The sequence below is a fragment of the Schistocerca cancellata genome, chromosome 9 (genome assembly GCF_023864275.1).
Source record: "Schistocerca cancellata isolate TAMUIC-IGC-003103 chromosome 9, iqSchCanc2.1, whole genome shotgun sequence".
Taxonomy (NCBI): domain Eukaryota; kingdom Metazoa; phylum Arthropoda; class Insecta; order Orthoptera; family Acrididae; genus Schistocerca; species Schistocerca cancellata.
In genome coordinates this window covers 442,654,436-442,726,524 of record NC_064634.1, presented here as the reverse complement: position 1 = coordinate 442,726,524, position 72,089 = coordinate 442,654,436, and the positions used below count along the sequence as shown (strand labels likewise).

At 43.4% G+C, this 72,089-nt stretch overlaps 1 protein-coding gene across 1 annotated transcript; it reads right to left on the bottom strand.

The window, feature by feature from the left end:
• Window positions 1-21,241: 21,241 nt before the first annotated feature.
• On the bottom strand, window positions 21,242-68,544 carry LOC126100959 (uncharacterized). The gene is made up of 6 exons (XM_049911621.1): window positions 68,500-68,544; window positions 60,055-60,246; window positions 54,184-54,378; window positions 43,619-43,814; window positions 34,771-34,945; window positions 21,242-21,450 (listed from the first exon to the last, which is right to left on the bottom strand). Exons 1-5 carry the CDS (start codon window positions 68,509-68,511, stop codon window positions 34,779-34,781), a joined length of 762 nt encoding a protein of 253 aa, XP_049767578.1. The 5' UTR covers window positions 68,512-68,544; the 3' UTR covers window positions 21,242-21,450; window positions 34,771-34,778.
• Window positions 68,545-72,089: the final 3,545 nt, after the last annotated feature.

The window sequence follows — 72,089 nt, the reverse complement described above, 5'->3', positions numbered from 1 at the left end:
ATGATGGTTGAAGTGATCGCTGTATCATGCAGAAATCTGCAATACCAGTCTTTCAATGCTGGCCTCCATCTTGACTGGAACCAAAGTTGGAATCTTCGCACAAGTCGGTCAGGGGACCTGAAAATGGCGTAGTAAATGGCCGAATCTGGTAGCGAAGTTTGGAAATTAGAAGTCTGAAACGTGTTTGAGTTGACATTCCGTAATATTTGCATTTGTAAGAATATTTATTTTCTTATCTGTCATCCTGTTATGAGAGGTTGCAGTTGACGTTATAACTTTTCTGTCTGTCTATTCTGAAATACTCCTACATCTCAAAAATCACTTAAGGGCTTGTGACAATGTCCGTCAGCTACATAAGAAATCTGACATTTTCAGAGCAAAAGAAATAAATCCCGTCCACAAATGTGAGTATTCTGATTTTGTCGTTATTACCGAAGTTCATAGTAATTCGCATGAATACCTCTAGGCTGTGTATCACAATTCGGAATTTTTATTAATTGCGAAGCCGTATCCGCTGTTTAATCCCCTAATTCTGTAATTCTAAAAATCACCTCATAAATTTTCATCTCGGTCACTCTTTATGATATCTGACTAACATAACTTTTCCTGTTCTTTTTTTTTTAAATATACTAGAGGCAATAGTTGGTTAAATCACAATTGAAATAAAATAATATTCATCATTTACTTGTCATTTCAAATACACTGTTTGTTATCGAAGTGGTCAATTTCTTATAATGAATTCACTTCTGATTCTGTATTTTTTGATTAGTTAGTAATTCAATTTCTGTGTTATTGTATCTATTAACTTCGAAGGATTGAAGTTACGGATTAAAGTGAGATCAAATGCTACTATTCTATAACATTTACACGAAATCGTACCAGTATCCCATGATTGTTAGCTCCAGCTCTGTTTACCACGTTATGAGTTTTTACCTTTCCAGGATCATGCGGAAGTAGCTAGTGATTACCAGAAAAACTAATGCTGAATCATTGCAATATTCACCTACTGAACGAAGCTTCAAGTCGAAAACACACTACTAGTCACGACAGTTTTGACACAATCGTTTAATGTGACTACATTTATACCAACGATTGAGAGTGATAGTATCTCCGTCGAAATAAGTGTCGTTTATATTCACTACGGTTATATCTACGGAATGAGACACAATGAAATATGACATTTACATCCATTTCATTTTGATTCCAGCAAAGGTAAAAGAGCAACATATAGCCTTAAGAAATAAAAAGAAAGGATTCTCGAGAAAGTTTTGATTTTAGTAATACAATGTGATATGAAGTTATGCAAGAGGTAGGAGTCTATTATTATATTAATAATCAGTAGTTCTCTACTCAGGTTGACTGGGTCCCGATGGCAAAAGTCAAACATCAGGCAAGGAATGACTAGTTTGCGAATGTTTGTTTCACATAGGACACGAACCGCCACAAGTACGTGCGGTAGTTGCGCCCGGATATACGGAGATGGGTAAACCACGAAACGCGTCATATGAGCTATAAAGTCGTTTCTTGCCTGATGTCTGACTTTTGCACTGCGACCACGTCAGCCTGAATAGAGAACTACTAATTATTTAAATTTCAAGTTTGACTTCAGATAACAAATGAAAAAGAAATATTTTTTCGGGTGCTGTAATTACAAATTAATAATTTTCGGATTTTTTACTTTACTTATACTATGAAACCTTATTTCTTGGCAAATTTCGTCATTGTACATCTCTGGAAGTATTCTATATGTTAAGATCGGCGAGTTTGCGAGTATCAAAATATGAGTCATAAATGGCCATAGCATTGACTTAGGAGCATGAAATTTTTACACCGCCAAATGACGACAGGCTTCAGTATGTGACATAAATTTCAACTTGACAATTTTACCTGTTTCTAAGAAAAAGGATTTTTAACAGTCGGACAGACAGAATGACAGATGGACAACAAAACGATCCTATAATGATTCCGTTTTTACCAACTGTAACACCCCAAGAAACCCGAGAACCCAAATAAAAATGTCATGACAATTTAAAGTAGGGAACAGTGTTATCCTGACAGGTACGACAACTTTGACAAAAATATAACACCTTAAAGTTTTGATGAACACCAATTTCAATAATTACTGAGTATGTCATGATAGAAAGGTAGAAAGAAAGAAAGGTTATTTTTAATTAGCTATCAAACATCTCAGTAATAACTGCAAATCTGTACAACGAAAGTTAGGTTCAAAGTAGTATGTCGGTCATAGATAACATTTATTGTGAAATTGAGTTGTAAACGCGGCGAAAAGGAAATTAATGCGTCTGCAATGCTCGATCATGGAAATGTTAGTCGCTTGCTAGCTTGCTTGCTATCAAGTCGTGAGAGAGCACCGTTTGTTATAGTATTACAAAGGGAACGCTAAGAAATTGCTTCTATTAAAAAAATGTACTATTGCGTGATAGAGATGCGCGGACTTTGTTCTCAGTTATTCTGACTTGAGGGCTTGAACTGAAGTGATACTCTGATAGTGTACGACGAGTTAATGAACTTTAATTATTGGAGATATTATTGTTGGACTCAACCTTCATCAAAGTGAACAGTTACAATTAAGAATGGACACAGTAGCCCGCATCCCGTGGTCGTGCGGTAGCGTTCTCGCTTCCCACGCCCGGGTTCCCGGGTTCGATTCCCGGCAGGGTCAGGGATTTTCTCTGCCTCGTGATGGCTGGGTGTTGTGTGCTGTCCTTAGGTTAGTTAGGTTTCAGTAGTTCTAAGTTCTAGGGGACTGATGACCATAGATGTTAAGTCCCATAGTGCTCAGAGCCATTTTGGACACAGTATCGAAGACTGCAATACCTGATTAGCCTTGAGTAGGAAACATTAATACGACCACACGAAGATAACACAAATACGCCGATTGTAAAAGTTGTCGTAATTGTCACGATCACCGAACTGAAAAGAATCGTAATTGATCTGATCCATCGGTGTGCGTGTGCTGCGATGATTATAAACTAACTGCTAAGAAGGAACAATAAAAATTGTTCGTCAGTAATGGAAATCTCACGTGTTGGCCCCATCATTAATTAAACTGTGTGATAGCTGATGATCAAAATTAATTAACTGTGATTATTTTAATTGAAAGAGTAACTTGATGAACATCGAGCACTGAAAGGAGTGTTTTGCCGAAATAATACTACGACGCACGAAAGCAAGATAGCATTATAGATCATCTCTGGATTTGCGTCGTGCCATAGTGAACAATTCTGCCTAGCAACGTAACAACTACTGATACTGAACCGCAAATGAATTTTTCCTCGCTTCAGTGGTGTGAAACAACGCCTGTGATGAATGAGTCACTCAGTACTGCAATAACTAACTAACCGGGCATAGCAAATCATCATAAAACCATAACAGACAATTAAAATCAGCAGTCTGTTTCGCTAAGAAGACTGTGCGAACTCGCAAACTGACTTTCACAGCCGGCCGCGGTGGTCTAGCGGTGTAGGCGCTCAGTCCGGAACCGCGTGACTGCTACGGTCGCAGGTTCGAATCCTGCCTCGGGCATGGATATGTGTGATGTCCTTAGGTTAGTTAGGTTGAAGTAGTTCTAAGTTCTAGGGGACTGATGACCACATATGTTAAGTCCCATAGTGCTCAGAGTAATTTGAACCATTTTTGACTTTCACACAAAATACGCGAGGAACAATTTTCTTTAGAGATTTTCAGGTGCTGTTTCACGTTATCCGACGGGGACAACCATCACTGGGCGTCGCGTCTCCATTCCACCGACCGAGCTGTAGCAGTAGCGGCTCAACATCAACAGCGACATCAAAAGAGGAGAGGGGACGTCACACAACTGAGGCACGAAACCGTAAAAATTAAAATTTTTTACTAACGAGCCACTTCCAGGATCATTATCAACACAAATTCATTTATTATATTGCATGAAAAATGTCTGCTACGTAATAGGACAGAAGTACAAGCTGCGGTATTTGCTTTCAGTTAGTAGGGTCGCATCAGCCAACGAGCCACGCAAAGAGCCACGCGGAAAGGAATGAGGCTTACATAAACAGTGTAGAGCAAACAACTCCGGAACGTCTTCACCATTAAAAGTAGTTTCCATTCCTTGGTGTGTAAGTGAACTGCCCGGATTTACTGGGGCAGACTGCAGTGAATAACAAGACGATCCCTATAAGCGCTTATGTTTATTAGCAGGTGGCCACGTCCTTGGGCAGATATATCCGTGAGCCGACAGCCGCGAGTGGAGCAGACGCGATGACTGGTGGTTCCTTTGTGGAGGCGGCGTGTCCAGCTCCAGACACGCTCTCCAGCGGGCCAGGATCAAGGTCGCCGCCAATGACGCAACCCGTACCAGGAGCGGCGCTGCGGTCCCGGGGCTCCCGCAGAGCGGCGTCAACGCCTCCTCTCGAAGGCAGGCCGTACCAGCCGCCTGTACGCAAAGGAGAGAGGGTGGAACGCTTCGCTAAGCACGATTTGTGGCAGCAAACCGTCGCAGAGGTCTGGGTAAGAAAACTCTGGAACAAGCCAAGTCTTCTATTTTCTTCTCTTGGTAACTGTCACGCACGTAGTCGATGAAACATCTCGGACAGAATCTACCCCAAGGGAACGTTACAGAAACGATACTCTTTACGATATACGCATTCGAACACCACAGTGCCATTTCTTGCACGGTAACAGTACAAAGTGTATCCACCACAATTTCGTCCCGTGCATATTTTCGTTAGAAAATTGACGTCAGAGAATGATTATTTGGCTACACTGTAGCCACATGTCCGACAAAGTCCTTCAGTCATTAGTGTGGGGCTGTGCTGTGCAATTACCGCAGTGGATAGAGTTGCGTTTTTCCTCGTATTGACTAATTAGGGGCATGTAACAACTTCAGTTCCTCTTCTGTCCTTGTTCTTTTCTATTCTTCCATTACTCGTTCATCTTCTCACCATGTTGGCCTCTGCTGTCTTCCTTCCATGTTGTTTCCGATTTCTTATCTCTTCTGCTTTGAAAGCTTTATAAAATTATTATTTTGTTCTTAAAAAGATTTGTCATTTCCGATTTTTAGATATTTTTTTCTTTCTAGATCTTTCCTTATATCCGTATTCCACACTATTATAGATTTCTTCTTCCAGAAATGCAGGAATATCCTGTTCTCATTCATTCGGTAAAGGTGTACAAAAAGGATTAATCTTCTTTTAGCCATTACTCTTGATATTTTCTCTATATTTTTGTACATCTCTTCGTTGCTTCTCACTTTCCAGCCGTCTGTAGCTTGTATAGCACCCATTATTTTTCTTTCTATTCGTCTTCCAGGTATCTCTATTCTATCCAGCTTATAGTTCATTGTTAGGCATACACATCCATACAAACGTTTTGGTCGTACCACTGTGGTATAGTGTTTTAGTTTTCTTTTTGTATGGTTGATGTGCCTTACTTGTTGTAAATGTTCTTTGTCAAACCATTTCCCCCTCTTCATTTTATTAACTCTATCATCTACTGCAAATTTTTCTATTCTATTCTGTTCTATAGCTTCTCGAAGATATTTGAATTTACTTATTCACCCTATTTTGCCTCTTTGTGTTTCTATGAACTTTGGTACATTTTTTGTGTTTGTAATGGATTTTGTTTTCTTTTCAGATGGAATTTTTAGAACAGTTCTGTTTTCTATTTCTTCCAGAAGATATATTGGAATAATTTCATGTCATAATTTATGAAAGTATTGCAAAATTATCTGCAAAGGCCATACAGTTTACTTTAATTCTAGCTGTTTTCCTTCCTATCCGTTCAATTTGGTAATTATGTAGTACCAAATTCCAGATCCTTATTTTTCTAGAACTCAATTATAGGTGATAAAGCATCCACTTATCTAACCAGCTGTTGTTTCAATGGCTGAGATACTTCTCCCATAAATTAACTTTAGTTACCATCTTTGTTAGAATTTCATGAGTTATGGTTGCTAATTTTGCTACAACACCAAATTCTCTGATGATTTTATCTGTTGTTTCTCTGTCTACTGAATCAAATGATTTCGGAAAATCAATAAATAAAACTGCCATAGGTTTGCTGGTTTCCATTCTGTGGTGAATTATTGGCTTTAAGTTAAAAATCTGTTCTGTGCGTTGTCTATCCTTTCGAAAACCTCCATGATATTGTCCCACTTGTTTCTCTAACGTTTCTACAACTCTGTCCACAAGAATTTTTGGTAACATTTTGTATGCCAGTGGCAGAAGTGACACTTCTCTAGAACTGTAGACTTTTATTTGTCTCCATTTTCCTGAAGCGGGTGGATTAAAGCCATTTTTCACTCTTTTGGAATCTTTTCAATTTCCCAAATGTTTTCAAGAAGCAGTCGCAGATCACTTACAATCATTGGTTCTGACCATTTCAATAATTCTGCTGTAATTGAATCTTCACCACTTGCTTTGTTGCTTCTGAATTATTTCATGACTTCATGAATTTTTTGCCCTGTTGGTGGCAAATCTTTGTTCATATTTTGTAGTATTACTTGAAATTCCTAATTAACTGTTGGACCTAGTTTAAGAGCCTGTCAAAAATGTTGCTAGTATTTCGCAATTGCCCGCATCTCGTGGTCGTGCGGTAGCGTTCTCGCTTCCCACGCCCGGGTTCCCGGGTTCGATTCCCGGCGGGGTCAGGGATTTTCTCTGCCTCGTGATGGCTGGGTGTTGTGTGCTGTCCTTAGGTTAGTTAGGTTTAAGTAGTTCTAAGTTCTAGGGGACTTATGACCACAGCAGTAGAGTCCCATAGTGCTGAGAGCCATTTGAACGACTTCGCAATTTTCTTTGTTATTTAATCGTAATTTTCTATTCTGATATTTGAAACAACCTCTTGGTTCTTGATATCCTTTAAATGCATGTTTAAAAGTCTGGTAAAAACCTCTAGTATTGTTTTTGGAAAAAATTTCTTGCATTTCCATAAGCTGAGTTTTCGGAAAGTTTCTTTTGCTTTTTCGGAATATTTTTGATGTTTCTTTTATCTGAATTCTTCTAAATGTTGTTCTGTTTTTGAACATCTCCATTTTTGAGCTCTTTATTGTAGTGCTTCTTCACACTCCTCGTTCCGCCATGCCTTCTATTTATTCTTGGCCAGTTCTTAAGTTTTCTCTGCTGCTTCAGTAATTTGTACATGGAGTTCATGCCGATCACCCTGTTTTGTTGTTCTTATTACTTCTCTAAATTTTCCTACATTTTCTGTTGTAATATTAGCTGTAGTGGAGTTGTATCTGATTACTTTCTTGGTTGTAATTTTTGTTTTTGATGGGCGAAATCGTATTTTAATCTTAGAGAGATAGTGATCTGAATCAAATTCCCCATTTCTGTTTACTTTAACATTCATCATTTACATGATATTCCTTTCAGAAATGGCTACGTGATTCAGTTGGAACTCTCCTAGGTTTGAATTTAGAGATATCCAAGTTATGGCTTTTCTTGGTAGTTTGTGAAAATGTGTGGACATTAGTATTAACTGGAACATTTTATACATATTTCTCTTTGTTCTTAAGTCTCATGGATATTCATTTACAATATTCTTAATTTTTTTTTCCTTCGCAACTTTTGCGTTGAGCCCGCCCGGCTAGCAGCGCGGTCTAACGCACTGCTCCCCGAGTGGGAAGGCGCGCCGGTCCCCAGCACGAATCCGCCTGGCAAATCAGTGTCGAGGTCCGGTGTGCCGGCCAGCCTGTGAATGGTTTTTAAGGCGGTTTTCCATCCGCCTCTGCAAATGCGGGCTGGTTACCCTTATTCGTCTCAGTAACACTATGTCGGCGACTGCTGCGCAAACACTGTCTCCACGTACGCGTACACCATAATTACTCCACCACAGAAACATTTGGGGTTACACTCGGCTTGTATGAGACGTTCCCGGGGCGTCCACTGTGGATCGAACCGCACAATAACCCTGGGTTCCGTGTGTGGACTGCTGTGGCCAGTTGTGTGGTTGTGGACCACTACATCGGGGCGAAGCCTCTCCGTCGTCTCTAGGTTCCGGGTTCAATACACAATACACACAACATACACTTAAGTCGGCGATAAGTATTGTAGCGTTGATTATGTTCGTCGGAGGTTTCAGATTGTAAAAGATCCCAAAAATGATTTACTTTCTGCGTGTTTCTTCTGTTACCATCACTTATATGTGCATAACAATTTCTAAGGGTATAGATTTTATTCTTGCACTTCACTGTTAAGATGTAGTCTTTATGATTTCGACGTAAATTCGCTTATACTATCTACGACCTTTTGGCTTACGTAAAATGCTGTTTCAAACACTGACAAGCATTCCATTATTGTTACTGCAGGTTTCCTTTTATAAATTATGTATTGTTGCGTGTGAACTAAATTCTCGCCGAAGAATCTCGTTTCCTGTACTGCCATAATTTTTGTATGGTTCTTCCATAGAAATAATTCCAATTTACTCTGTTTCCCAATTATAAGAAGAGAATTTACAAATTACGTTCCAAAGTAGTACTTCTCCGTGAACTTAAATTTAGAAGGATTTTCAGTACAGCCAATCCCTTCATCACATCAAATGTTGCGACCCCCGAGAACCCTAGGTTCCTGTGCCTTACAGAATGGAAAGGTGGATTCCTCATCAGAGTTAGCACCTAGGGTAGCGCATCCATTGAGCGAACCTTCCGTTTTGCGATTTGAAGTTGTAAGTTTAGAGGTGAGGAAATGTAGGTGCGCCTGTTTTAGTATTTTCTAATCTTGATATGCCCAGTAATACAGAAGAATGTAGTGTTTCTTAAACGTCGCATATCCTACAGCTACAGTTTTGTTAATGTTGAACGTAGCAATTATTGGTCAGACATATACGAAATAGTCATGAACAGTAATAATAAGAAATGAAGTACCTGTCCTAGCATGGAAATAACTAGAAAGCCTACCAATGTGTAGATGTTGACCGCACACTGAGGTGACAGTCATGGGATAGCGATATGCACATATACAGATGACGATAGTATCGCGTACACAAAGTATAAAACGGCAGTGCATTGGCGGAACTATCACGTCTACTCAGGTAAGTAATGTGGAAAGTTTTCCGACGTGATTATTTACGCACGACGGACTTTGAACACGGAATGATAGTTGCAGGTAGATGCATGAGCGAATTTAATATTCGGAGATCCACAGTGTACTGAGAATACCAAAATTCAGACATTACCTTTCAAACGAACAACTGAATGGCCAACACCTTTCACTTAAAGACCGAGAGCAGCGGCGTTTGCGAATAGTTGTCAGTGCTAACACACAAGCAACACTACGTGAAACAATCGCTGAAATCAATGTGGGACGTACGACGAACGTATCCGTTTGGAAAGTGTGGCAGTGTGGCAGAGGTCTGATGCAAATGCCTTTGCTAACAGCACGACATCTCCTGCAGCGCATCTCCTGGGCTCGTGACCATATCGGATGGACTCTAGACGACTGGAAAACGGTGCCCCGGTCAGATGTGTCTCGATTTCAATTGCTAAGACCTGACGGTTGGGATTGAGTGTAGCGCCGACCCCACGAAGCCACCGAGCAAGGTATCCAGTGTTTAGCACACTGGATATAGATTCGAGAGGACGACAGTTTAAATTCGCGTCTGGCATCCTAATTTAGGTTTTCCGAGCTTTCCATAAACCACTCAAGGAAAGTGCGATTGTTTCTTCGAAAGGTCACGACCGTTTTCATTCTTCATGCGTCCCCATCCCGAGCTTGGGCTCCATCTTCAAGGGCCTCGTTATCGACGGGATATTAAACGTTAATCTCCTCCTTCTCCTTATCACACGGAGCCTTTGGTCCGAGTTTTCAACAAGGCACTGTGCAAGCTAGCCGGCGGAGGTTCCATAACGGTGTGGACTGTCTTTAAATGGAATAGACTGGGTCCTTTGGATGTTCGGCTACTTGGAGACCATTTGTAGCCATTCATGTACGCCATGTTCCCAAACAACTATGGAATTTTTGTGGATGACAGTACTCCATGTCACTGCGCCACAATCGTTCACGATTTGTTTTGAACATTCTGGGCAATTGGGGCGAATGGTTTGGCCATAAACGTCGTCCCACATGAAACCCATTGAACATTTGTGGGACATAATCGACAGGTCAGTTCGTGGACAACAGTCTGCACCGGCAACACTCTCGCAATCATGGACGGCTACAGAATGAGCAAAACGGCTCAATGTTTCCGCTGGGGACTTCCAACGAATTTTTGAGTCCATGCCACGTCGAGCTGCTGCACTACGCCAGGAAAAATGAGATCAAACGCAATGTTAGGAGGTGCCCCATGACTTTTGTCACCACTGCGTTCGAACTAAATTCAATAAGAAGAGCTAGTTGTAGTGCTTGCGACACATCATCACTAGCAGTACGTGAACGGAATGGAAAGCATGATGGTGTAGTGAGTGGAAGAGAACAGAGTTAATGAAGAAAGGCAAATTATGTCTTTAAATGTGGAATGATAAAAACAGTTCTACTATAATTTCTATTTAGGGTTTAAATAATTCAATGCATTTTGTATAAGACGCGTGTGTAACGAGTGGTCAAATGAGAAGGCACGAAACGTCGTAACAAGTAAATCGATTGAAATTACAATGTGACGTCTAGGAATAACGTAGTGACACCTCTAAGGACTCGAAGAATCCATCATCACCTCCCCTAAGAAATTCAAAGCTGTGGAAGAGGTTAGTGTTTAACGTCCCGTCGACAACGAGGTCATTAGAGACGGAGCGCCAGCTCGGATTAGGGAGGGATGGGGAAGGAAATCGGCCATGCCCTTTCAAAGGAACCATCCCGGCATTTGCCTGAAACGATTTATGGAAATCACGGAAAACCTAAATCAGGATGGCTGGAGACGGGATTGAACCGTCGTCCTCCCGAATCAAAGCTGTGGTCATAGAAATCAAGGTGGTGCTCGCTGTCCTTTTCGACGTCCGGGATCCGATACTCATCGAATTGCTCGAGCATGAAAAAAACCATCAACAGTGATGTGTACTGCGAGACATTCAGTAGCCTACGCAAGCACACCAAGAGGGAATGGCTTGGGCTGTTCCCGGAGGGAGTGATTCTACTCCACAATGACGCTCGTCCACCGACTCCAGGGTCGCACTGTGTAACAGCAAAGTTCAAATGGGAGCAGTTTGAGCAACCGCTCTTCAGTCTCGTCCCGTCACCCTGCAACCGCAGGCCGCTGTGGTCGAGTGGTTCTAGGAACTTCAGTCCGCAACCGTGCTGCTGCTACGGTCGGAGGTTCGAATCCTGCCTCGGGCATGGATATGTGCGATGTCCTTAGTTTAATTAGGTTTAAGTAGTTCTAAATCTAGGAGACTGGTGACCTCAGATGTTAAGTCCCATAGTGCTTAGAGCCATTTGAACCATTTGAACCCCGCAACTTCCATGTATTTGCTCGTCGGAGGAAAACATCTCAAAGGGAAGCGCTTCAATGTGGACGACGAACTGGTGGACGCAGTAGAGACTGGATCCTATCACAGCCACTGGAATTCTGGGAACGGGAAATCCTTTCACTCATGAAACAGTCGGATAATTGTGCTCAGTGGTAATTACTTTTGAATAAGGACTAAAATTAAACCCAGTGTTGTTTTGTAAGGTTTCCTTTGAACGCCACTCATAAATGTTGAATAACGGATAAGAGGACAAAATAACACATACAGTAAAATAACAAAGAAAAACATCATCTGCGTTTGGACGCAGAAAGGATCTCTCTTGTAACGCAAAACTCTACCCCATGGTGTTAAATGTACAGCCCAATTACGCAATACTGAATGAAAACAGTTGTAGCACATGTGAATATTGTGTTGAGAAATTGCATTTCTTCGACATCCATTTTCTGTCGAAAATATATATGGGATGAAATTTTGTCACAGACGTTTTTGTACTGATAGCATGCAAGAAATCACACTGTGATGTCCCAGCGTGCAAATTTTGGTTACAATGTATATAAATGATCTAATCGATAACGAATGAACACTAGAACAGTAGACGAGATGTGTTCCACAGTAGCGAACGCGAACATGAGCTCATAGCTCGTAAAGTATGCATTTTAGAGCCCATTCTTCGTAGACATATTGTTCTTGTTTTTGTTCGTACTACCACCTCTGAAAGCTTGTCGGCAGAGTTCTGGTTCACTCTGCTTCTGCTATGGGCATGACTTCTGAATCGCCCTTCATACTATGATATTTAGTGTACAACATCTGTTGTTGTTGTGTTATGCTATTGATGATAAATCACTTGTAACTCTACCAAACACAAGATATTTATGGCTGCACATCTACAGTCATCTAAAAAGGAACTACGTCTTAAAATTAGCTGTAATATAAGCCGAGTCTAAAGAAGAGTCGGGTATTTAGTTGCTGTTTTGTTTGAGAAGCCACGAGAGTGCTATGTAGACGCTCTCCAAAAATTAGTAACGCAACAAGACAGGCGCTGTGTGTATTAAAATTCAGAGAATAAACAGGCAGCATATTACTTCCTCCCTCATATATATATATCGCGAAATGACCACGACGCGAAAAATAAGAGAAATGAGAGGTAACATGGAGTCACCGACGCTCTCTTCCCACATGCAATTTCCGAATTAGAAAAGAAAAAAAAAGGTGGATACAATAGTGTTAACAGAAGACCTCTCAGTCATACACCTAAGGCGGAGAGCGGATGTAGATACGGATGTAGCTGTCATGACGTGAATATCCGCCACAGGGGACAGTAATCCACACGCATGAATAATGCTAGAAACATGTCGAATGTATATAGAACCCTATTCATGTATACTGCAGGTGCTATGTGCCTAATGAGTCCATTGATAGTTCTGTCAACAAATACGCTGGGGGAAGCTAAGGAATCATTTTTGCAAGAAAATTCCAGTGACTAAAATGGTGTACTTTTTTTTTTATATGAGCCTTATAGAGACACTTGCCACTAGTACTTGGACCATTACCTAATAATGTAATTACGTGCTTTCTTCACTGCTTAGAGCACTCATTAAGATATAGAACATGCAATGTGTAGTACATAAAAATACAACAATTAGAAGAAAATGTTGGTGTACACCATATCAACAAACATGTGTCAATAGCAGTTTGAAAAAATTTCAAAGATAAAGTGAGGTTGGTGGAAGTAACCTCTGTTCATAGAGTCTGAGCAAAAATTGCATAACACGTAATAGTTCCCTGTTTTATTTTCCTGAGAATTCAAACAGTTGCAGCACTGAGCAGCACCATATTTTTCTTCCTGACAGTTTGATTACAGTCGTGTATAATACTAATCATAAATCTCATTATGCAATGAACAGCAATATATTTCTTTGCACGTTAGATAAAACGATATAGTAAGTGAGCAGGTCCTGTAGTGTCATGACCACTGCTGTCATATCAATATGCTAGAACCGTCGAAGCCTGCATATACATGTTGAAATAAGCGAGTGGATCACACGCTGTTGCAAAAATAGGTGTATATGGCCATTATTTCGAAACATACATACCACGAATTATTTGGTAGTCTTAAAAGAAGTAGTTCATGTCATACACAGTTGCTTACCGACGGTGTCAACAACATACAAAAAATTTAAATATAAATCCTGAGCAACGTTTACTGTTAAGCGGTTGTTAGAAAAAAGGTTGCAAGGGGCCATCTGTACCCATCCAAAGGTCAGAGTTGACCAATGGGAACTAGTCAGAAGTAATGAGAATTAGTCATAACTATTCTGAACAACCAGAAGTTACTGTCATGTTATGGCACATACGCCTTCACCACCGTCTAGGGTAATCGTATTCACCATGATTAGGGTACTGGCATATACGCTGTCACCATTATCTAGGGTAATGGTATTTCACCGTGATTGGAGTAATGGCAAACACCCTGTCACATGGGAGGAAAATCGTTGTAGCTTTGTTGCAACATGGAGAACAATTGCTATTCTTTCTCTGTAATATGGGGTACCTTGTTACACTTTTGTTGTAAAACAGAGTGCAACTTACTACAGTTTCACTGTAATATGAAGCAGTCTCTTTCAATTTGAGGAGTGCCAGAACGAGCCTCAACTTGCTTAGTCGATGTCATAATTAGACTTGCTGATATCTGCACAAGCATACTGGCACAATCTCCAAACATGTTAAAATCTTTCCGAGTTGAGATAAATGCAGATGAGGGGCAGTGACAATCACCATGTCAAATTACTATCATTGTCGCTACCAGTAGTATATAAAATATATACGCTGGAGAAGATTTACTCTGCAAATGCTATTAAATGGTGCAACTTATCACAGTTTTGCTATAACACGGAGGGTAAATTGTTAAAATTTCGCTGTAAAATGGTGCAATTCTTAAGTTTTGCTATAACATGCCTCTCCCCAGTAGCTGACAGCTCCCCTACCCCTCCCCCAGTAGCTTGTGCTGTTATAATACAGTTTTAAGACCCAGTAGCTGATATTCACTGCCAAGTTATGGCGTATATACGGTCAACCTCTCGTTTTGGAATACTATATCAATTCTGAATGCCTATTTTTTTGCGTCAACTATCACTGCCTTCCCAACTTAATATTAACAGCAGAATTAACAAACTTTTATACTGCCTGAAAAATAACTTCCTGGTGTGGAGCCACTATAATGTTTGAATGACTTCGAAACGGGGTTGCTGAAAGCATAGCAAGACTCGTTAATTAACTACCTGAAAGTGTACTACTGCTGTTCAGTACGCTATTTCACTGATGTGTTCTGTTGTCTCCACTGTGCGGCAGTACATGTTAGCATTATCAGCAAAAAATAATAAATCTTTTGAGCTGCATGACAAAGTTGGTACCCTACCATGAGGATTACTCTATAGTTTCGTTACAAACAGAAGACGCCAAACGTTTTGTACTGCATGATTTTAAGCAACAGTAGAAAGGAATTTCGTGAGCGCTGATAGTGGAAGCCTTGTGAAAGTTGATGCGTTTATGTTCGACCCATTTAGAGCTGCGATTTGTGCAATGACACATATCCTTTTCCCTGCTCCTTGTGACGTCATTAAACTCGCTCAAAACTTAGGAACTGTTCAACTTTTGCAAATGGTTACAATTATTACTATATTGTCTACAACCAGTCATAACCTATGACACAAAGCAAAATAAAATTGTTCTTGGCAAAACATAGTGCTGATTTCTTCCGTAGAAGACACTCAGCAGAGATGATGCATCTAGCAGGTGTTCGGTGGCACAACGGATAATTCATCCGACTGCAGATAAAGAAGTTATATCTTCGAATTCTGGAAGGGTCACATATTTTTAAAAGTGTCACACGAAATACGAAAATACCGTTAGCAAGAGTTGATTGTAGCAGGGTTGTGGGGAGGATTCTATATAGCTTCACGTTAGCGTTAGTCTGAGAAATGGACAACAGTGGAGATTGCATTTACTTTGCGAACAAACAATTCAGTTTTTTATAAAGCATTGCTAGTAGTGAAGATAGCACTATACGCCCACAGTACAACGAGGTATGTGACGATGAGTTTATACAGAGATATATGAAGCGTGTACAGCGTGCAGCAATCTGAGTAGCCGTCTTAGATTGTTTGCAGATGATGCTGTCATTTACTGTCTTGTAAAGTCATCAGATGATCAAAACGACTTGCAAATTGATTTAGATAAATATCTGTAGGGTGCGAAAAGTGACAATTGACCCTGAATAAAGAAAAGTGTGAAGTTATTCACATGAGTACTGAAAGAAATCCGGTCTAAGGCGCTGCAGTCATGGACTGTGCGGCTGGTCCCGGTGGAGGTTCGAGTCCTCCCTCGGGGATGGGTGTGTGTGTTTGTCCTTAGGATAATTTAGGTTTAGTAGTGTGTAAGCTTAGGGACTGATGACCTTATCAGTTAAGTCCGATATGATTTCACACACATTGGACTAAAAGAAATCAGCTAAATTTCGATTACGTGATGTTGTTGTTGTGGTCTTCAGTCCTGAGACTGGTTTGATGCAGCTCTCCATGCTACTCTATCCTGTGCAAGCTTCTTCATCTCCTACTGCAACCTACATCCTTCTGAATCTGCTTAGTGTATTCATCTCTTGGTCTCCCCCTACGATTTTTACCCTCCACGCTGCCCTCCCTTGATGCCTCAGAACATGTCCTACCAACCTATCCCTTCTTCTGGTCCAGTTGTGCCACAAACTTCTCTTCTCCCCAATCCTATTCAATACTTCCTCATTAGTTATGTGATCTACCCATCTAATCTTCAGCATTCTTCTGTAGCACCACATTTCGAAAGCTTCTATTCTCTTCTTGTCCAAACTATTTACCGGCCATGTTTCACTTCCATACCTGGCTACACTCCATACAAATACTTTCAGAAATGACTTCCTCACACTTAAATCTATACTCGATGTTAACAAATTTCTCTTCTTCAGAAATGCTTTCCTTGCCATTGCCAGTCTACATTTTATATCCTCTCTACTTCGACCATCATCAGTTATTTTGCTCCCCAAATAGCAAAACTCCTTTACTACTTTAAGTGTCTCATTTCCTAATCTAATTCCCTCAGCATCACCCGACTTAATTCGACTACATTCCATTATCCTTGTTTTGCTTTTGTTGATGTTCATCTTATATCCTCCTTTCAAGACACTGTCCATTCCATTCAACTGTTATTCCAAGTCCTTTGCTGTCTCTGACAGAATTACAATGTCATCGGCGAACCTCAAAGTTTTTATTTCTTCTCCATGGATTTTAATACCTACTCCGAATTTTTCTTTTGTTTCCTTTACTGCTTTACTTACGTGATACTGCTTTACTTACTGCTTTACTTACGTGATAAGTCACACAAATCTGAAGACCGTAAATTCAACTAAATACTTAGGGATTACGAATAACCTAAATTGGAACGATCACATAGATAATATTGTGGGTGGGGCAAACCAAAGACTGCGATTCATTGGCAGAACACTTAGAAGGTGCAACAGGTCTACTGCTTACACCACGCTTGTCCGCCCTGTTCTGGAGTATTGCTGTGAAGTGTGGGATCCGCACCGGGTGGGACTGACGGATGACATCGAAAAAGTACAAAGAAGGGCCGCTCGTTTTGTATTCGCGAGAAATTGGGGAGATAGTGTCACAGACATGATGCGTGAATTGGATAGGCAATAATTAAAACAAAGGCGATTTTCGTTGCGACGGGATCTTCTCACGAAATTTCAATCACCAGTTTTCTCCTCCGATTGCGAAAACATTCTGTTGGCACCCACCTACATGGGGAGAAATGATCATCACGATAAAATAGGCGAACTCGGGTCTCGCACAGAAAAATTTAAGTGCTTGTTTTTCCCGCGTACCGTTTAAGAGTGGAACGGTAGAGAGACAGCATGAAGGTGGTTCATTGAACCCTCTGGCAGGAACTTTATTGTGAATAGCAGAGTAATCACGCAGATGTAGCTGTAGATGTAGGTGACACAAACGTAAGGGCTGTGATATTTGTGAGTTAGCGTCTGAAACAGATTTACTTCATCTTTATGTAAGATGATCAAACTGCAAAAGTTTAAACAATAAGGATCCTGTCAAGTCAGTACGAAGATAAAAATACATTATTCAGCTTATACGCTGTAATCGCTTATCGTTTGAAGCTGCTAGCACACCCTCCGTTTCCGTAAAGTATTTAGAACAATTCATTCATTGTCCAGACGATATCATTGTTACGGGATCAATAAGTGCAGAACACTGCAAGAACTTCGAAACACTTTTCAAACGGCACCAGGAAAATGGCTTATGCTGTAAGCTGGGGAAGTGCAGATTTTTCGCCTCAAGTGTCAAATACCTAAGGCAAATTGTCAGTCACAAGAGTATCGCAACCACGCGTGAATACGTTCACAAGATCACTAATATGCCTAACGCTACTAACCTTAAACAGTTGCAGCCGTTCCCAGAAAGAATACAGTTACGCCAAGTTTATTCTCCAAGTGGCGCAAACCGCATACCCCCGAGACCAGGTCCGAAGAAGAGCCTCAAATTTTTGCCTTTGGCAGTCTGCCGTCTTAAGGGTGGGCTCAAGGCGGCTCTGGGTGTGAAGCTATGTACACTGGACTTGTTACTAACACTCATGATGGACGTGTGTCAGTACGGAATGGCTGCTGTTTTGTCCCATACTTCTCAGACGGTCATTAACAGTCACTCACCTTCACCTACAAAATGTTGACGGTTGGTGCAGCATGGAAAACACAACAATATTGTTTCTGATAGGTGTGGTGAAGTTTTGCAGTTGTGATTTGGTTTCCATATGAGAGGATGTCGAGTCGTTTTACAAATGAGGTAAAATATTCGAATCAGCAATCTATGGACATCGTCTTATAAAATTCGACACTGTACCGTTCTAACAACTGAGCTACCTAACAATTTAGGTGTAGGTGAATAAAACGACAATATTCACTAGGTACGTAATTTCGATGAATGACGCCGTCCTTCGTTGTAGCAGTGGGAGAGCATATCTCGGAGGCAAGTTCATGTTAACTTGACAGTGCACCACATTTTTAGTTAAGTTACTGAAGTTGTACGTCCACGTGTTGACAATTACGTCGGTGAAGTGCAACCACATTTTACGCATTTTATTCTCTGGAACAGTTTAAAACAGTTTTTCAGGAGTTTTTATGGACTTACTTGTACAGTGTGGTACTGCACACCATCTGTAACACATTTTCCGAAATGTCAATTACAAAAAAAGACATGACTGTAAATTAGCATTATCAGAGAAGGAACAGCGAGCTACCCAGGGACGTCACAGGCACATGACTCGAATGGAGCGTCTTAGCGGGATTTCTAATTATTTGAATTTCATTTCGGTTTTTATAAAAAAACTACTGAAATTCAAGAAGGAAAAAAGCATGTTTTGAGCGTAAAATGACATAATTAACCATTTAAGAAGATTTCCAGAAAACAGTCAAATTCCCTATTGTATCATGGAGTGGGGGAAATTTTCTGCCTTCGTCCCAGTCCCGGCGCACTATTCATCAGATATAAGGAAAATCCGAGGGTGTAGGAGATTGTTTAACCTTTTTTCTTACGTTTTACTGGAGAGAAGTCGCAATGTCTGCCACCATTGGCCTGCGAGATTCCTGGTCTGACAGAATGTGCAAAGTATCACATCGTCCATAAAAAGTGCATAAGAGTACACCTGCTTCCAGGATATCATAGAGTACACTTCTGATTAGGAATCTGAGGGGAACACTCACTGCTAGATGGTGGAAGAGTAAGGGTGACTGATGATATGAGTCTTGCTGTCGTGTAGGACGATGTCTCCTTTTAAGCACTGAGTACAGAGAGGAACCTGAATTGAAGAGTCTCCAGCTTCTACTGCCGTCATCTTTCATATTACGCTAAGAGTTCAGTAAGATGTGCCAGTACTGCCATCACCGATTCTGTAGAAACGTTGTATTAGTTCACTCCCTTCAGGAACCAGTTATTCAGTTTCAATGCTTCAGAGCCAGGTACCTGCTTTCACTACGTACTTCAACGATCTTACTGGTGTTCGCACCTACTTTTCTGTGTTTGCTCGTAATTTTGCTAACCATGCTTACAGTTACTGGTCATATTCATGTATTAATCGCGTATCGTAGCTTTTTCCATGGTTATCCACCTGTGCAAAGGTTAGAGTTCACCAAGTTTTAAACGTTCAGTTGTTTATATCAGTAGATAACTCATGTGATTTGCTTTTCGATAACAAATCTGATTGTTGTAGTGACTACTAGGTTATGTTACAGATTATATAATCACTCCTATCATTAATAAGTCATATACTTCGTGTGGTACCGAGACTGTCTATATTAATTATCATTCAGTAAGACGTTAGTTATGTTTCCGTGCATATTGTATATCACCTATGACACTGTTGCTCCTTTAGCACCACCCAGGGGTCACGTGTAGGGTAATACAGGTTATACCTACGGACTGAGGAACCCCTGCTGACTGTCTGCGTTTAACTGGCATCAGTCTTGTGTACTGTGCTGCCGAGTACTGTGCACCTGTGTGGTTGGAAAGTGTACATGTGAAGGAGGCAGACACAAAACCTAACGACACAGTGCGCTGTATTACTGCCACTGGTTACCTGTACGGAGTCACATCCCACCACCTCACTTAAGGCGGAAACAAGCTCTACTGAGGGAGGCAAGAAAATCTCTGCATCACCCTCTCTACCACTGCACCAGGAATTCTGTCATCCGCCACAGCAAGGATTGCGATCAAGAAGACCAGCAAGTGTTACTACAGGACAACTCATCGCGGATGGTTTTGATGTAAATGAAAGCTGGAAGCATGAATGGTCAACAAAAACATTGGCAACAAGTGCCCATCACCTTGATCTATAAAGAAGCTAAAAGGTATTGAGCTACCGAGGAACCTTTGGTGCCGCCTCAACAGGTGAAGGACTGGACGTGGTTGTTGTAGGTACTTCAGGTACAAATGGGGCTGGATCAGTTCACCAATGTGTGAATGTAATCAAGAGGAGCAGACAATTGAACATTTAGTCCAACGCTGTCCACATCATTCATACTCTAGAATTCCCGATGACTTGTTGACTCTCACACCCAGCTTAATTAACTGGTTGAAAAACATGGATTTTAAGGTTTAATCTTGTATGTATATTGTATAAAATCATTTGCCTTATATCAACTGTATACGATTAAATAAATAAGAGTAAGACGTTTCCGTAGCGACACATTATCACTTCCTTTCATTAATTTGTATGGTAATATGGCGCGCCTTCAGTCTCTTATGATCACCAGAGATATCATAGTGGTACAACAGTGCAACAGACATCCCACAATCCGTTTGAGCTTAAAATTAGTTGTTACTTACTATTATGTAGCAAAGGGTACAATAAAATACGAGTTATTAAATCTCTAAACAAAGGTTTACTGTATGAGGACAGTTTCTCAATAATATGGTCTGAAAAGTGCGCTTGCCTCCCCCCCCCCCCCGCCCCCTCCTCTGCCCCCATCAGGCTTGCACCTCAAGCAGACGACCAACTGGTCAGCCCCTGGCTACGACGCTGCGGAGGATTTCTTGAATGCAGACATAGTCAGGTCTCTGCTCTAAGTGTGCACTGAAAATTTTACTTGTATTGCTATTTTTTTTACCATCACCTATCGTACTAAAAACATGGATTTTGTGGTTCTATTGCAATGTAGTGTTTCTATGCACAATTTCAGGAAAAGTGGAAGCTTCATTTCCAGTCATAAAACAAACTAATGCCTAGACACTTTATTTACAAAGTGTATGAATTTCGTTTACAAAAATTAGTCGATATGTACAGTGAAAGCGAGAGCACATTTTTTGCAACTCTGTCCGTTGCGCCGTCGATGACCAGCCAGGTGTTGGTAATGCGAGGATCCTCTGGTGGTGCAGGGCGCCTGGCTGTCTCCGGTAAGTTAAACTGAGCCGAGGGCAGATATTGAACTGGAAAGGTGCAACGAATCTCCTGCAGAGTTCCTGAGAACAAAAATTACATTTTCACTTACTTGGATAACACACTATTATAAACAAAATCTTCAGATTCCTACTGTTACTATTAAGCAAATAATTAGTACGCGACCCGTTAAGTATATTGTTTTCATGATCTACATCAGCATTAGCATATTTATATACTTCGCACATCAGTAGCCGGAAAGAAAAACACAGGCATAAAGAAGGTAACTACGAAGAAACCTTAGGCAACAGAAGAAATGTTTCAGTCGATCGATGAAAGAAGAATGTACAAAACTCTTCGGGAAAGTCACTCAAAAATGAAATAAATAGGAAGTGTAGGGAAGATAGCGCGAAATGGCTGCATGAGAAGTGTGAAGAAATCGAAAAAGAAATGATTGTCGGAAGGAATGACTCAGCATATAGAAAACTCAAAACAACCTTTGGCCAAAGTAAAAGCAAGGGTGGTAGCACTGAGAGTGCAAGGGGAATTATACTGTTAAATGCAGAGCAGAGAGCAGATAGATGGAAAAGAGCACACTGAAGTCAGATGAGGGCGGCGACTTATCTGAATGTGTGACAGAAGAAAAACAGGAGTCAATGTAGAATAGATAGGGGAACCAACATTAGAATCGGAATTTAAGAAGGATTTGGAAGGCGTAAAATCAAATAAGGCAGAAGGAATAGAAACATTCAATATCGTTGGGGAAGTGGTAACAAAACGACTATCCAATTGGGTGTGTAGAATTTGGAGTTCGGTGATATAGCCGGCCGGAGTGGCCGAGCGGTTCTAGGCGCTACAGTCTGGAACCGCGAGACTGCTACGGTCGCAGGTTCGAATCCTGCCTCGGGCATAGATGTGTGTGATGTCCTTAGGTTAGTTAGGTTTAAGCAGTTCTAAGTTCTAGGGGACTGATGACCATAGAAGTTAAGTTCCATAGTGCTCAGAGCCATTTGAACCATTTTTTTCGGTGATATAATATCTGGCTTTCGGTAAAACATCATCCGCTCAATTCCGAAAAGTGCGAGAATTATCGCACGATCAGCCTTACAGATAATGTATACAAGTTTCCGACAAGAATAATATACAAAATAATGAAAAACAAAATTAAGGAAATGTTAGATAACGATTAGTCTGGCTTTAGGGAAAGTAAACGCACCAGAGAGGCAGTTGTGACGTTGCTGTTGATAATGGAAGCATGACTGAAGAAAAATCGAGACACGTTCATAAGATTTGTCGACCTGGAGGAAGCGTTCAACTAGGTCAAATGATGCAAGATGGAAATTCTGAGGAAAATGTGGATAATCTGTAGAGAGAAACGGGTAATATACAACATGTACAAGAGCCAATATTGAATAATACGAGTGGAAGACCAAGAACGAAGTGCTCGGATTGAAAACAATGTAAGACTGGGATGTAGCCTTTCACAGCTATTGTTCCGCCTATACATCAAAGAAACAATGATAAAATAAACGAAAGGTTCAAGAGTGGAATTAATATTCAGGTTGAAAGGATTTCGATGATAAGATTCCACGATGACATCTGTATCGTCAGTATAATTGAAGAAGAATTACATGATCTGTTGAATGAATGGACGGTCTAATAAGTACAGAATAGAGACTGAGAGTAAATCGGAGAAAGACGAAAATAGCGAGAATCAGCAGAAATGAGAACAGCGAGAAACTTAACATTACAATTGAGGATCACGAACCAGATAAACCTAAGGACTTCTGCTATCTAGGCCGTAAAAAACCCATGACGGACGGAGCAAGGAGGACATAAAAAGCAGACTAGCACCGGAGAAAAGTGCCTTCCTGATCGAGAGAAGTCTGCTAATATCAAAATTAGGCCTTAATTTGAGGAAGAAATTTCTGAGAACCTATGTTTGGAGCACAGAATTGTATGGTAATGAAAGATGGACTGTGTGGAAAACTGGAACAGAAGAGAATCGAAGCACTCGAATTGTGTGCCTTAGGATAATTTTGAAAATTAGGTGGACTTATAAACTAAGGAATGAGGGGGTTCTCCTGAGAATCGGCGGGGAAAGTAATATACGAAAAACATAGATAAGAAGAAGCGATAGGATTGCACGACGGTAAGACCTGTTAAGACGTCATAAAATAACGCCCATGCTATTAGACGGAGCTGTAGCGCGTAAAAACAGTAGAGATAACCAGAGGTTGGAATACATCCAGCAGATAATTGAGGACGTAAGCTGCAAGAGCTAATCTGAGATGATGAGGTCGGCACAGAAGAGAAATTCGTGGCGGCCCACATCAAACTCATAAAGAAAAAAGTTAGGAAGCATCTTCTGCATTGTAGCTTTTGTGCTATCACTGGTATTACAAAATGGGGGGACTACTTTTTTTTTTCTAGGTCCGATCAGTTGCGAAATTAAAACCACACTGAAAATTCGACGCAGCTTTCCGCATATGTGTTGTGGAGTATCTCTAGTAGGTCTGTCGATCACATCTCGTAGCACTTTTCAGTTCTGAGGCAGTGTGAGCACGTAAAGATGCGTAGAAGAATAATGTCTCTTGCCATGTGTGACGTGTATGCTGTCATTCGATTTCATCACGCTGAGGAGTTCCGCCTGGTTTCATGCAGCCCACTTAACGTGACGTCATTGCGCGACAACATAGTTCAGCAAAGCGGCAGTGACTTTGAAACAGGATGTACAGACATTCGTGATGCAGGCGGTCAGGGAAGGTAGCGAGTGTCAACCGATGGTCTCGCTCAGCGAGTGGATCAGGCGATTAGAGAATATCGCCTACGAAGGGCAATTCGGAACAAGCGAAGAGGAATGTTCTCATCAGGCATTGTCCTCCTCCATGAGAATGCTCTCCTGCATACTGCAGCTGCAACAAAGATGATCCTGCAGCGCTTTTAGTGGAAAATGTCTGATCACTCACCACACAGCGCGGACTTGGCTCTTTGCTCACTTTAACTGCTTGCTGTGAGAACAGTATTGTTGCATAAAAATCGAACTGCAGACCAGCGTAGTGAATTGGCGGAGAACACAGGTGGCTACCATCTATGATGAGGATGTTAGAAATTTGGTACTGCGATACGACTGATGTCTAAGTCGGAGCAGCGACTGTATAGAGAAGTAGGTGGAAGATGTAACTAAATGCTGCAAATAAAATATTTCTATAAACGCCTGGCATTGTCTGCTGGAGAGCGATCATGAATTCAATGGAAAGAAGGCTTCAGATATAAAGTTTGTTCTTGCCTTGACAGCATTTAGCTACACTCGCTCACTAGTTTCGGCTGCGTTAAGCCGACATCCTCAGATTTTCATTGTATAGCATGATTTCATAAGCTGTAACCTGAAGATCTGAAGACTCCAGCTTAGGCCTGCCGAAACTAGTAATCCAGTGTAACTACACTCGGCCGAGACAATAAAACTTCATATTTGAAGATTTCTTTACATTAAAACATTTTTCATTTTCACCGTGGTTTCCATTACGGATCCGATCGGACACTGAAAAGAAAACAGCCCTGGTACAACCGAAAATGTGTGTAAAGCACGAAATGTAAAACTGAACAGAATTGTAGGAGGAATCCAAAATTGGTACAATATTTCTGTAATTTAATGGATAACACTTAACTGGCACTTTTATGGAAATTATGTCTGAGACAGAATCGGCACTACATTGAAAAGAAGGTGATCTGTAAATGACTAAATATTCAAAACACATTATTATGAAATACCCACGAAGAAAACAAAGAATATTTTCATTGGGAACGACTTCAAAATAACAGAACTGTTGCTCACTAGATAGTATCAAATTAATGACTAATTATTTCAGGACTTTTTTTTTAATTTCTCAATGGACTTTTCCGACTCGAATAGGTAGAGGACTAACTGAAGATAAAAGGAGTCAAAATTCGGAGATATCCAGGAATGATAAATAGATAAACGAAAAAAGAAAAGTCGACGGATACCATATCTAACCTCACATAACAACAGCCTACTAATTCTGTTGTGACAGAGGGAACAACTTCACGTGGGATACTTCTGCTCCTCTTGTGCTCCATGGTGTATTCTTGTGCTGCATTATGTATTCTTATCTAGCATGGTATATTCGAAACAGAATTTCTGCGTTTCGCCAGCAGAGGCTGACAGTTCAGAAAACCTATAGTCTATTGTAATTGCAGTTCTTTTGGAAAAACTTTAATACATGAATAATAATACTTCCTCTTCTCGAGCAATCTTCCAAAACGAGCTGCGGCCGTGGTTAGCACAATGAACTCGCTTTCAGGAGGACGACGGTTCAAAACCGCTTCTGGCCATCCAGATTTGTTTTCCTTGATTTCCGAAACTCGTTTCAGGAAAACGCTGGTACGGTTCTTTTGAAAGGGGGTGGCCCATTTACCGTCTCCAGCCTTGAAACAATCCGAACTAAAGACCCGTTTCTAAAGATGGGACCTTAAACCCTAATCTTTCTACCTTCTTTTATTAGAGCAATCCTAAAAGAATAACTCTCGCCAGATATAGCAGGAGGGGCTGCTACCTCTACAGTGTCACAGTTTTTATTAGAAAAAAATACCACAGAAAACTAAGATCAGGTTTCCTAGAGCAGTGAAACAGTTTGAGACCCAAGCTCAAAAACAATTACAAACACTTGAAACTCTCTAGGTTAAAATAAAGTCCAGATAATAGAAGAATGGAAAATAAACATATTACGAGAATAATTGACAAGAAACAAACGTTGCAAATCAAGGGATGGACACATCTGTGCATAAGAATGTGATAGGTAAAATAGAACTGTCATTGGCTCCAACTCTTCTCAAATTCTTTTGGCTCTATTTATGTCTATATTCATTGAACCGCAAATGATGTGTGGTGGAGAGACAGCTTTAGAAAAATACCCTAGAGGAGCAGTGGCTCTCACGGATTAGCTGGTCTTCCAGACAACAATCTCCAGACCACATGAATGTGCAGTTGAGACACCACGTTGGCAGAAGTCTACTTGATTGCTGAAGCATCAGGAGCTTACCGGTTTTATATCGTGTATGCCTTTTTCAGCAGAAGTCGTCACAAGTTTCAGTCCCCATGTCAAGTGTGAATTTTTGTTCTTTGGTTTCTTTTAAGACGTATAAATACAACACTTATAATCTAAGAACAAGTAATAGACACATCAGTCGATTTATCATTGTAAAAATGTTTCAGAAAACGCAAACCGTTCCGGACAAGCTTTGCTGATGCATTATTTGTCCGCTATCTGTCAAAATGAAAGAATAATCACTGTTAACTATCGTGGCTCTTTCACAAAGAATTTAAAAGAAATTTGCCTCCTATTCACGTGAACACACGTCCTCAATTACAGCGAGAACACAGGGTGGGGCAGGAGGGTGAATAGGAGACTGACAACCTTTGAATGTTTAGTCTCGTCAGACCTACAGTCAGCAGCAGTTTTTCTATTAACTTTGGCCATTCATTATAGATCACCATTTCCTACCCTTCAGTTTTAATACGCTGATATGAGTTAATCTTCTCACTCACGTACGATACATACATCTTCTAAAGGCCGATGTCGCGTCGCTGCACCTAAACTCTCCTGTCATTAGTAATCGGTTACAGTTTCATCTTATTGTCACATCCTATCTTCTTCTCGACACCATCCATATACTTCATTTTCTTTTCTAGCACTTTCTGTTCAAGAGTATTAATAACAGAGGTGTTGTGTCTGATGACATGTCCAATTAACTTTATTTTTCTACTTTTCATATCCTTTATTAATACTCTCTTTTCGCTGACTTCCCTCTAGACTCCCAGGTTTGTTTTCTTTCCGTCCTGCTCGTTCTTGTCATTTTCCGCTACATCCACACGTCAGCAACTGCAAGTCGATTTTTTTCCAATTTAGCGATAGTCCAACCTTCACTTGCATGGGACTACTTCATGCAAATGATTTTGCAGGAGATTTTCTCACATCATTATTCATAAATTGTCTGGTTCAAATATTTTTCTTCGTAATAAATGTCTGTTTTGTCAATGCGATCCTCCTCTTCACTTCCATTAAGCATCAATTGTCCTCTGTGACTAATCTAACGAAATAACAAAACTCTTTCACCAGACCAATTCTGTCATCAACTATTTTTACATTGGTTTTAGTTTCTCTCATATTTTTTCCTAGCTGCCGCTACGTTTGTTTCCGTATGTTCACTTTTAATTTCCGTAGTCTGAGAGTGTCTGACTTCCAACATTCTATTCATTTCTTTTTCGGAATTTGTAACTATCAGGATGTCATCATCAAATATAATATAATATTTCCTTTCACCATTGGCTTTTTTTCCTTTTGCCTTCTCATTCGTGATCTGATTAGCTTCCTCAATGAACATATTAAATAAAAATGGGGGTAGGGGACATCCTTGTGTAACTCCTTTTCTAAGCTTCACCTCTTCCACTTTGTGCTTTGGTTCTGATACAGTTCATTAATCATTCTTCTGTCCTTCCAGTCAAGTCTCATTTCTTCTCATAATTCTGAACAGTAGCTTCCAATTCAGACAGCCAGTGAGGGTGAGATAAGTTCTTATGTTCACATCCGTCCTTCTCTCCAACAGCACGCACAAGGTCACAATTGTTTCTCTTTTTCTCCGCCTTCTCTTAATCTAAATTCGTCTTCTGCAATACACATATCTACTTTTCCTTTTATCTTGCTCTTAACTGTATTAATATTCTGGAAGTATGTGATAACGTTGAGAGTATTCTATAGTTATTGGTTCTTTCAATGGCCTTTCCTATTTTAGATATGCTAATCATTTTGCATTATATGAACTCTTCTGTCATGATTGGTCTTTCGTAGCAGTCAGTCATTACTCTGAATAATTAATCTTTCGTGTTGTTACTTTAGTTCCAGGTTTGAACAGTTCTATTTTCTAATAAACGTCATCCTGTTTTCCCTTTTTCTGATCTTCTTCTATCTCGTTAGCATTTTGAGTTTATTCCTTTCATGAATCAAGCTTTGTATGTCTTCTGTCATCTAAGGATTTCTCGGTTTCAGTTTCCTTTTTGCCAAAACCTCATTTGTTGCTACATTCAATTCCATCTTTATATTATTTTGTCAGTTCCATTAGCTATTTATTGGTTCCTTCTACAAAAGCCATCTTTAATGCTTCTTGCCGCGCAGAGTGGCCTCGCAGTTAGAGGCGCCATGTCACAGACTGCGCAGCCCTCCCGCCGAGTTTCGAGTCCTCCCTCGAGCATGGGTGTGTGTGTGTGTGTGTGTGTGTGTGTGTGTGTTGTTCTTAGTATAAGTTAGTTTAAGTAACGTGGAAGTCTATGGACCGGTGACCTCAATAGTTTGATCTCTTGTAAATTCACACACATTTGAACATTTTATTGCTTCTTCTTTCAATTCTCCTACTTTCCATTTCCTTTTGAGAGACCTCTCGGTTCTTTTAAACCTTATATTGCTCTTGGATAATGGGAGTGTGTGGATACTGTCTATGCCTGCACATGAGCCCTGGCTTGATCTGATTCGGGTGCCTTTGCTTCATTAGTACATAATGTAAATGAAATCGTCTTTTCCATGGTCCCTCTCATGTGTACCCTCAAAGAGGAACTTTGAATACCGTGTTTGTAATAACTATACACCTATGATTACAGATATCTACTAAATTTCGCTTCTTTCATTTATTTCTTCCAAGCCAAAATTTCCTACTGCCTTATTGTGTGTATGGGATTCTACTACTGCGTTAAATTCACCCATTACTGCAACATTTTCTTTTAATAGCTCTCCAGTACTTTCATACATAGTTTCCACTTTTTTTTGGGAAATTCGTCTGAATTATTACCAAGCGCGCAGGTATACTATTTGTTTTTACCATCATTAACCAATCGCTGATGTGTTAAGTATTAAAAGCAATATGTCACCATTTTTCTCTCATTGCAATTGCCGCTCCATGATTTCGTCTTTTCTCACCGCCACTGTAAATTATTCTAAACTCATTACTGTTGAAATATTCGTTTTCCTTCAATATTGAGACATAACATATCGTTCTCCCTCGTCTTTCACTTCATCCAGTAGCGTTCATATATTCCATGCTCCGATTATCATCGATCTGAGGGGCATTTCACTTGATGATGACCTGAGAAGACCTCTCAGCTCTCTTGACAGATCTTGGCTTCCGAGATCTATCAGTAGTTAATTCCTTCTTAACTTCAACTTTCAATGTTGCATTATACGAGGGGCATTCTATAAGTAATTCAACTTTTTTCTAGACCAATTTCTGTTTAAAAAATCCAGAATTTGCTGTGGAACCTCGTACAATATTTCCGCTACGGCCCCTGTAGTTTCATGAAGTTCCGATAGGTGGCGGCGCCATACGTAGTCCTGAAAATAACGCCTGTAAAGCAGGTGCGTTCCATGTAGAAAGCTGTCTCTGTGTTTCTTTTGGTGAAAAACCAGAGCATCGTAAATATTAGTGGGCTATGTTTGCAGAAAACCGAAGTGTGGATAAGTGAGATGAGTCGCTATTTAAGGTCATAACAGCTGATAGTAGGGTCGAGTGAGGCGCAGACTCCATGAAGCTATGGACCCAAGTTGTCAACAAGGCACTGTGCAAGCTGGTGGCGTCTCCATAATGGTGTGGGCCGTGTTTACATGGAACGTACTGGATCCTGTGGTCACATGTCTACGAAAGTATGACGAGTAGTTGGGCGAGGCGTCCCTCATCATCACAACAACGTCGCGCAAACATGTCCGATGTGGCTGATGGGAAGGTTGTGGATGCAACTAGACGTTCGCTCCAACGTCGACCAATAAAGTGTGTAAGGTTTTGAGGACAGAACAACAACTGTGTAAACTGTAAATATTTTTGGTTTAATGTTGCAATCTTATCACAGAAATCCCGCATTTACACTGTTTACAATGTGGCAATGTTACGACAGTTGTCAAACGAACGCACCTCGTCCTCAGCCAGTGAAATAACCCTAAACACAACAATGGCAAATTTTAACTAGAAGTTTCTTTAAAAAATTATTCTTACGACTATGTCATGATCTTGGCCAGTACTACCATAAATCATCCGACTCCGGTTCAAAGTTCGGTACTATTTAGGATGACAATCAAATCTACGGAGGATGGTTAGTTTTGTGACAACTTGAGCAAAAGATAACCCAAGGTCGCATGAGTTTACAGTGGACGCAGGTTGGTAAACCAACAAGTTTAAGCCTACCTCAGCTGCGATGAGCTGTTGCCCGCGTGACTGCTCTCATCATCTGAAATTCCTATAAAAACTAATTAGGCCTTTGCTGATTTTTCCAGCAGAAACTCTCCCTATGTTTCTCGTTATGTGAGAAAACATGTACTCATCCCTAGTCTTGGAAAATGGCGAAAAGCACACACATGACTGGAGCAGCGTGCATATTAAAATGCCCTCTCAGTCCTCACAATAACAATTAACTAACTGGGTTCGTTTCTCCACAGATGGAGCTCAATGATGCTACAGCTAATATCTAGCTCAATGTCAGCTGCAGTGAATGCAGTGTTCACACTAATTTCTCCTCTGCATCATACAGAGCGTTATGCACTCCGTTTTGTGCTTGACGCCATTTCAGAGAAGAGTCCCCGATAATTACGCTCTTTTCCATAGGTGAGCTGTCTCCCCACCTTAGTTCTTTCGTTCTTCTTCTCACAGCTTGTTTCGACCAATAGGAGCATTCCTCTTACTTTGTGGAAACTCTCTCTGCCAATCGCAAGGGCCGTACCACTAAACTTTGTTCCGCCAATCGGACGTTTTCTGCCCGCTCCAGATGCCTAAAACTTACATGCGTACATCACATGTGTACCACTTACTGTTCACGTGATCAGCTGCGTCACTGGTTTCGTTCATTTGGAATTCCGAAACGCAGTTTTCTAAAGCTTCTTTCTGTCCTACTTCTGATGGCCCGTTACTTGCTCTCCAGTATGCGTCACCTGTCCGGTCGCTGACTCCCACTGTGGGATGCCCCCTAAGAGGTTTTCATGGTGTCTCCTGTGCTGCAGCCTCTGCTTCTGCTTCCACACAAAACGTTTCCTCTCGCTGCTTTGTTCAGCTTCTGCTCATTCACATGCACTATATAGCTGCGCTGCGTTAATACCGTCGATTGAGTGTCATCCCTTTTGCATTACATACTTATAGGCAAATCTGGTCAGTACCACCGATGTAAGTTAGGAGTCATATTCACCTTCCCGTTAGGATGTATAAAACTCTTATGTAAGGTGCGAAATTGACATTCATTTATTCTGCCACCTAAAAAAAGTGGCACCATGCGAGCATACGGGCTCCACAGTAAGGTGGTGTAAGTTCATCACACTGAACGCAGATTATTTTGAAAAATAGTGTTTTGTAGCCAAAAGATCGGACAATAATAGGGTGTATTGTTATCCTGAATAAAACTAACCTGCTTTCAGAAGAAAAATGTGTTCCATTACTTATTGAACGCCTCTTGTACTTGGGATGTCCTTAATATCTGCAACAGAACTGATTCCTCATGCTTCCTCCATTCTATGCCACTCACAAAGTTGCTTTGATTCATCTATCTTTATGGAAGATTCCTCATCCCAAGGAGAAAAGCATGGCCTGATCTCAGTCCTCTGGTTCACGCTCGGAGGAGGCTACTGGCGACATTAAAGGGGACCACTGTTTTAGTCGCTTTCTAAGACAGGGAGAGGTGGAGGTTACCGTGACTGAATCTACACCCGAACCCACCAAAGCGAAAAATCGAAAAAAAGAGCTTGTATAGTTTAGAAGCACATTTAATGAAAACATTTTACAAAAGTTTGTTGCAATTGAAGAAAACTAAATTTATGATTATTGTTATTGTGGTCTTCACCCCGAAGCGAAGAATGGTTTGACACAGGGCTCCCCCCCCCCCTCCCACTCCCGCTAGTCTATACTGTGCACGCTTCTTCATCTTTGCATAACTACTGCAACTCACATACACTTCATAGCAGTCAAACCTTGGTCTCCGTATGTACGTTTTAACTCCCCTCCCCTCACCCCTCTCCCCACCCGTCCAAAAATAGTTTCCTCCATTACCAAATTAATTATTCCTCGATGCATTGAGATGTTTCTTGTCAACCTATCCCGGCATGCCCTCACAAATTTCTTTTTTCATGAATGCAATTACGTATGTAGTACATGTCTTCAGCGAGGAAGCAATGACAGAAAGAAGAAATATTCATGAGTGGGATTTAAATTAAAGGTTAACGGCTATCTATGACAATATTCGCTGACAACATTGCTATTCTCGTTGAAAATGGAGAAGAATTACTGGATGTGTTAAGTAGAATGAACAGTCTAAGGAGTGCAGAGTATAGGTTGAGTATAGTGAAGAAAGACGTAAGTAATCAGAGATACCACAAATGAGAACTATGAGAATCTTAACATCAGAATTAGGGATCATGGAGTAGAATTAGGGATCATGGAGTAGACGAAGATGCTGAATTCTGCTACACAGACAGCGCAATAATCCATGATGGACGGTGCAGAGAGGGCATAAAAAGCAGACTAGCACAGGCAAAAAAGGAACTTCCTGACCAAGAGAAGTCTACTAGTGTCAAAGACAGGCCTCAGTTTGAGGAAGAAATTTCTGAAAATGTACATTTGGAGCACAGCATTATGTGTTCGTGAAGCATGAACTGTGGGGAAACTGGAACAGAAGAGAACCGAAGCATTTGAGATTTGGTGCTATAGGAGAATTTTGAAAATTAGGTGGACTGATACGGTAAAGAATGAGGGGATTCTCCGGAGAATCGGCGAGGAAAGGATAATACGAAAAATAGACAGCGATAGGACATATGTTAAGACATTATGGAATAGATTACATTGGAAAAGATTGCTGCAAAATTTGACAACTGACCCTAAATAACGAAAACTGTGAGGCCATCCACATGAGTGCTAAAAGGAATCTGTGCAACTTCGGTTACACTATAAATCAGTCAAATCTAAGACCGATAAATTCAACTAAATACCCAGGGATTAAAATTACGAACAACTTAAATTGGAAGCAACACATAGAAATGTTATGGCAAAGGCTAATCAAAGACTGTGTTTTATTGGCAGGACACTTAGAAAAAGTAACAGATCTACAGGAGAGACTGCCTACACTAAACTTTTCCGCCCTCTTTTTGAATACTGCTGCGCGTTTTGGGATCCTTACTAGATAGGATTGACGGAGTACGTCGAGAAAATTCAAAGGAGGGCAGTACTTTTTGTATAATCGTGAAATAGGGGAGAGAGTGTCACTGAAATGATACAGGATTAGGAATGAACATCATTAAAACAAGGGCAGAATCTTCTCACGAAATTTCAATCACCAATCCTCTCCTCCGAATGGGAAGATATTTTGTTGACGCCGACCTACGTAGGGAGAAACGATCATCATAATAAAAGAAAAGAAAACAAAGTTCGCACGGAAAGGTGTTCATCGTCTCCGCGCTGTACGAGATTGGAATAACAGAGAATTATTGTGAAGGTGGTTCGATGAATCTTCTGCCAGGCACTTAAATGTGATTTGCAGAGTATCCATGTAAATGTAGGTATAGATGTAGGGAGCTGTAGAGAGAAAATACGTAGATTGGAAAGCATCCAGCAAATAATTGAGATCGTATGTTGCAAATGCCACTGTGAGATGAGAAGGTTGGCACAGGAGAGGAATTCGTGGCGGGCCGCATGCTCAAAACTGAAAACTGACCCTAAATAACGAAAACTCTGAGGTCATCCACATGAAAAGGGATCTGTGCAACTTCGGTTACACGATAATCAGTCCAATCTAAAGCCCGTAAAATCAAGTAAATACTTAGGGATTAAACTGACGAACTACTTAAATTGGAAGGAACACATAGAAAATGTTGTGACGAAGGCTAATCAAAGACTGTGTTTTATTGGCAGGACACTATATATATATATATATATATATATATATATATATATATATATATATATATATATAATTTCACTGCCTTCATTTTCCCTCATTTTACTTTTTTGTGTTTTTCTTATAACCTCTTTTCGCTCTTTTCGAGAAACTACCCATTCCGTGTATCTCAGCTTCCAACTATTATCCCGTCTTGACAGAATTACAGATTCTTCGGCAAAAACACATGCTTCTATTTAGTTCTCCTTGGCTACAAGCGCCAAGCAACCTTTTATGTCCTTCGACATCTGTAACCGTTTTTTCTGTACAAGTTATAGACAACCCCCTGCTCATTGTATTTTATGGCTGATCACCCATTTAGTAGAATGAAAGTTTTTCTCTCCATTTGAGAGTCATTGAGTTTTCAGCTAACGCAGATCTTGAACTACTGGCTGACGGAGACAAGCCGCCCTGCAGAGGAGAGCTGCTGGTGACTTACGAGGTCCATCACTTTGGCTCGGCTTCCTTGGCGTCGGCAGACTCAGCGGAGACAGTTTCTGCGTCTGGCGGCCTCTGGGCTGCAGGCGGCGCGGCCGGCGCAGGTGGCGGCTGCAGCGATAGCGCCACTGCGTCTGACGTCGACTGTCCCAGGCGGGGCGCCGAACGCTGCTCCGCTGCACGCACACACAGCAGACATGCAAATCCTGAGGAATCTAACATGGACTTTAATGTAAATCGTTCCTGACGGTGTATCAGAGGTAAATACGAAACACAATAAGATAAAATTCACAATGGAGTTTGGGAGTAACTGCATAAATAATTTATATCCAGCCACAGACATCATAAATCGTACTCCTACTTTCAAGATTTATAGAAAACCTACCACCACAGATATTACAATCCCTGCCAGTTCTCGAAACCCAGTGACCAGTAAACATGCTGCCTTTCATTCAGTGATACATCGCCTATCATTCACCCCCACGGATGACACCAATTTCCAAATGGAATTAAATGCAGTCGAAGAAATAGCATCAAATGATGACTATCCTCCTGTTTTGGTGGACTTTGTAATGCACAAAAATCAGGAACTACGTGTGTAGCCTCTCCTTATCCTGTTCTCGTCCCATCACCGTAAGAATGCAACAAACGGTGCACAATGCCATATTTTCGAAAAGTCTCACTGGGCGTATGCAGAGAACTTAAACCAAAGAACTTAAAAACATCATTTTATGTGTACAACTCTTTTGGACACTTTTTACCAAATGTTGAAGACAGCACTAGAACATTGAAAAAGATAGGAATATATAAAATTATTTGTAATTGCAGTAAATTCTATACAGCTCGGTCTGTGAGGGCAACACGCACGCATTTGAAGGAACACCACAGAAGTTGGAAACTTGGGAAAAGAAGACTCTACTTTTCCAGCCATGACAAAATAGTTCACCTGGTGGCCAGGATGTATAAGACAGGCGAAATAGCTTCAGATTTCCGGAAGATTATGATAATTCTGACGAATGTTACAGAACTATCTGTGTATTAAGTCACTGACGCAAAAGACTTATATGAATTAGAAACCAATCTCGGGGCAGATCACTTTTGATTCCGGAGAAATGTAGGAATATTGAGCCAACGACAACTTTTAGAAGCTACGTTAAGGAAAAGCAAACCTAAGTTTGTAGCGTCTGTAGACTTAGAGAAAGCTTTTGACAATGTTGACTAAAATACACTTTTCGAAATTCTTAAGGGATAAAATACAGGGAGTGAAAGGGTATTTTCAACCTGTACACAAACGAGACCGCAATTGTAAGAGTCGAGGGTCATGAAAAGGTTGATAAGGGAGTGAGACACGATTGTAGTCTATTTCCTGATATTATTCAATAAGTATAGCGAGCAAACGATAAAATGAACCAAAGAGAAATTTGGAGATGAATAAAGTTCAAGGACAAGAGGCTTTCCGGTGACATTGGAATTCTGTCAGAAACAACAAAGGATGTGCAAGAACAATTGACAGAAAGGACAGTGTCTTAAAAGGTGGGTATAAGATGGTTTCCAAAAAAAGCAAATCAAGGGCAATGGAATGTAGTCGTATTAAGTAAAATGAGCGGGCGGCTGCCTCCGTCGGAGGTTCGAGTCCTCCCTCGGGCACGGGTGTGTGTGTTGTCCTTAGCGTAAGTTAGTTTAAGTTAGGTTAAGTAGTGTGTAGACTTCGGGACCGATGACGTCAGCAGTTTGGTCCCTTAACACTTTTGAACATTTGAAATAAAATGACACAGAGGAAATTAAATTACTAAACCAGACACTAAAAGCGGTAATTGAATTTTGCTATTTGGGCAGTAAAATAACTAATTATGGCCCAAGTAGAGATGATATAAAATGAAGACTGGCAATGGCAAGAAAAGCCCTGCTGAAGAAGGGAAATTTGTTAACATCGAATATAGATTTAAGCTTGAGCAAGTCCGTTCTGAAGGTATTTGTCTGGAGTGTTGCCTTGTTTGGAAGTTAAACGTGAACGTTAAACAGTTCAGACGAGAACAGAATAGAAGCATTTGAAACGTTTTATGCTGAAGATTGAGTAGATCGGGTAGTTAATGAGGAGACATTGAATATAATTTGGGAGAAACGTATTTTATGGCACAACTGAGCTAAAACAAGGGATCAGATGATAGGACATGAGACATCAAGGGATGACTAGTTTAATATTGGAGGAGATGTGCAAGAAAAAAATTGTAAAGGGAGCCCAAAAGATGAATACAGAAGGACGTAGTTTCACTAGTTAGGCCTGCACAGATAAGGTCTTCGGACTGAAGACCACAGCAATAATAGGAGGAGAGCGGGCAAGGTAAAAATAGATTCAATTGCAAAGTCAATAAGTGACATCTCGTTTATCCCAACTCTTTAATTTTAGATGCATGTTATAGTACTGCCAAATTATGGGCAGTTCTGATCACTCGATATGAGGGAACAAGAGTGTTACACGTGGTTTTTAGCTTTTAGCTTGGTCCTGGTGAAGGGGAAATGCATATGTCAAGTGAGACTGCTGTCCGGCCCCTCGCGTGCTCTTGCTATAGGCGGGAACATCGCTTCGGCTGTGGGCCACGCTAATGGGGAGGGGGGGAGTGTCACTCGCCGACAATTGGAGGCGTCGCATGTCCCTCCAGTGACGCGGCCTGTGTAGGCGCCAAGCTCACGGCTTCGCCACGGCGAGAGTTCAGGTACACCCGCTGTGTTTGTCTAATAGTGCATCGGTCTCCGAGCAGCGGTCGCTGTGTGACGTTCACTAAGGGGCGGCGTTATTACTTCGCACCTTGTGATCGTAGCGTGAAATTGTCGTGTCGTCAGGGTGACAGGGCGCAATAGGAACAGGAGAACGTCCCTGGAATAGCCGGGGCTAGAAATGAGTAGTCCAGGGAATGATGAAGACCCAGGGCCTCAGACACGGGGGCCCGACCGAGAGCAGGCCGGCCCCCCGCGCGCTGTACGTCCGCGGCCTTCGAGGCAAAGACTTAGCAGTAGGGCTGAGGCAGAGCACGCGGGTAGGTCTGAGCCAAATACAAACACCACACAAGAAACAGAAATGGAACAAGCACTCAGACATCAGATCCAAAAATTACAACAGGCACAAGTAGACAGCAACATGGCGACTCTCTGTAACGACAAACCAACCAATCACGACGCACCACGTCCGGACACAGATTCAAACTCAGCAAATGGCGACACCAATGAAGACACCAATCAAACATATGACGACAACTATTCACAATATTACCGCTCTTCTGAATCTGAAATATCCGAAACAGAAGAGATGGAACAAGACGATGGGGAAGGGCAATTCCAAACCCCGCCCCCACGTAAAACAGCGAAGAGAAAGAACACAGAAGATGACACAGCACCGCACAAACAATTCTCCATCCAGACTGAAAACAGATTCGAACCTCTCTCACCTCCACCTCAACGAAGTAATAGCAATGTAAATCCAGCACCTGCAACCCATCCAACTCCATCATCATCAACTGCTCCTCAAGCTACGCCCAGAAAACCAAGAATCCCGCCTATCACTATTCAATACAAGGGACATTACCTCACGCTCAATGCCGCACTGAAGAAACACATGGACGGGCCAATACAGGTGATCTACAGAGGAGACACTATCAAGTATCATTTTGATTCATTGAAAGACCAAAGGACAGCACTCGACTTTTTCCAGCACCACAACATTGCCAACTTCACGCATCAACCACAGGAAGAACGACATTTAAAAGTAGTAATCAAAGGTTTACCAGAAACAATCACAGAAGCAGAAGTAGAAAAAGACTTACGAGACCTCAGCTTTAGGCCACGCAACGTCCACCAATACAAGAAAAGAGACAACAACACGAAACAACTCAGACCCATGGATGTATTCTGTGTAACGCTTGACCGCAAACCAGAAAATGACGCCATCTACCACGTCCGATACATCCTTGACACGAAAGTAACAGTCGAATCATACCAATACAAAGACGGCCCACCGCAATGTAAGAAGTGCCAGGGATTCTTCCACACAGCAAACTATTGCTCCATGCCTACTCGCTGTGTCCGCTGCGGTGGGGCACATAGAGCACGAGACTGTAGCCTCCCAATTAACGCCACCTCACATTGCGTTAATTGCAAACAAGACGGCCACCCCGCATCTTTTCGCGGCTGCGAAGAGTTCCAGAAAGCAATCCGAATTTACAACGCACAACGACCAAGAACCACCACTCCTGCAGTAGCAACAATTCAACCAGCCATAAAACAAACACCGATGCCAACTCCAGCCGAAGCCAGCCGCAGAGGACGAAGAACATGGGCTAATCTACAGACACATCAGGAATCATCTTCAACCACCCAGCCTCATCAGACAGCGAATTCAACCTCTAGCCAATCAACCGGACCTGCTTCCTTCCTCGACTTCCTAAACCAAATAACAAACTTCTGGAAAAACTCACAGCGCACCAACATCATTTCAATCATTACCACCACATTTCAAGAATTCATGACAGCACCAGACTTAGTGTCTAAAGTAATGGCAATTGTCGGTGGAATCACGAAATTCTTTGCAACCGACAATGGAAATTAGACCCACCAGGAACCAAAACCTCCGATTTTGTAATTTTAATGCAGCAGGGATTCACAACAAAGCAGACTTACTAAACGAGTTTATTGAAGACAACAAGATCGACATACTATTCGTCACTGAAACTCATTTACGCCCAACACAATCATTCAAACTTCGAAATATGGTATGCCACCGTACAGACAGAACAAACCGACAGGGAGGCGGAACAGCCATCTTCATTCGATCTCATATTCGACACAACCCGGTAATCACGCCACAGATGACATCATTAGAAGCCACAATAGTAAAAATTGAAACAACACAAGGAAAAATAACCCTGGTGGCTGCATACCTCAGCCCCAGGGTTACACTCGAAGAAAATGACTTACTTCAGATTTTCGACAATAACAACAAAATTTTACTGGCCGGCGATTTAAATGCTAAAAACACTACCTGGAACTCAAGACGGAACAATGCACGTGGAAACACACTTTACAACTTACAAGGAAGACTGAACGCCGTAATTTCCGCTCCTCAAGACATCACCCACATTCCATTCAATCACCGCCAGCAACCCGACGTCCTGGACATCTGTATAACAAAGAACCTCGATCCTGACCTACATCTCCGAACTCTGCAAGACCTCACCTCTGACCACCTACCAGTAATCGGCCACATCGGAAATGCAATTGAACCGCCTCCCCCACGACACAAAACCATTATCAATTGGGACCAGTTTCAAAGATGGCTAAATAACAACATTCGTCCCACATTGGACCTAACTACCACACAAAAAATAGAAGAAGCTATCGGATTGTTAACAGACAAAATTAAAACAGCATATAAAAAAGCTTCTGCAACTACAATATTTCCCGAACCAAACACTCACAAGCTACCACCACTCATACAAGATCTAAAATACCTTAAAAACGCAGCTAGACGCCGCTGGCTCCACACCCGAAATCCGGAAGACAGAAGAGAGTTAAACAGACTCAAAAAGCAAATCCATCACCGAGTTCAGGAATGGAGAGCCGAAGTCTGGGAAGACCGCATGAGCACTCTACAACTCCGAAATACAGACGACTGGAAACTAATTAAAAATCTGCGACGCACGAAACAACACAAACCGGCATTACTACACAACAACAATCTCATCTTTGACGCCTTTAGCCAGGCAGAACTTTTCGCAGCCACATATGAACAACAAAATACAATAGATCCTCTTGAAAACCTACAACCCGACATTTTACAATATCAGCAACATGTAACGACTACAGCCCAGAATATACGCCAGACACCTCCGCGCGATCTACCAGAACTAACCACTCCAGCTGAAATAAAAACAATTATAAACCGACTTGGAACAAACTCCGCTCCTGGACCGGACCTCATATCCAACATTCATCTCCAGAACCTGCCAAGAAAACCTCTTGTCCTGCTAACCAGAATTATCAACGCCTGCCTAATCAACCACTACTTTCCTCAAGCATGGAAGATTTCAAAAATAGTACCGATACCTAAACCTGGAAAAGACCTGAAGAAACCGCAAAACTATAGACCGATAAGTTTACTCCCAACGATGTCCAAGCTCTTAGAACGAATCCTACTACCAAGAATCAGACAACCTTTACTCGACGGCAACATTATCCGTCAAGAACAATTCGCTTTTCAAGAAAAACTATCAGCAGAACTCCAGATCCTACGCATTACTGAACACATTACCAAAAACATGAACCTATCCCGATATACAGTCGCAATATTCCTAGATGTTGAAAAGGCATATGACAAAGTGTGGAAAGATAACCTCATTACAAAATTAAAAGACCACACGAAAATACCCGAATGTTACATAAAAATGATCGACAGTTTCTTACATGATCGAAGATGTTTTGTGCAGATTGACAACAAACGATCAGATCAAAAAACATTACAGGAAGGAATACCGCAGGGTTCGGTGCTTTCCCCGACCCTATTCACAGTATACGTCAACGACATACCAAAAACTGAAACTTCAATAATAGCACAATTTGCAGACGACACGGCACTCCTAGAAACACACCGACGACTAACAACGACAATAAGCAGACTTCAACAACAAGTGGACCTCACAGAAAAATGGGCCAAACGAAACAGGATCAAACTAAACCCGGAGAAGACAGTTGCCATACTATTCACACGCCGTCGACCACAGATCCACGACCAAATTGAGCTACACGGAACACTAATACCTTGGACAACCTCTGTTAAATACCTTGGAGTAACAATAGACAACAAAATGCTATTCAAGCAGCATATAGAACAGAAACGTCTACGAATATCAAGAACCATTCATGCAATTTACCCTCTCTTGGCCAGCAAGGAAATGTTCCAACGCACTAAACTAAACATATACAAAGCAATAGTAATACCCATGATGCTCTACGGCTGCTCGTCGTGGGGCATAACAAGCAGAACAAATAGGAAACCACTACAAACATTGCAAAACAGATGCCTAAAGCTAATCCTTAATGCGCCATGGTGGACAAGAACAAATCGCATAGATGAAGAACTTAATATGCCGACCGTCGACACTCAAATCATCACCACAACAAGAAGACTAATCGAGAAAATTCAAAGGCTCAGACCTACCACGCAACAATTACAGGATCTAGCAACGGTACAACCAGCCCACTGGCAAAAGATAAGAGTGCCACTCTCCATCCTGCAAGACAACTAAGAGAGGTAAAAATCAACAGAACAGGTCAATCAGAACAACGAAGATTCAACAAAATATAAAAATACCAAGAATGTGGGCCTAAAGGACCGATATACTGCGCCCAAAGGCTCACCAACGAAAACAAGGTGTCCCATTTGTGTTAAATAAATGGTGTCCCCACTGAGCAACCCTACCCCGCACACTTGAGGGGCCAACCTCCTCCGGAGGTAGTACCCTTGCCATCGCACAACACAAAAAAAAAAAAAAAAAGTCTAATAGTGCGTTCATCAGGGGCAGTGCGACGAGGGAGAACGCAGTTGTGCAAATATGTCTCCTCAGTAGAAATTTCGACACCACTCGAGTTAAGTAACGTAAGGCGAAGAGTCCTTTTTAGGTTCCTACACAAGCCCAGCAATAGAGTATTTTCTAAAAAGTTATAAAATTCCCTGACAAATAGGAGCCAGGGTGTTGGCTGCGTTAACACGCACTGTCTCTCCTGCTCCTTATCTTGTTGCTGAGTCTAGTCTTAGGTGGAAATTTTCCACCCGAGCTTGCTAAATGGGGAGGTCACAAAGTCGGTTTTACTCTGTCCAGTTGGCTAGCCTCCAGAAATTAACTAACTCAACAAAGCCTCTCATCCAATGGACGGAACAATTGTTCTTGGTTCGTGATTGGCTAGTAAATCAACGTAAACATTTTCCTGTGCAAATCATGACCTGAGCTCTGGGAGAAAATGGACTTATTGATTCTAGCTCTATTGCTGGTCACTGAAGGAACGAGACGTGATGTATCCTAGAATTCGATTCAGAAGGAGGCACACTCAGATTTGAGATGTGGCATTAATTCTTCAGGGGGTAACCACTGCTTGGCGAGGTGAAATGATAGGTGCTGTTAGGATTGTTCATTCGAAATGACAATCTCGAGACACGCGATTTATTTAGTTATCAATTCACTAAATTCTTTATCCTGATTTCGTGAATGGGCCACAGCTTAATTGATTGCGCTCCTACGCTTCCTTTGATGGAACTTGTCGTGAAGTGACGGCTGGGCGATGTTGGTTTTCTTTTCTGCGTGCATGATTGTAATGCTAACCTGACGACGATCAGTCAGTTCTCTATTGGAACTGCCAGACTGAACAAATCTTGCATTCCCATTTATCTGAGATTAAGTCTAAATTATTTTACTTACTTGTTCGACCTTGCGACAGCAAACACAAGAATGATGATGTGATGCGTCAGTAATTCCATAAGGACACTGGGTTAATAATTTTTCCCCTTACTCGTATATCAACAGTGTGTAATCTTGTACAATTTAATTGTTCAAGTATATATAAAAAATAAATTGTGAAAATATAAAATAATATTTTACCTATGGTGGGCAGTATAGTCCCCAATACTGTCTGTTGAAGATAAGAGCAATACCATCGCTAGAAATTGGAGACATCTCACTCATAACTTAGACCTCCCAAGAGATGTTATAAAGGACAAAACCTAGCAGGACTGTTCACTTGACAGTTCCCTCCTCCATGTTCGGCAATGCAGTCTATAATCGTGACACTGCAGTGGCTGGACCCACCTGATGACGTGTGATGACGATCTGGCTCCGCGACTCCGTTGTTGTGAGGTTCGAAGTGATCTCCGTGATGGACGCTGATGACGCCGTAGTTGACTACCGAGTGGAATGAGTGTGGGTTGTGCAGAGAAGACTGCGGTGGCTGTGGCGTCTGTATGGTGACCGGGGCCTCCGTTACCTCGAGAGGCGCTGCCTTATCCTGCAACGTATGGGAACACTCATGTTTTGGCATGGACCAAACATTATGCATGGCAAATGACACACGACGGCGCCCGGGCGCCCGGGGCTGCTGGTGAGTTTGGATATCGGATTTTCAAAGTGTGTAAGAATACCTAGGTTGTCGTTGAGACAGAGTGAACAGTCCTATAAGAACCAATGTGAAATCCAAGTACAAAGGATGCGTCATTAAATTAGACAGTTGTGGGGCATCAATCTGATACGGCCAGTGTGGTGCCTGATTATTTAACGTGACTGGCTCCGTCCTTTTCAGGTTTGTTTAGCTGTCCTGGCAGGCAAAAAGGGGAATACCCGTTCATGTCAATATGATTATAGTATCTATGACAACTACAAATATTATGTCGATATTACTGTTCAGTCAGCCGAGATTGGACCTACCTCTTACAGGGGTAGATCTTGTACCTGTCGGAAAACATTTGTAGTATTTGACGTATATGAGGACTTTGCACCCTATGCCAAACTGTGGTTTTGATCTTTCTTGATTTGACTAATAATGAACGGTTCACAGACACCCACAAGCTACAAACTGGCATTGACCTCTCTTACTGGATTGACCCCTCTTACTATTCTAGTTTCTACAAGATTGTATGAGTAAATCTACGTTGCTCACAAACATATTGAGTGTCTTCAACGTAGCAAATACTTTGGGACCAATAAAATATTTTACTAAATTAATTGTCATATAGCAGTGGACAATCCAGGCAATCCGCAGTAATCTCAATCCCAGCTAATTCGAGTCCCTGGTCTTTGTTTTACAACTGCCTTCTGATAGGTTACTGGACATAACACGATGACTTTGCTTACCATTTTTGCAGCATTCATTTGATATGACCATCAGCTAAGTGAGCACTTCTCTTAAGATCTACACACAGTTTTCGCGGAAATAACTACGTACCAAATATCCATAGAACTTTCAGCTGTTATTTATTTACGCCAATAAAAACGCAATTTCTTTAGATTTGTTTTTGTTATTTTGGTTTGGAGTTTATCTCATGTATTTATAAAAGACTTCAAGGCAATATATCGTGTTTTCTTCATGTACCTGTTAGGCGTGCTTCAGGAAACGAACACTGTAAGTATTCTAGCGATTTGCCACGCCGTGTGGCAGACGCATTACAGGCGCCTCCCGTGATAGAAAAACAGCGCCAGTGGAATACGGGGATAGTATTTGCTCTCGTGAATCATTTCTTATTAACAATCATGAAAGCATTATGCCACTGAATCTGGCACAGTACTGTAACTAAAATAAAAATCCTGTAACCAATCTATTGTTGTAACCACAGTAAGAAGTTAGATTTTATGAATTTTATTGCTTGATAAAGCAAAAAAAATCATAGAAGTAACTGGATATGCTCCCTTTGTTTAATAGAATCACGACATTAACAGACCAGACGGAAGTGTTACAGATGATGGATTGCAAATGTTAAGATCTAGAATACGACCTAATATGTATTGTACTGGAAACCAGTACCACTTGCAGGTTAGCCCTCTAAACGACATCAAAAATTTTAGTTTCAATTTTTTGGTTAATTACTGAGTGCGTTGAGATATTTAAAATGCTTTCATAATCTGTTTATTAACAGCTATAATTTTATGTTAAAAGAGTAACACAATAAGACAAGTATTACAGTAAGAAACTGGGAGCTTGTGTTGATGCAGCGTAACTGCGAGCGCAAATAGCTGGAAGTTATTGTACAATGAGAGCACTTAGCGCCTTTCAACAAAGTTTACATATTTACATATAATTTGAAACTTTTATGAAACTTTTTCTCAATGACTTCACCCACAAAATGATGAAAGGAAAAAAAGTTTATGGCTTACTACATTTTCGCTGTTCATGCAGTAGAACTTCAAACGTGACGTTTTAATATATTACTTCTTTGCTACTGACACTATTCTCAACACATTTTGCACATACAGTACTGAAAGTATCAGCAAAATATTATCGTTGTACAATACATATTTCAGGAGATAGGAAGTGATAAACATTGACATCCGCGAAAAATTTACTTTCGCTTAAAATGGAGCGAAAATTACTGAGATTACATGCATACAGTATTTCATAAAAATAAGAATAGCGGCTTCCAAAACTTTCAGCGTAACTCCAGACCTTCCAAAACTTTTTCTCGTTTAGATGCTCAACGTCAAATATTTAACAAAGTACCTCATTTGTAAATGAATCAGCCATTTGGAGCTATTTTATGCGTGGGAGTTCGATACTTAAAGAAACAGGAGTTTGTTCGTAATATTATAATAAATGTTAGAGCGACATGGGTACATGTATTTGAAGGTTAGAGTGCGTGGAATAGTCTCTCATTATTCGGTAGTGGCTGTGGAAGGACTGCTGAACTTAGGCTCTTAGTTTCATCTTGTGGTACATTTTTATGATATTGAATTCTTTTCTCATTGAGACGGGTCACAGGAACGGCCAATGAGTGTGAAAATAATGTTAATTTTTTTCTTTCTTTTTACTTTTAAGTGATACTCGTTAACACACAAAAGCCGTGCATATGAGGGCCAACTGAGAAGGAATGTGTGACCATATACACTGTGCAACAGAATTAAAGGATAACTTTTCCCCCAACCACGTAATTGTCTCCCATGTTAGACGCACAAATTTTAAATTTGTCTCAGAGATGCCTACAACCTTGCTCTGTAATGGTGCAAGAGCGTGGCACTCTGCAACGTTGCCCTCGAGCTCGGCGACGCTTCAAACTGCAAGGTGTCGACACGCGTGATGAGAAGGCCGCAGTTCAGAAATTTATGTGAGATGTGAGGTGAGTTGGTTGGTTGGTTGGTTTGTGGGATTAAAGGGACCAGACTGCTACGGTCATCGGTCCCTTGTTCCAAAACTTAAAAACACCCACACAGAGTAAAAACGAATAATGGAGACAACAGACGACACAGGACAAGAAAGACTCCGACAAAGAACAGACAAAACTAATTAAAATCACACAGAGTGTGACAGTGGTTGGCCGACCATAGAGACAAAAAAGGAAAAGGCAACCACCGAGAAACACACTAAAACTCAGTCTAAAATCATAGGCCAAAGGCCAGACTCAAAACAACAAAACATAACAAACAGATTAAGTGATAAAAACCCCCTCCCCGAATAAAACGCAAAACTAAGCCTGCCATGGCAGTGTCATTTGTTAAAAGGGCAGGGAGCGTGTCAGGCAGCGCGAACCTCTACCTGAGTACAGCTAAAAGCCGACACTCCAACAAAATGTGGACCAGAGACAAAACGGATCCGCAACGACATAGAGGTTGGTCCTCACAGCGCAATAAGTGCCCGTGCGTCACCCGAGTGTGCCCATTGCGCAGCCGGCAGAGGACGACAGACTCCTTGCGAGAGACCCACATGGATGACCGCCACACAGTCGTCGTCTTCTTGATAGCACGGAGTTTATTGGGTGTGGTCAGATCGCGTCATTCAGCGTCCCATAGCGCGAAAACTTTGCGGCGTAGGACGGCTCGCAAATCAGTCTCTGGGAGGCCAATGTCCAGGATTGGTTTACTGGTGGCCTGTTTGGCCAGGCTGTCAACATGTTCATTGCCGGGTATCCCAACATGGCCTGGAGTCCACACAAAGATCACAGAGCGACCGCAAGAGTATGGAGGGATTCCTGGACACCCATTACCAGACGAGAGCGAGGGAAGCACAGGTCGATAGCTCGTAAACTGCTAAGGGAGTCGCTACATATAACGAAGGACTCACCTGAGCAGGAGCGGATATACTCTAGGACACGAAAGATGGCGACCAGCTCAGCAGTGAAAACGCTGCAGTCAGTCGGCAATGAATGTTGTTCGTAATGGTCCCCTACAGTCAGAGCATAACCGACACGGCCAGCAACCATCGAACCGTCAGTGTAAACAACGCCAGAGCCCTCATACGTGGCAAGGAGGGAAAGAAAGCGGCGGCTGAAGGCCTCCGGAGGGACTGAGTCCTTTGGTCCCTGTGTCAATTCGAGCTGAAGGCAAGGGCGGGGCACGCACCACTGGGGTGTACACAGAGGAGCCCGGAGGTGGAAGAGGGAAAACCTCAAGCCCTGAGAGAAGCTCTCTGACACGGGCCGCGATCGTACAACCCGACCGCCGCCGACGTTCTGGGAGAGGGGCGACTGACTGAGGTAACAGGAGACGATAATTAGGATGCCCGCTCAAGCTAAAAACATGTGCAGCATAAGCGGCCAGTAAGCGTTGGCGCCGTATCTGCAGTGGAGGAACACCTGCCTCCACAAGTAAGCAGTTCACAGGGCTGGTCCGGAAAGCACCAGTGGTAAGTCGTATCCCACTGTGAAGGATTGGGTCTAGCACCCGCAACGCAGAAGGGGATGCTGAACCATTGGCCAGGCCCCCATAATCCAGACGGGACTGGATTAACGCCTGGTAGAGCCGTAAGAGGGTAGACCGGTCGGTGCCCCAGCTGGTGTGGCTCCAGCATCGCAGAGCATTAAGATGCCGCTGGCACATCTGTTTAAGCTGCCGAATATGTGGGAGCCAAGTCAACTGGGCATCAAAAACCACACCCAAAAACCGATGTGTCTCCACCACAGCAAGAAGTTTGCCAGCAAGGTAAAGCCTGGCTCAGGGTGAACTGTTCGCCGCCGGCCGAAATGCATAACGCAGGTCTTGGCAGCCAAAAACTGGAAGCCATGTGGTACAGCCCAAGACTGCGCCTTGAGGATAGCGCCCTGCAGCTGACGTTCAGCAGCTTCAATGCCAATGGAGCTATAGTAGAGGCAGAAGTCGTCAGCATACAACGAAGCTGAGACAGACGTTCCCACCGCCACAGCGATCCCGTTAATTTCAATTAAAAACAGGCAGACACTGATCCTTGTGGTACCCCATTCTCTTGAACTCGGGAGGAACTATGGGAGACCGCGACTTGCACGCGGAAGGTACGATGCGACAGAAAATTCCGTAGGAAAATCGGCAGTGGACCCCGAAGACCCCAATCATGAAGTGTAGAGAGGATGTGATGGCACCATGTCGTATCGTACGCCTTCCGCATGTCGAAAAAGGCGGCGACGAGGTGCTGACGGCGGGAAAAGGCTGTACGGATGGCTGACTCCAAGCTCACCAGATTGTCGGCGGCAGAGCGGCTTTACGGAGCCCACCCTGAGACGGAGCCAGAAGGCCCCGAGACTCGAGTACCCAACTCAACCGCCGGCTCACCATGCATTCGAGCAACTTGCAAAGAACGTTGGTGAGGCTAATGGGGCGGTAGCTGTCCGCTTCCAATAAGTTCTTGCCAGGTTTCAAAACGGGGATAACAATGCTTTCCCACCATTGCGACGGAAACTCACCCTCGACCCAAATACGGTTGTAAAGGTCGAGGAGGCGTTGCTGGCAGTCCACTCAGAGGTGTTTCAGCATCTGACAGTGGATGTGATCTGGCCCAGGAGCTGTGTCAGGGCACTGTAAAATTCCCACTCACTGAATGGAACATTGTAGGATTCAGAATAGCGGGTGTGAAATGAAAGGCTCCGCCGTTCCGCCCGCTCTTTAATGGAGCGGAAGGCCAGCGGGTAAATCACAGAAGCGGAACTGAGAGCAAAATGGTCTGCTAAGCGGTTGGCAATGATTTCGGAGTCAGTACAAACTGTTCCATTCAGTGACAGCGCAGGGCCGCTGACAGGGATCCGATTGCCATAGAGGCGTCTAATCTTTGCCCAGACCTGCAATGGAGAGACATGGAGGCCAATGGTGGAAATATACCGTTCCCAGCACTCCTGCTTGCGTTGGCGGATAAGGCGGTGGGCCTGCGCACACAGCCGTCAAGGCGATGAGGTGTTGTGTGGAGGGATGTCGCTTGTGACGCTGGAGCGCCCGCCTGAGATCTTTAATCGCCTCAGCGATCACAGGTGACCACCAAGGCACAGTCCTCCACCGAGGGTACCCAGAAGAACGGGGAGTGGCAGATTCTGCAGCAGTAACGATGCCAGTGGTGACCGAGTGAACCACTGCATCAACGGCTTCATTAGAAAAAGGCGCAATAGCGACCATGGAGGAGAACAAGTCCCAGTCAGCCTTATTCATAGCCCATCTGCAAGGGCGCCCAGAAGAATGACGCTGTGGCAGGTGACAGAAAGATCGGAAAGTGGTCACTACCACACAGGTCGTCATGCACACGCCATTGGACAGAAGGTAAGACGCTAGGGCCGCAGATCGAAAGGTCGATGGCGGAGTACGTGCCATGTGCCACATTGAAATGTGTAAAGGCACCATCATTTAAAATGGAAAGGTCGAGATGTGTCAATACATTCTCAACGATGGCGTCTCGACCTGTTGCCACTGACCCACCCCACAGAGGGTTATGGGCGTTGAAGTCGCCCAGTAACAGGAAAGGCGGCGGCAATTGGGCTATCAGTGCAGCCAGGCCATGCTGTGGGACATCACCATCTGGTGGAAGATAAAGACTGCAGACGGTAACAGCCTGTGGCGTCCACACCGGAACAGCGACAACCTCTAAAGGTGTTTGCAGAGGGACAGACTCGCTGTGAAGGACATAGATGCAGACGCCACCAGATACCCTTTCATAAGCTGCCCTTTCCTATAATAACCCCGATAGCCACGGACCACGGAGGGCGGGGGTTCGCATTGCCAGAAACCAAGTTTCTTGTAGAGCAATACAGACGGAAGGGTGAAGGCTGATAAGTTGTCAGAGCTCAGCAAGATGGTGGAAGAAACTGCTGCAGTTCCACTGGAGGATGTTATTGTCCATGGCTGAGAAAGGCGTGAAGGGACTTGGGTAACCTGCTGCCACCGATTGAGTAACTGTGCAAGTGCTATCCATGGTGTCCGAGGGACCGGCGAGATCAAGGTCCTCAGCGGACGCCAGGATCTCGTCCTCATTCTCAGACGCAGAGCTCAAACGGTGCGGTGGGGTCGGTGCCACCGCAAGTTCTTTGGCCTTAGAGGTCTTTCTCTATGACTTCTCTTGCTGAACCTTGGGTTTCACCAACTGGGAGGGCTTCACCTATTCAGTCTCCAGGACGGAGGAGGGTCGTGAAGCCCTACGACCAGCCACTGGTGGGAATTTATGCCACTGTCTGGCGTCAACCTTCCCGCTGGTGGAAGCCTGGGAAGGGAGGGACCCAAGGGACCCCTTACAAGAGAGAGTAGCCGAAGAAGTTGGACGCTTCTCCAGCTGAAAAGCGGGGACGGAGGTCCCTGATGGGTGGGAGGGTGTTGCTTAGGTAGGTGGCACAGGAGCAACAGGGTGGGTAGAGCCCCCCCCCCCCCCGGCAAGGGGGCAGGAGGAGTTGTACTGCTCGTCGATCTGGCTGGAATTCTTGGAACTGATGGGGCTAGCACAGTAGTTGTAGCAAGGGCATAGGAACATGTCATTCTCACAGGATGTAGTTGGTCATATTTTCTCTTTGCCTCACTATAGGTCAGTCAGTCCAGGATCCTATATTCCATGATTTTGCGCTCTTTCTGTAAGATCCTGCAGCCTGGCGAGCAAGGTGAATGGTGCTCTCCGCAGTTGACACAGATGGGAGGTGGGGCACATGGGGTATCAGGATGTGATGGGTGTCCGCAATCTCGACATGTGAGGATGGAAGTGCAGCGGGAAGACATGTGACCGAACTTCCAGCACTTAAAGCACCACATTGGGGAAGGGATATAGGGCTTGACGTCACATCGGTAGATGTGACCTTCTCCGGTAATGTATCACCCTCAAAGGCCAAGATGAAAGCACTGCTAGCAATCTGATTATTCTTTGGACCCCAATGAACGCGCCGGATGAAATGTACACCTCAGCGGTCTAAATTGGCGCGCAATTCGTCATCAGACTGCAAAAGAAGGTCCCTATGGTAAATAATACCCTGGACCATATTTAAACTCTTATGGGGTGTGATCGTAATGGCAACATCCTCCAACTTGTCACAAGCAAGTAACCATTGTTACTGGGAAGAGGATGCCGTTTTTATCAGTACTGACCCAGAGTGCATTTTGGACAAGCCCTCCACCTCCCCAAACTTGTCCTCTAAATGCTCTACAAAGAAATGAGGCTTCACGGATACAAAGGATTCCCCATCAGCTCTGGTACAGACAAGATACCGGGGCGAATACGTTTCACTGTCATTCATAGCCTTGCGTTCTTCCCATTGTGTGGCCAGGGAGGGGAACGATTTGGGGTCATACACGTTAGCTTTAAAATAAGCCCTCGAACGCTTAGAGACTGCTGGTGGCTGGCCACCAGCAAGAGATGATGTGCCGCACTTCATTGTGTGTCATCCACCCTGATGCCACCTACTCCGACCAAGGGCCCTCCCCACGGGGGCCACCCAGCCTCAGCAAGGGCCACCTGGCAGGATGGCCATTGCCGGGAGTCCCGATGCCCCAGGAGGATAGGCATCTACTCCGTGGCATACGTGGGGAGTTAACGGCGCAGGCATCAGCAGAGCGATCCCTGTGTTGTCAGAGGGTTACAACCTACAGGGTACATGGCGGCCCCACCACAACGGACTGGCTACCGTGCTGGATATTTCGGGCAATAAAGTCCATGGTAGTCGCCTCCGCAAAAAGCAACACTGCACTGTGCATAGAGGAAATTGCGCCCAGGAATGCATCCTCGCCCAAAAGATGGAGAATGAGCGGGACGGCAGTGCGACGACGGTAAAGTTGGCGCCCTTCCCCAATCGGCTCGCTCTTCGGAAGAATTTTGAGATATGGAGGTCAAACTCGACAGGGGACCATCACATAAGGGCATAAACGTTTGAGACTCCTTTTAGTCGTGAGGTGAGTTAATGAAGTCATATTGGCACCAAATTTCACCACTATTCTGCCCAACGTAATCTTGGTCGTCACATCCCCTCTTACACACAGTTCACGCCTTGTTTGGCGCCTCAGAACGGCAACAACTAGCGCTTGAATCACGCTGTTATGGGTGACGGAGGAGAACATTTCAGACACACCGCCAATCAGATCTGGCACGAGAGCACCTCGAGGAGTGGCATAATGGACGTCAATGAAATCACCCCTTTACTTGGGACGATGATTTCACATTTTCTCTGCTGTACAGCTTAGAATCACTATGGATTATTAAAAACCATACGACAAAATCTGAACATGATCCGAAGCAGCAGAGGGTTCATATGATTTCTTCATCCGTCTGTTCTTGCGCCCACCTATGGCGTGATCACGAGAGTGGTGAGGGAAATTAACATATGCGTGAATAAAATGGCAAAGGGTCCCTCTAAGACACTCCAGTTCAGCAACACCCTAGGTGACAACACGCACCTTAGTTGAGCACGTTACATATGTTCCTCTCAGAAACTTCGATACACATTTAGTCTCGTGGCTCCTCTCATGCCTGAGGATGAGCAACCCCTTGGTGTCTGTCTGCCTTCAGACGCTAGAGTAGCTGCAAGGTACCGAGTGGGTTGCCGAACTGGGGGGGTTTCAGAGGAACCCTTTTTATCCACGGACATCTTGATGCTGCAGCCTCACTCCCCCTCATCCGTCATCAAGCTGCAGCAGGGCGCGAAAAAGGTGGAATGGAAAAGCATAAACGTGTGTTTGTGGTTCGCACTACGTTCAGATTTTGTCGAATGGTTTTCAACGGTTTCTAGTGGTTCTACCCTGTATACCGGAGCAAAAATTGCAGTCACAGTATACTCCAAAGCGGTCAGATCACATTCATTGGTACTGCAGCCCCACGATGTCCTTAAAGTAAGGTTGACAGGCTCAGAGGGTGGTAGCAGCGTCGAACGTTATGAAGAACGTCGTCCTGTTCCTCATCGCATTGTGAACTGTCTTTTCGATCGCAAAATATGTGGGATCCAACACTTCCAGGGAAGGGGTGGTTTCACTAAAAACCTTTATGCCATCCTCTGTGGCATTTTCATGTTAATTCTGAGCGAACTTCTGTCTGAAATGCTTTGCTTGGCCACCAATAAGAAAAAGAAGACCACGTATTTCATTGCTGGTTGTCACCGTTCTGACTACATTGACAGAGGCGTCAAAAGAAGGGATGAAATGTGGGTAGGACGGGGTATGACGTCTTTCCCATCGTGTGACGCTTGCATGGTGGGGTTGGGCAGAATTATAGTGAAATTTGGTGCCAACATGTCGTCAGTAGCGCATCTTACAGCTCACATGAACTGAGCTGATTTTTGTTTTTCTCATCATGTGTCAACACCTTGCTGTCTGAAGTGTACTGAGCCCGAGGATGACGTTATACGGCGTCTTGGTTTTGCACCAATACAGAAGAAGTTTCCCAGCGGCGTCTGTGAGTAGCATCGGAATGGGAGGTAATTGTGGGGTTTCGAAAAAGTGCTGTTGCGCATTTTAGTTACAAGTCGAGCGTGGCTACTCACTAGCGCCTTGTACAGAGGGCTGGCTGCGTAGTGCGAGGCCGGCAGCAGCTGGGTGAGATCTGGCGGCTGCGCTGGCAGCTGAAGGCGCTCCGGCACGTTGCTCTGCAGCTCCGCGTAGGGCGCTGCCGTCGCCCGCAGGGCGTTCAGCAGCGGGTCCGGCGGGGACGGCGCGAACGAGTCGCCAAACGCCTGCCCCTGCAACAACCACCACCGCTGTTCCCTTTTTAGAGTTACCTAAAAAAAAAGTATTTGCCACTGACTCATTGTCGACGCTAAACTCTCTAGTTCTCAACTAAAACCTGTTTCTTCCCGTGTGGTGATGCTGTGTTTTAAGACAACAGGTCCAATGTTCACACTGCTTGTATCATCCAAAACTGGTTGTCTGGATACGAAGATGAATTTTCCCTATCCGCTGGCAACCATAGTCACCAGATATGAGTATTATTGTGCCTTTGTGGTCTACTTTAGTTACAAAGGTGTGTGATCGTTGTCCACCTCCATCATAGTTACCTGATCTTGGCACATTTTGGAGGAAGAATTTTATAAGATTCCCTTGAAAACCATACAGGACTCGCATGTGTCCATTTCAAGGTCAACTGAAACCATGTTTGAATACCACCGAGTTTCCTATACTACATTAGGAAGGCTAACGTGTTGTGTTTTTAACGTTTCTATATTTTTATCAAGCGTCTGTATATGATATATCAAATACAGGATCACGTGGCAAAACCAAAGGACAAGCAACTAAATCGCACCCATGGCGAACGCAAACAACTTGTGTTTAATTTTTTTAATCACATGTAAGTGTGCTGACACAATTATGCCTGCTCTATATCACAACATATCCTGCCACAGGGCCCTTGTACCATAAAGACAAATAAGCCGTTACCGACCACTTTCCGAGTTGGATTCAAGAAGTTGCTTTACTAGTGGCTACACGCAAAGAACGTTCGCACCTAACACGACGCAGCGCTTAAATGAGAAAGCCACCAGCCTTCCACCACCAGCTGCGGAAGCACTCAAGTAGTGCTCCTTACGACCAACAGAAGCGGTTCCTTCACCTGCTCTGGATTTGCCATTGGTCCTGTCAAGAAAAGGCAGTAACCACGAATCCCAGGTTGTCCACACGGTAGCCCCTTCAGCGCTTCCCGTCGTCTCTTCACACACCAGTTGTTGAGGCCCCTCAGACTTGGCTCGAACCAACATTCGCTGTGGCAAATGATCACGTCACCGCCCGTCCAGTTCTGCAACTCAGCCATGGCGGTGCTCGAAGCACTCACCTGTCCGTCGTGACCACCCTTTGGTAACGCCAGTGTTATCCATCAATAACCATGACCCCTGCTGCCAGAGAATATCCGTTCCATTAGACGTGGCACACTATAAATTACACAATGAGTTCTGTCCGAATTTTCACAGCCAAGCCAAGATTTGTAAAAGGACAAATAAGGTACCAAGATCACCAGATGAGAACTAGTTTTGCAATAAAATATGTAATTACTTTAAAGTACTCAAGATAATGAAGAAAAATTTAATTACAGATTTGAGGGGAAATTGAAATAAGAAACAAATCCGGTAACTATGTAAATGAAGTGCAAATACGTAGTTCATCTCTTTAAGGCCTAGCTATTTTCCGCGTAAAAGTTTCATTTGTGTGATTTTTATCTGTAAGATAAGACTCACAACGAATCAAGTACTAAATTTAGGACACGTCGAGAATAGAGGACACTACCAAAGCAAATAAAGTATCGGTGAGATCGTGCTTTCTGAACAAAACTTGAAAAGAAAGGAAACTGGGCAGATGCGGGTAGAACTCGCGCAATGAGGGTTCTGTACAAACTTAATTATGTTTATAGACAGTCCATCCATTTCGGAAATCGAGAATCCCGATGATTTTTGCCCAGTTATCGACAATGATAGCCGGCCGCGGTGGCCGAGCGGTTGTAGACACTCAGTCCGGAACCGCGCGACTGCTACGGTCGCAGGTTCTAATCTTGCCTCGGACATGGATGTGTGTAATGTCCTTAGGTTAGTTAGGTTTAAGTAGTTCTAAGTTCTAGGGGACTGATGACCACAGATGTTGTCCCATAGTGCTCAGAGCCATTTGAACCATTTGACAATGATACCGTCAAGATACACAGAAAGATAGATCCTTTATCATTTAGCTACAAAATAGCAGGTCAGCAACTGGAAGCAGTTAATACCATAAATTATCTGGGAGTACGCATTAGGAGTGATTTAAAATGGAATGATCATATAATGTTGATCGTCGGTAAAGCAGATGCCAGACTGAGATTGATTGGAAGAATCCTAAGGAAATGCAATCCGAAAACAAAGGAAGTAGGTTACAGTACGCTTGTTCGCCCACTGCTTGAATACTGCTCAGCAGTGTGGGATCTGTACCAGATAGGGTTGATAGAAGATATAGAGAAGATCCAACGGAGAGCAGCGCGCTTCGTTACAGGATCATTTAGTAATCGCGAAAGCGTTACGGAGATGATAGATAAACTCCAGTGGAAGACTCTGCAGGAGAGACGCTCAGTAGCTCGGTACGGGCTTTTGTCAAAGTTTCGAGAACATACCTTCACCGAAGAGTCAAGCAGTATATTGCTCCCTCCTACGTATATCTCGCGAAGAGACCATGAGGATAAAATCAGAGAGATTAGAGCCCACACAGAGGCATACCGACAATCCTTCTTTCCACGAACAATACGAGACTGGAATAGAAGGGAGAACCGATAGAGGTACTCAAGGTACCCTCCGCCACACACCGTCAGGTGGCTTGCGGAGTATGGATGTAGATGTAGATGCAGATACCGGTCCCAGGAATTCCGAGACTTCCGAATATGCTTTAAGCTTGAATTCGGATAACAAATGACAGTTGACAGTTTTAGGATTTTTTCTTTGGTTGTAGTGCGAAACCTTGCTGCTTGGCAAATTTCACGATTCTAGTTTAACGAGGTTTGATGAATGAGTTTGCGAATATCAAAATACGTGATATAAATGGCTGTATCTTTTAGTTGCATTCACTCAGGAGCTTATTGCATTTATTACACCGCCAAGTGATCATAGACCTTAGTATATGACATTAATTTCAACTTGACACGTCTACCCGGTCTTGAGAAATAGGGTTTTGAACAGTTGGAGATACGGACAGACAGACAGACAGAGAGGCGGGCAGCAAACGGATCCTATCAGGGCTTCGTTTTTACAGAATAACGTACGCAACTCTCAAAATTGAAAAAATTACACTGAAGAGCCAAGGTAACTGGTACAACTGCCTAACATCGTATAGGGCGCCCACAAGCACGCAGAAGTGCGGCAGGACGATGTGGCATAGACTCGACTACTGTCTGAAGTAGCGCTCGACGCAATTGACTCAATGAATCCTGCATGGCTGTCCATAAGAGTATGAACGGGTGGAGAAATCTTCTGAACAGAACTTTGCAAGGCACCCCACATCAATAATGTTCATCTCTGGGAGTTTGGTGACCAGCGGAAGTGTTTAAACTAAGAACAGTGTTCCTGGAGCCACTCTGTAGTAACTCTGGATGTGTGAGGCGTCGCATGGTAGTGCTGAATTGTCGAAGACCGCCAGAATGCACAATGGACATGAATGGATGCGTGTGATCAGATAGGATGCTCACGTACGTGTCATCTGTCAGGGTCGTATGTAGACGAATCAGGGGTCTCGTATCACTCCAACTGCACACACCCCACGCCATTACGGAGCCTCCACCAGCATGAACAGTCTCCTGCTGACATGTAGGTTCCATGGCTTCGTGAGGTTGTACGAGGTGCATTCAAACTCTAAGGCCTCCAATTTTTTTTCTCCGGACTGGAAAGAGATAGAAACATGTGCATTGTTTTAAAATGAGGCCGCGTTCACTGTCAATAGGTCCCAGAGATGGCAGCACCGTAGGGCAGATGGAATTTTACCGCCAGCGGCGAGAATGAGAACTGTTTTAGATACTTAAAATGGCGACGTTTTCCTTACTTGAACAGCGTGCAATCATTCGTTTTCTGAATTTGTGTGGTGTGAAACCAACTAAAATTCATCGACAGTTGAAGAAGACATGTGGTGATGGAGTTATGGATGTGTCGAAAGTGCGTTCGTGGGTGCGACAGTTTAATGAAGGTAGAACATTGTGTGACAACAAACCGAAACAACCTCAGGCTCGCACAAGCCGATCTGACGACATGATCGAGAAAGTGGAGAGAATTGTTTTGGGGGATCGCCGAATGACTGTTGAACAGATCGCCTCCAGAGTTGGCATTCCTGTGGGTTCTGTGCACGCAATCCTGCATGACGACCTGAAAATGCGAAAAGTGTCATCCAGGTGGGTGTCACGAATGCTGACGGACGACCACATGGCTGCCCGTGTGGCATGTTGCCAAGCAATGTTGACGCGCAACGACAGCATGAATGGGACTTTCTTTTCGTCAGTTGTGGCAATGGATGAGACGTGGATGCCATTTTTCAATCCAGAAACAAAGCGCCAGTCAGCTCAATGGAAGCACACAGATTCACTGCCACCAAAAAAATTTCGGCTAACCGCCAGTGCTGAAAAAATGATGGTGTCCATGTTCTGGGACAGCGAGGGCGTAATCCTTACCCATTGCGTTCCAAAGGGCACTACGGTAACAGGTGCATCCTACGAAAATGTTTTGAAAAGCAAATTCCTTCCTGCACTACAACAAAAACGTCCGGGAAGGGCTGCGCGTGTGCTGTTTCACCAAGACAACGCACCCGCACATCGAGCTAAAGTTACGCAACAGTTTCTTCGTGATAACAACTTTGAAGTGATTCCTCATGCTCCCTACTCACCTGACCTGGCTCCTAGTGACTTTTGGCTTTTTCCAACAATGAAAGACACTCTCCGTGGCCACACATTCACCAGCCGTGCTGCTATTGCCTCAGCGATTTTCCAGTGGTCAAAACAAAGACTCCTAAAGAAGCCTTCGCCGCTGCCATGGAATCATGGCGTCAGCGTTGTGAAAAATGTGTACGTCTGCAGGGCGATTACGTCGAGAAGTAACGCCAGTTTCATCGATTTCGGGTGAGTAGTTAATTAGAAAAAAAAATCGGAGGCCTTAGAACTTGAATGCACCTCGTACACGCCAATCTGCTCGATACAAGTTAAAACGAGACTGATCCGACCAAGCTACGTGTTTCTAGTCATCAACAACGCAATGTCGGTGTTGACGGGTCCAAGCGAGGCGTAAAGCTTTGTGTCTTGGAGTTATCAAGGTTGCACGAGTGGGCCTTCGGTTCCGAAACCCCATATCGATGATGTTTCGTTGTATGATTCGCACCCTGACACTTGTTGATGACCCAGCATTGACATCTGCAGCAATTTTCGGAAGGGTTGCACTTCTGTCACTTTGAACGATTCTCTTCAGTCGTCGTTGGTCCCGTTCTTGTAGGATCTTTTTCCAACTGCAGCGATGTCGGAGATTTGATGTTTTACCGGATTCTACCAAGTGCGCCAGAGACTTGTTGTCTCATCTAGGCGTTGCCGACCGCAGCACCCTATTCTACCTGTTTAAATATCTCTCTATTTGAATACGCATGCCTACAGCAGTAGTTTTTTTTTTTTTTTTTTTTTTTTTTTTTTTTTTGCGCTTCATTGTATCTCTCAAATGTTTTGTGAAATAGAAGAGGTAAAACTGTTTTGGATACATTGGGTACGCCTTTGAAAATGCTCTAAATGACGTACAGCAAATGAGGTCCGGAAAATATTTCTCTAATCCATTTTATTTGTATTTACTACAAAAATAATTTCACGAAACATTTGGTCCATTACTTTTTCGTAAGCTCTTTTGTTAAGTATATCTTCTATGAAAGATGTAGCGCTGGGATTTGATACTTACGGTGTAGTGCTGCGGCTCGTGATAGAACTCGAAGACCGGCTGCTGTGCGGGCGGCCCGAATGAGGGCACGAACTGCGCGGCGCGGGGTTTGGGCTGACCGCTGCCAGGGGGAGCTCCGGCCTGTGCCGCTGCCCGTGACGTCAGCAGCAGCGCTGCCAGCAGCCGCGCCCAACACGCACCCGCTGTCGCCCTCTGCAACACAGCAGGTGCTGAACGTTTCACTCCAGGTACTTCTTTGTTGACCGCAGCACTTCAAGTGCCGTGCATGGGAGTATCAAGACAGGAGAGGCAAAGTGATCTATCTTCACTGTTATAATACATGATTACAATGCAAACGAATTCATCCGTTGTTTATAATCAGTTACCTTCGTTCTACAGGTTGTCCCAGGAAGAATGATCAACATTCAGGTACATGAGAGGAACGCTAATTTGGGGCAAATAAATTCGTATTGACGTGCGCCCTATTTCGAATGTGAGTCAGAATAAATTTAGCGTATATTGTTATTTCTAGAACTCATTGCTTTATACACAGCTGCTTCCAATCATACTAAACAAACAAAATGCAGTACGTCGTATATAATAATTCAAACAACGTTGCATCCGTAGAAAATTTTAGTGACTGGGGAGCAATCGCAAAGGGAGTCCTAGAAAGTTCAAATTTGTGTCCATCAAGATAGGTTGGGCTGCAATATAAACGGTAGGGTGTTTGAGACATAAACGTACGTACCGCTACCCCGTCAACACTTGAGCACTGAATGTGTTCTAGCTCTGACATCATTCGGAATAGGGCATATGTTCATATGAGGTTTCTTGCTTCAAATGAGTGTTCCTGTCAAATTTGCGAATAATGACCAATTCTCCTGGGACGGGTTATATATCCTGTGCTATGGCGTGGGATGTTCATCATATTACCGTTTTTCCGAATGATACAAATGCTTTTGTTACAGACTGAACACAGAATATAATTTATAGCAAAACATGTCCTGCAGTGAAGTAATTCTTACTGAAAAGCTTATTGTCATATGCAATAAAACACAGCACATGCAATTCCTTTTACACAATTTTGTTCTAATTTTATTTAACTCTCCTATTATGTTAGCACGAATAATAAACCAGAAGTTGAAACATTTTTTGAGATAGGTATTCATGCAGAAGTTTAATGCAGTCTCCATTCGATTACAATTCATTTACTTCGTCAGCTATACTGATACACTGGCGTTTGTTTACTTCGTATCGAAACGTCTCCGTAGAGTCGCTTCATAAGGCTTTTGTCCCAACTGACTCTGTCTACGTCACCCTCTGTATGTTTGTCATCAAGTCTCCCGGAAGGACTGAGCGTTGGAGTTGATGAAAATTCAGTGTTTATCTGACGTCAAATTCAAACAATTTCTGGTTTGCATCAGTATGTCAGTACTTTATGTGCTGCATTTATTTCCCATGTATAATCCACGTCCATATCTGTCATGTCCTTCCCGTACCTTATCTTACGTGTACTAGAAAGTGAGTGAATGAGTGTTCTCATGTGACTTTTCGGATTTGTTTTTTGTTTAGTAGTTGAGCTGCTTTTCTTCTGCTGGAAGCACAGGTTAACCAACACTACATCTCTTATCTGGCAAAAGAGGTCAAGTCTTATGCTGCCAGTGATGAGACAGATCTTCATGTATTGAGTACACTGAATACTTAAATCCTTGAGCCTAACTGGAGGTTCCGATTTATTCATTGCTTATGTTAGGAAATGGACGAGTTAATGATTTCATCTGTGGTCGAATTTTGCTTTCTTCTTCTGGAACACTGCGGTGTGGAGTGCACTCCACAGATTATTGTTAGGCTGAGGGATGGTGCTTTTAATCTTGGGTGAATGTGAGAGTAATTGTGTCTTCATGTGTGTGCAATATTCCTTTTCTTTTACTTTTCTTCTACCTATTATGCCTTGTTCTGGCATTATCAGCCCACATCTCGTGGTCGTGCGGTAGCGTTCTCGCTTCCCACGCCCGGGTTCCCGGGTTCGATTCCCGGCGGAGTCAGGGATTTTCTTTGCCTCGTGATGGCTGGGTGTTGTGTGCTGTCCTTAGGTTAGTTAGGTTTAAGTAGTTCTAAGTTCTAGGGGACTGATGACCATAGATGTTAAGTCCCATAGTGCTCAGAGCCATTTGAACCATTTTTTTTTTTTTGGCATTATCAAAAGTGTTTTCATTCTGTAGGAATTTTTGGTAACTGCTTCTGCCTTTGTTTAGTGGGGACCACGTGTTCCCTGAACCACTGGAGTCATCCGTCTTGCTAGTTTTACTATCAATTCGTTGTGATTCATGGTCTTATTCGTTCTTGTAGTGCGTGTCCCTTCATTGATTCTATACATTTCTGGATTTTCTTTCAATGTGACTTAGTACACCGCATCTCATTTCGACATATTTCATGTTTTTTGCGCGAGTCCTCGCCTCGTGTGTTTATGCTGACGACATGTTTCAACCGGTATAAGCCTCTTTGCGGTTAATGCGTCGACGTAATAGTGGTGGTTTGTTCCTCTGAACCTCGCCTTTTTTCGTTTGAATCTAGACTGGATGAATAAAGTCATGTGTTTCATGTTACTTTGCCTCTCTTTCCCCTCACGTACGTCTTGTTAAACTGTACAACGTAAGTTCGTTTTATCAAAGCAGATTAATTATTTTACGTTCAGGCACCAGTCAAGACGGATTTCTTGCAGTCTGATTCGCATACATAGAGGAGGGCAATAATCGCTTTTGCAGTACAGTCCCTGCAGCGGGGGTACGTGTGGGGCTTAATATATTAGCAGATAGTTCGCTTGATGATGATCCCTAGAACCTTGTAAGTAGGCTTCCGCCTGATGGTTGGCGCCTCTCTTTAGATGTGAGGGAGGAGGAGATTGGAGATTAATGTTTCGTCGATAACGAGGATATTAGTGGCGGATCACAAACTTGCGTTAGGGAAGTGTGGGGAAGGAAATCGGCCGTGCCCTTTCAAAGGATCCATCCCGGAATTTGTCTGAAGTGATTTAGGGAAATTACGGGAAACCTAAATAAGGATTACTGAAATTAAAGCATTCTCGAAAATCTGTGAATCCCTGGCACCGATATATTGCCAACATCAATATCGCTAACAGACAAAAATTGTCGAGATTCTAGAATCCAGAAATGGAATAATCTTCCGTGTACACAATTAAGTTTTTACAGAACCCTCAGTGCGTGAGTTCTACCACGAGGTGCATTCAAGTTCTAAGGCCTCCGATTTTTTTTTCTCCGGACTGGAAAGAGATAGAAACATGCCCATTGTTTTAAAATGAGGCCACGTTCATTGTCAATACGTCCCAGAGATGGCAGCACCGTACGGCAGATAGAATTTTACCGCCAGCGGCGAGAATGAGAACTCTTTTAAATACTTAAAATGGCAGCGTTTTCCTTACTTGAACAGCGTGCAATCATTTGTTTTCTGAATTTGCGTGGTGTGAAACCAATTGAAATTCATCGACAGTTGAAGGAGACATGTGGTGATGGAGTTACGGATGTGTCGAAAGTGCATTCGTGGGTGCGACAGTTTAATGAATGCAGAACATCGTGTGACAACAAACCGAAACAACCTCGGGCTCGCACAAGCCGGTCTGACGACACGATCGAGAAAGTGGAGAGAATTGTTTTGGGGGATCGTCGAATGACTGTTGAACAGATCGCCTCCAGAGTTGGCATTTCTGTGGGTTCTGTGCACACAATCCTGCATGACGACCTGAAAATGGGAAAAGTGTCATCCAGGTGGGTGCCACGAATGCTGACGGACGACCACACGGCTGCCCGTGTGGCATGTTGCCAAGCAATGTTGACGCGTAACGACAGCACGAATGGGACTTTCTTTTCGTCGGTTGTGACAATGAATGAGACGTGGATGCCATTTTTCAATCCAGAAACAAAGTGCCAGTCAGCTCAATGGAAGCACACAGATTCACCGCCACCAAAAAAATTTCGGGTAACTTTCGAGAAAGTGGAGAGAATTGTTTTGGGGGATCGTCGAATGACTGTTGAACAGATCGCCTCCAGAGTTGGCATTTCTGTGGGTTCTGTGCACACAATCCTGCATGACGACCTGAAAATGGGAAAAGTGTCATCCAGGTGGGTGCCACGAATGCTGACGGACGACCACACGGCTGCCCGTGTGGCATGTTGCCAAGCAATGTTGACGCGTAACGACAGCACAAATGGGACTTTCTTTTCGTCGGTTGTGACAATGTGTGAGACGTGGATGCCATTTTTCAATCCAGAAACAAAGTGCCAGTCAGCTCAATGGAAGCACACAGATTCACCGCCACCAAAAAAATTTCGGGTAACTGCCAGTGCTGAAAAAATAATGGTGTCCGTGTTCTGGGACAGCGAGGGCGTAATCCTTACCCATTGCGTTCCAAGGGGCACTACGGTAAGAGGTGCATCCTACGAAAATGTTTTGAAGAACAAATTCCTTCCTGCACTGCAACAAAAACGTCCGGGAAGGGCTGCGCGTGTGCTGTTTCACCAAGACAACGCACCCGCACATCGAGCTAACGTTGCGCAACAGTTTCTTCGTGATAACAACTTTGAAGTGATTCCTCATGCTCCCTACTCACCTGACCTGGCTCCTAGCGACTTTTGGCTTTTTCCAACAATGAGAGACACTCTCCGTGGCCGCACATTCACCAGCCGTGCTGCTATTGCCTCAGCGATTTTCCAGTGGTCAAAACAGACTCCTAAAGAAGCCTTCGCCGCTGCCATGGAATCATGGCGTCAGCGCTGTGAAAAATGTGTACATCTGCAGGGCGATTACGTCGAGAAGTAATGCCAGTTTCATCGGTTTCGGGTGAGTAGTTAATTAGAAAAAAAATCGGAGGCCTTAGAACTTGAATGCACCTCGTAGCACATGGACAATGTTTCTTTTAATGTACTGGATTTCGGGACGTGGCGAAAAGCCATCTCGACAGTGGAATGTCAGCTATGTTGATACGAACGTTAGGACAACACGGCACCCCGCTCGCGAGCGGAGAAAAATCTCTGACCCGGCCAGGAACCGAACCCGGGCCCATTCCGTTAGCCATCCGCAGCCTTGACCGGCCAGCTACCGAGATTCTTCGTTCATTAGAAGAGAGCGCTCGACGAGTACTCGTTATCTTGTTCATGCCATTGGCTCCTGTAGAGTGCACATGTCAGATCTCGTTCTCTTTGCTGTATACGTACCGTCATGCGGGAAATTTGAAAGTGATCCGACCGTTATTTTGCATCCAAGCGGTTCATTCCCAGATGTGGGTTCCCTGTCAGAACTAATCTACCAAAAGTCCTTAACAACCCTTAGAAGCTTGTAATACGAACAGTGAAACATATTCTACACGTTTACTTCATTTAAAAATATCTGTATCAGCAATGTTACTATTGCATTTTGACGTATACACGAGTCAAGTTGGTGACGTCACACATTCTGTACAAAATATGTTGCTTCTAGTTCAAGTTTGACTTTTCTGTGTTTTGTAGGGGTTGCCTTTGCTATTTTCTGATAAGGTAGCGGTTTCATGTAATGTGGTCGTTTTCTAAAGCAAAATTTTAGAACGTATTTTAGTAGATAGGGATGGATGGACTGACAATGATTATATCATCTTTACGAGCATGACCTCACTGCCCACAGTGTATTCTCGTCCAGGTAAATTTGAGATAGGCACAGGACAACACACAAATCTTCGTGTTATGATATAGTTATTGGCTCATTACAGAGCATAACATCTTCGGCGCGCCAGAGAAGCTGACAGAATCGCGCACGCGGGAGCAAACATACCAGCGTTGTTGCTGTCCAAGTGAACTCACATGTCCGTGAATTAGTAGCACTCTTGTTTTCACTGTGTGTGGTGAGGACTCTTATTGTTTGTTTGCAACCTGCTGATAAGGGTGTCTGCCATGGTCCACTGCATACTAAGTTCGTATATACATCGGTACTAACCTGGATTTTTTTTTATTGGGCTTGATAGAAAGAGGAATACCACACCTTCCAACTCGTCCACGCCTCCCTCCAACGCCATTTGAATCTCCCGATCCAGTGGTGGAAAGTTCAAATGAATTTCCCATTCGTTCCGTGGTAACTTACGCGAAAAAGCCTGGACCTCCGTCTCCCTTACATACCACAAATCCCCTGACATCGCGGAAGTCTGCATCGTCGTACGTTACCCATCTGGCATTCTGTACCAGCTCGTCCATTTCCCACACCTTCTCTCCTTGGAGCACGTAGTACCTTCGGCTCCAGTACATTAAAAGGAAAGTAAAATCCCGGCACCCAATACGCTATCTAAAAATCATCATTCCAGTTACCGTGCTACTCCATTGTACAGGGTGTCTCATCTAAGAGTCGTCAGGCGCAGTTTCTCTGGTTTTTTCGTTGTGTAGATGGAGCCAGCCCAAACAAACACTGCTCGTCACGTCTTTCATGCGAATCCCAGCATCGAAACAAAATGATTTATAAATCGTAATTTTACGCGTAGATGCAACAGAGCGGACGCAAATTAGTGAAATGTGATATTCATTTTATCGATATGTATTATCGGGGGCGGCAAAACGCGAAGAATAAACAGCAGTCCAGCAGCGACAGAACCGGCCTGGTCTGTGCCGACTGCCATCACTATGCAGCAGCACTGCTCAGTCGCTACTGGAGTTCCCGGCTATTTTACGTATTGGATTATCCCTATTGCATTGTAATATCACACTAGACTGATTTGACATCGCTATGTCGCTATGTCGAATCGGCATGTAAATTTACAATTTATAAATAATTTTGTTTGTAACGCGAAAGAAACTTCAAATGTTCAAAATGTTCAAAAAATGTTCAAATGTGTGTAAAATCTTATGGGGCTTAACTGCTAAGGTCATCAGTCGCTAAGCTTACACACTACTTAACCTAAATCATCCTAAGGACAAACACACACATCCATGCGCGAGAGAGGACTCGAAACTCCGCCGGAACCAGCCGCACAGTCCATGACTGCGCCGGCCTGTATCGCCGTGCGGTTCTAGGCGCTTCAGTCTGGAACCGCGTGACCGCTGTTGTCGCAGGTTGGAATCCTGCCTCTGGCTTGGATGTGTGTGTGTCCTTGTGTTAGTTAGGTTTAAGTAGTTCTAAGTTCTAAGGGACTGATGACCACAGATGTTAAGTCCTATAGTACTCAGAGCCATTTGAACCAAGACCATGACTGCAGCGCGAAAGAAACTGTCGCTTTCCGTCGAAACTGAGCGTCGCAAGGGAAACTTGATGAGCAGTATTTGTTTGGGTTGATTCCAGCTACACATTGCTAAAACACCAGAGAAAATGCGCCTGACGACCCATAGGCGAGACATCCGGTATAATCAATGATAAATATAGCTGTGTTATAATGGAGACGTTGATGCAGCATCCAACTATGCATGACGGAGATACAATGATGACGGCTGTAGGGTTCACTATTTATCAATGCTCTTCCGCCGGAAGTTCAGGCTACTATCACTACCCAACGATGAAGCCTCTTTTTTTCAGCCCTACTTACAACGCTCATCGTCACACCGTCCTCCCATTTTCCTCCGGCAGCCTTGTTACCCATCAATGACTTTTAATCTGTGCCTTGCATTTCACATCACCCCATAGTAATAACATTCATCATTGTACCTCCATCATGAATGTGACCATATTTATGCACCACCAGCGTTCCAGTCATACCACAGTTACATTTATCTTCATTGATTGTACTTTGACTGAAATATAAAATCATTTAAAAGTTTTAAAAATCGCGGAATTTGTCCACCTGCTTTTTAAACAGAACATCAATTATTGACATTTATTTTTATACATTTTTAGAGCTTCTACTGAGGATGTATACAGTTGGGTCGTAAAGCACTTTTGTCCTCTGCCAGCTCACCACTTTATGGGGAACTGAAATAACAACAAAGAAAAAGAAAGTGGATACAAATGGATTTTTTTGAGCCAATGTAAGAACAGACGACGGGTTATGTTTGCTCTGAGCACTATGGGACTTAACTTCTGAGGTCATCAGTCCCCTAGAACTTAGAACTACTTAAACCTAACTAACCTAAGGACATCACACACATCCATGCCCGAGGCAGGTTTCGAACTTGCGACAGTGGCGGTCGCGCGGTTCCAGACTGAAGCGCCTAGAGCCGCTCGGCCACCTCGGCCGCCAACGGGTTATGTCCCACCAAATGTGCAGGGGAGTAGCTTTTGACAAGTTTTTCGTTTCCTTGTATCCTCAGATTTTGAGAATACGTTTTCATTTTTAAATTATCTTGTGAATACTTTCGTTTTTAGAAGATTCTTTGATGTGTCCTCTACGATAGTTTGAGAACGACCTTTTGGTCCAGATCGGCCAAGAGCGTAAAATATAGAACAGCACAGAGAGCCTCTAAGGATTGCTGAGTTCCTTCGACTGTAATAAAAGAAAAATCTCACCTGCAAAATCATTCCACGAGGGCACCGGCGCCAGTTCACACGACACAGTAAGTCACGTATGGACAGGAGGGGGACACGTGTGGGCGCTTTATATGCTGAGCTCCGGAGCGTCACTTTGATGGCACCAGAGGGGAAGTGCCGTGGCGACAGACGCAGCGAGGACGCGGCGTTCAGGCGGACGTGGCGACACGAAGAGGCCGCGCGCTCGCCCACACAATGGCGGCGCGCCGTGGCGAAACAGCTCGCGACGCCGGGCCCCGGCGCCTACTGCGAAACTGGCATTAACCGCACACGCACGGCTCACCGCTAACGAGCCGAGGACTAGCTCTGCAAGGAGCACGACCTTCGTGTTAACGCGCGTACACACTGACCCAACGAAGGCAAACGAACGACTGCCTACGGATATGGCAGAATGTTGGTCGCGAACGCTTGGCCTTTAGGTCTGTCATCCTCACAAAACCCAGGGGTCGGCCGAAAAGGATTTGGCCGTGTGGAATCGCTGTTAGTTAATGCACTGGAGAACCAAAGAAACTGGTACACCTGACTAATATCCTCAAGGGCCCCCACGACCACGCAGAAGTGTCGCAACACGACGTGGCATGGACTCCACTAAAGCCTGAAGTGGTGCTGGACGGAACTGACACCATAAATCCTGCTGGGCTGTCCTTAAATCCGTAAGAATACGAGGGCGTGGAGGTCTATTCTGAACAGTGCGTTGCAAGGCATCCCAGATACGCTCAATAATGTTCATGTCTGAGGAGTTTGGTGGCCAGCGTAAGTATTTAAACTCAGGAAAGTGTTCCTGAAGTCACTCTGTAGCAATTCTGGATGTATAGGGCGTCGCACTGTCCTGCTAGAATTGCCAAAGTCAGACGGAATAAACAATAGACAAAAAAAAAAAAAGTTCAAATATGTGTGAAATCTTATGGGACTAACTGCTAAGGTCATCAGTCCCTAAGCTTACACACTACTTAACCTAAAGTATCCTAAGGACACACACACACACCCATGCCCGAGGGAGGATCCGAACCTCCACAATAGACATGAATGGATGCAGGTGATCAGACATGATGCTTACGTACGAGTCGCCTGTCAGAGTCGTATCTAGACGTATCAGGGCTCCCATATCACTCCATCTGCACACATCGTACACCATTACAGAGCCCCCACCAGCTTGAACAGTCTACTGCTCACATGCAGAGTCCATGGATTATGAGGTTGACTCCATATCCGTACACGTCCATCCGCTCCGCTCGATACAATTTGAAACGCGACTCGTTCGACCAGGCAACAGCTTTCCAGTCATCAACTGTCCAATGTGTGTTGAGAGGCCCAGGCGAGGCGAAAAGCTTAGTATCGTGCAGTCATCATGGGTATACGAATGGGCCTTTGGCACCGAAAGCCATATCGGTGATGTTTCGTCGAATGGTTCGCACGCTGACACTTGTTGATGGCCCAGCATTGAAATCTGCAGCAATTTGTGGAAGGCTTGCACTTCTCACACGTTGAATGATTCTCATCTGTTGTTGCTCCCGTTCTTGCAGGGTGTTTCTCCGACCGGATCAAACATCAAATTTCGGAAATTTGATGTTTTACCTCGAAGATGCTGTGTCCCATCCCTCGTACACCGCTATAACACCACGTTCAGATTCACTTAAATATTGATAAGCTGCCATTGTAACAGCAGTAATCGATCTAACAACTTCGCCAGTCACTTGTCTTGTATAGGCCGTAGCGCCGTATTCTGCCTGTTTACGTATCTCTGTATTTCAATTCACATACCTGTACCAGTTTCTTTACCACTTCAGAGTATAACTTGTCAAGGTTGCTACCATAAGCAGCGTTTTAAAAACGGTTTCACCGGCCGATATTATGGGGAAAGAAGAGGATTTAGCAGTCGTCGCATGTGCAGCATTTATTTTACTGCCGGCCAGTGTGGCCGAGCGGTTCTAGGCGCTTCAGTCTGGAACCGCGCGACCGCTACGGTCGCAGGTACGAATCCTGCCTCGGGCATGGATGTGTGTGATGTCGCTACGTTAGTTAGGTTTAAGAAGTTCTAAGTTCTAGGGGACTGATGACCTCAGATGTTGAGTCCCATAGTGCTCTGAGCCATTTGCACCATTCGAGCCATTTATTTTACTCGAAGAATCCGTTCATCAGAAAAAGGAGTAGAAGAAGAAACAACGCTGGTGGAGGGAGCGCTGTGGTCGAACAATATTACTGTCTGACCTAAAAACTGACTGGAAATTGCGCAATTTCGCAATTTTTGAAAATGTTATTGAACTGTGTGAGCCCTAATACCTCCAAAGATAACATCTCTTTTAGGAATGCTGTACCTGCAGTAAAATGATATCCGTAAGGATTCCATTTTCTTTTCCACAGTGAGCACGTTATTTTCTAACAACTCGCTAATATCCCTCCAAGCGCCTAATGTTTTCAAAAATGGTTCAAATGGCTCTGAGCACTATGCGACTTAACTTCTGAGGTCGTCAGTCGCCTAGAACTTAGAACTAATTAAACCTAACTAATCTAAGGACATCACACACATCCATGCCCGAGGCAGGAGTCGAACCTGCGACCGTAGCGGTCGCTCGGCTCCAGACTGTAGTGCCTAGAACCGCACGGCCACTTCGGCCGGTAATGTTTTCAATTTGTTTTTACTATCGCAGTTCGTATGGTTTACAATAAATCTATCAGCTTTAATGCTTTCTTCGTATTTACGCCAGTAATTTTGATACAGTAAATAGATACCCGTTCAAAGTCAAAGCAAATCGCTACTGAATCTACGTACATTCAACGCGCCGTCCACACTAGGAGGTGGGTCCCAAGTCCAACTAACTGCCAACGTTTTGATTTTATCGCCGGCAATCCTAACCGTAAATAAGTCCACCTGGGTCATTGGCTCCAGTTCGGCACCTGTACAAAGTAACCAAATTTCGGACGACGAAGCGGATGGCTGACGTCGGCTGGCCTTCCTTGTGTAGCGTGCGCCAGCCTTTACGTAGCACCACACTTGAGTCTCAGTTGAGAAAGGACAGTCACACTTGGCTGAAAATTCGTTTCCACAAGAAGCATCACGCTTGTGCTGTGTAGCATCACCTCTAGCCTGATAACGACATCAGTTCCCCGAGGAAGAGAATCTCCTAGTTTCGTCAGGTATTCCATCACAGCTGAAGTCACCTACCATGATAACTAGATCCCATACAGCTATCAAAGTGCTGGGCTAATGATTGCATCATTTCAGCCACAGTTCGTAACAGACTCATACTTTTCTATGACAATAAGATCGGATGATTTAGCGGCCCATTCGAGTTGCTGTAGGGGCTTGTGAGAATGCGTCAAACCAGGAAGATATGCATTCTCAGCCCTGTGAATACCACTGTTGTTATATTGGAAGACCACTACCACGTAGAACAAAGGCTACTCTTATAAGCAATGATCTGTTCGCTGGTGTTTCTGATTTCATTATGAACTACCGATCGCTAGATTTATAACTGACATGCATATACACTCCTGGAAATGGAAAAAAGAACACATTGACACCGGTGTGTCAGACCCACCATACTTGCTCCGGACACTGCGAGAGGGCT

What these genes read in the sequence shown, in the direction of transcription:
- LOC126100959 (XM_049911621.1), bottom strand. An exon ending in ACGAGCCGCAGCACTACACC is followed by an intron (nt 54,379 to 60,054) that starts GTAAGTATCAAA and finishes TGGTTGTTGCAG; the next exon opens with GGGCAGGCGTTTGGCGACTC. An exon ending in TCGTCATCACACGTCATCAG is followed by an intron (nt 34,946 to 43,618) that starts GTGGGTCCAGCC and finishes GTGTGCGTGCAG; the next exon opens with CGGAGCAGCGTTCGGCGCCC.